Below are 72,089 nucleotides of genomic sequence, written 5' to 3'. Positions count from 1 at the left end.
GGACCTAGGGGGCATCTATTATGCCCCCTACATATCATTGCACCATGTGGCAGGCACCACATTGTGCCTGCCACATAGTGCAGTGATATATGTAACGTCTCTTTTTTACATTGCGGCAGATGATGCAGCCAACAGCACCTGCTGCAATGTAAAAGATAGGCACTGCGAACGCCGTAGTGGCGGTTGCACTTAATGCCTATCGTGGGGCAGCCACCTTGAAGGCCGGCTGTCCCATTCCCTGATTCAATGGCGGACAGAGTGAAGTCCATCTGCCATTGTAATCAGCCCCTAAGTTTGCAAACTTCTTGGTCTCTGCTTCATGCACAAACATTTTTAACATGTGCAGCCTGCTTTCGGGTCACTGGAGTTATGCAGCAATGGAGGCCAAAATTATGCTGCAGTGTTGACTAAATTATGCAACAATAGAAAGGCTGCAGCGTAATGCAGTACATTTTATGATACTTTATTATTTTGACATATTTATACATACTAACAGCCTCTGCAAAGCTTTTGCCTCATTAGTACTTGTGTAACATACAAATGCAGCTGTGGGAAAGGTGACCAGTTAACCTTTGCAAAAGGCCCTACACTTCACAGCAACATAAATCATATTTCTTTTAGTAATTTTTGATCCGTTTGAGCTACAAAATAGTTTTGGGTGAAATCGTTAGATTATGCAGCAGATTATGTATTATGTGGCAGATATGATACAGCCATAGTTAATTGGAAAACATTTTTCCACTTAACTTAATTTTGCCCCAACATTGTAGTTGATGAATTTGTAAGTTCCTCAGCAGTCCTACAACACAGGGCTACTTTTAAAGTGACCTCGGGCTTTCGCAGTGCACACATGCAAGCGCATAAAGGGCTGCTGGCCTCTAAACTGCCATGCCCTATTATATTCTAGGGACTTTAAAGGTAGTTCTAATCCCCTTGCTCTATTATGTACTTGGGCAATATAGGAGAGGTCATGCCAGTCATTGGGGTACCCTAACCCATAGTGCACCCACGTGTATTTAGGTGTTTTCCCTGTATTTTTAAGTGTCTCTTTCAGAATAGGCCCTGGCCCTGGGGCCTGTTTAGGCAGCGGCCAGGGTCAGTCAGAGTCAGGTACCACCAGTACCAGTCAGCAAAAGGTTGGGAAGTGCCCAGGGCACAGGGTGGCTTTGCAACACTAGAGAAGCACAAACTTAAAACACAACACCCTGGTTAGAGTGTTCTCATTAATAATCCGAATTGTTTTTTATCCCAATGAACCCATTTTCCAACATTAGGATAAAGAAAGACTGGGTAAAAATCATAACGTTCTAATCTATACTTTATGCAGCTCTTTGATGACGGTTAACAGCTCACTGTTCAATGTTAGAATTTTAACTTATAAACTGCAAATACCAAAAGAATCTCTGAGACAAAAGAAGTACCTCACTGACCTATTTACATGATATGCATTTTGTGATCTGCGTGGTAAACGTTCTTTGCAGCAGGCATATTACCCCACTGTGGCTACCTTAATGTGAGTCAATACTGTCACTAGACAAAACTCCGATCTCTCTCAATAAAGAATATTAATCACCAAAGTTATCTTCACATTTTTATTGTTGCCTGAAAATTGCTGGAGCAGGTACTTTTCAAACCATAATGCACTTGCAAACACGATGACCCACCCTAAATCAGCGACCTTTGTTTGCTTGGTGCATGAAGATGCAAGATTCATATACATATTTTTTTAACATTTGGTCTGATTATTATATGAATGTAAATAACAATAAAGCATGATGCAAACTGTGACTATACGCCTCCTTTTCTCAATATTTCACTTTAAAAGTATGCGATTGTATTTATTTAACGGGCGGTGATTTGTATAGGGTCACTGGAAAGTCCACAAGGTTGTCCCTGTTCCTCCCAGAATTTTAGTGTCTCCTACGCCCCTGATCAAATAAGATGTCAAGTGACATACAATAGCATAGTGTAACATAACATCGCATAGTATAATATTACACAACATGCAACAAATTTCGGTATCACTTTTGGTATTAAAATTCTACATGTTTTAGAAAATTAGAGTTTCCACCTCATGTATCGATAACAGAAGATGTATCCTCACTTGAAGGAATGATATATGTGTTTCTGTTTCGGTATGATAGTTTCCTTATACTTTTATTGGTCCTCCTTCCAATTTTTCTCCAATAACATTGACAATATTTTACTCTCGAAGAAGTGCGTTACTTTGGCTTGGACACGTTTTCCACACATTAACAGTTTGGCACCGTGCAGGCTTGATTGGTGTTAGAAACAATGATGACGTACTGTGAATAATATTGGAAATTTCATGCAATTACCGTGTCGGTGTATGCAATTACGCAATACAAATGTCGAGGATTCGACTTAAATGATAACAGAAACGCTGTTTTCCCTTTATCGTATGATAATATCACACTTTGTTATATGCACTTTAATTAAAAGTTTACAAAATGCTAAGTAATATATTGATGGAACCGTTTTTGTGTTTCCTTTTAATTTAACCTTATCGGTTCTAGTTCGCGCTATAGAAAACTCTAAAAATAAATAAATAAATAAATAATTCTTTTAACCTGACACGTTTCATAGGTTTGTTGAAATTGTTATTATTGGATGACAGGTGGCTGTAATCAATGATGTACGGTTTCTTTTTTAACAATATGAGCCAAACTAAAGCAGTGTTTAAAGGTTCATGCATCCTCTCAAAATAATCGTGCTTAATTAATAATATTATTGATCACATAATAGAAGTCAGAGATTCAATGATACAGGGATTACACGATTTCATGGGATTGCTTTACAACTTAATTATGTTTCCCAAGGAGAATATAATATAATTCAATTTATTTTACCATCGTGTTCCATCAATCATTATCTGATTAGAGAGGATGTTGGAGGGTTTCTGCAAAGGGATTTCCTATAGTTTCCGAAGCAGTAAATCATTTTATAGAACAAAGATATCAACACAACACCAAGAACATTTAAGGAGGCCGTATATCTCCGTCGTGAATTTCAGGTTCCGACTTCACTTCACTTACACATACAATCAGCATCGTTGGGATTTTGCTAAACGGACGAAAAAGGTGCTTTCTCTTTATTGTGTTTGAGAGGTGGTATTGGGCAAATCGTGCGAAAGGTCAGCACCAAAGTCCACAAACTTTTTATTACAAATGTATACCACTGAAGACTTAGGAAGAGGAGAGTAATGAGAGGGATAGGGTTGGTGCAGTGGATCAGGGTTCGGGCTTACAGATGTGCATGGGTGTATGTCAGAAGACTGAGGACAGAAAGACAAAGTCCTACAAAAATATTGTGGGCTTTTTAGCTAGAACGAAAATATTGCGAAGGTAAGTGTATCTAGTGAGGTATAGATTTTCTTTTATTAACCTCACACCCACGCAACTTGAAAACAAATGCAAAACAATGCTAACTATATTGAATCTGTTTTTTAATTACAACATAACATGTGTATTTGTAAAGCTAACGTTCATCCAGAAGGGCATCTTGGCACTGAATCACAGATGTTTATTGGGTTCTTTTAGTTCTCATTTGACATGCTCACTTCCGGCTGACCACCTAGATCTCCAGCAGGCAAACAGATCCGTCCTGGAGAAGCACTTGGTTTCTGAGTTGGGGAAGAAGGTTCTGACTTTCACGGGCTAAAATTTACCCGACACCACGTCCGGAAGCCCAATTGGCTGTAATCATTGGACCAAGTAGAGAGCCACTCTAGTTTGCCCCTGTGGTCTACTCCCCGCCTTCTCCTCCCAACCCTGTGATCAAGGGGACCCATACATTAGTTTTTTTTCCGCGGGGTCAACCTGCGTCCATCTTGAAAACATATATATCTGAGTTCAACCATTAAGTTTTAGTAAAACACGAGGTAGACATCCACTGCTTGCAAATTTCTCTTCTCTCCAGCAAAATTAAGGAAAACAACCTTTTGCTACTATTGCCCTGCGGTACCCCGATTCAGGCGAACATCCAAAAATAAGTAATTTGGGGCTTACTTCCATGCAAAACCTTACCGACCTCTCCCCAGAACTTAGGTATACTGGGACAAGCCACAAGGATGAAAATCATCGGCATCACACTGCCCGCACTTCTTAAAGAAGGCCTCTTTCGACCCTTGCACCTTGACTAGACTTGTGGGTGACAAAAAAGAGGCATTGGAGTGAGAACAAATTATTTTTCTTTTTCAGATAGGCAGGTTTTACCGTACTACACGACATATGCAAAGATACTTACAATAACTGATTTATCTGTAGCTTCAGCAATAGTTCTTCCCACAACGACACAGGCAAGCAAAAATCTCCATCCAAGATATCCAAAGTTAACCCAAACTATACTGACATCCAGGCCTGCTGACATCTCCTTCTTTTTTCGCTGAGTCCCATTAGTCAAGTGTTCCTCCAGCTCGTCAGATGTTTCTTGTTACCCAACAGCACTCATTTTATCAAACTGAAAGGAACTGCCAGGATATTAACCTTTGACCATGAGGTCAAACACAGGCTCCTACAGTGGTTGCATTAGTCCGTTAAGCCCTCAGACCCCGCTAATCATGTATTTTGGTTTCCAGTGCAGGTATAAAGTGGCAACAACTTCAGGTTATGTTTTTAAACTTCTTCACACAGTAGCACACAGTTGATTTCTGCACCAGGAGTTGTCATGAAAGCTGAGAATTTCCTTTTACTAATCTATATTAGTCACATAGTGTATAAAGTTTCAGTTATAATTGTGAGCTTTTTAAGTTTCTTACATATCAAGCACCCAATTCAAGCCGATGTGGTAATAATCACTTTTAGCCCACTTGGGAAAGATGTTTGTATGAACAATAACGCCCTTTTTGACAGCAATTTTGTCATATTGTTAGGTGGAGACATGATAAGGAACAGTACAAACCACTGGCACTACAGTGGGGTATTGCATATAGAATGCTCATCTAATTAATCAGGTAAATGGTTACCACAAAGCTCTGCTGGGTACTGCCCACATGGGCTTTATTGGAACTTTATGATTTCCTGCTTTGACAAAGGACTTTCGAAATTGCAGTAGATCTCTCATAACAAGATTGATATACCAGTCAGTACCGTCTCTATTCAAGGGTTACAACAACTAAAGTGTTTTAATCACATATCAGTTTAGTAGGTAGTAATGTACTTGATTTGAAATGATTACTCAGTTTCAATATCAGTCCTAAGGTGGCAGCTATGTAACATTGCATGAGTAGCTCCTTTTTACGCTTAGTCCTCGTTCACAGTTCACTGTTTTTCAAGGCTATGTAAACTGTGTATGGGTTGACAGAGGAATGTGTTTGATGTCAAAAACATGGGTGATCAGTTCCGTGCATACACTGCCATGCCAGCTGCTGAAGGAACATTTTGTGAGCTCATAGGACCATTGGATATATATGTATATGTCTCTCTCTCTCTCTCTCTTTTGATATAGCAGCCTGTTCTCTGGGGCCCATGATGGGCTTCATCTGGCATTTCAATTCAGTGCGCATCCATCCTGGACTTAATGTGTAACTTCATCCCCCAGAAAGCAGCAGATTCGCCAATTCGTGGCATAAAATTATAGCTTAATTTGGAGATTAAGTGGAAATATGCGCGTTAAGACTACAGTGCCCCAGGAAGAAGAGGCAAACTCGAAACGCGTTGGGACTGTGGCCATATGCTTTTAAATAACTGGAGAGAATGACTGCCTGTACCTTTAATAAAGTCTGTTTGGGGATAACAGCTCACCTGTGTTCGGTTGCAGTTCGCTAGTTGGACCCCCCCATGAGCGGTATTTGTTGGCAGCTATCCTGCCGCCGAACTTGCAAAACCCAGGAAAAGGGGGCCAATTTGTGGAGCCCAGGTGTTGGATAAAAGCAGCCTGTCCTCTGGGGCCCATGATGGGCTTTATCTTGCATTTCAATTCAGCGCGCATCCATCCTGGACTTAATGTGAAACTTCATCTCCCAGAAAGCAGCAGATTCGCCAATTCGTGGCATAAAATTATAGCTTAATTTGGAGATTAAGTGGAAATATGCGCGTTATGACTGCAGTGCCCCAGGAAGAAGAGGCAAACTCGAAAAGCGTTGGGACTGTGGCCATATGCTTTTAATAACTGGAGATAATGGCTGCCTGTACCTTTAATAAAGTCTGTTTGGGGATAACAGCTCACTTGTGTTCGGTTGCAGTTCGCTAGTTGGACCTCCCCATGAGCGGTATTTGTTGGCGGCTGTCCCGCCGCCGAACTTGCACCACCCCAGAAAGGAAAGGGAGCCACTTCGTGGATCCCATGTGTTGGATAAAGGCAGCCTGTTCTCTGGGGCCCATGATGGGCTTTATCTGGCATTTCAATTCAGCGCGTATCGATCCTGGATTTAATGTGAAACTTCTTCTCCCAGAAAGCAGCAGATTCGCCAATTCGTGGCATAAAATTATAGCTTAATTTGGAGATTAAGTGTAAATATGCGCGTTATGACTGCAGTGCCCCAGGAGGAAGAGACAAACTCGAAACGCGTTGGGACTGTGGCCATATGCTTTTAAATAACTGGAGATAATGACTGCCTGTACCTTTAATAAAGTCTGTTTGGGGATAACAGCTCTGTGTTTGGTTGCAGTTCGCTAGTTGGACCCCCCCATGAACGGTATTTGTTGGCAGCTGTCCTGCCGCCGAACTTGCAACACCCCAGAAAGGAAAGGGGGCCACTTCGTGGAGCCCAGGTGTTGGATAAAGGCAGCCTGTTCTCTGGGGCCCATGATGGGCTTTATCTTGCATTTCAATTCAGCGCGCATCCATCCTGGACTTAATGTGAAACTTCATCTCCCAGAAAGCAGCAGATTCGCCAATTCGTGGCATAAAATTATAGCTTAATTTAGAGATTAAGTGTAAATATGCGCGTTATGACTGCAGTGCCCAAGGAAGAAGAGGCAAACTCGAAACACGTTGGGACTGTGGCCATATGCTTTTAAATAACTAGAGATAATGACTGCCTGTACCTTTAATAAAGTCTGTATGGGGATAACAGCTAACCTATGTTCGGTTGCAGTTCGCTAGTTGGACCTCCCCATGAGCGGTATTTGTTGGCGGCTGTCCTGCCGCAAACTTGCACCACCCCAGAAAGGAAAGGGGGCCACTTCGTGGAGCCCAGGTGTTGGATAAAGGCAGCCTGTTTTTCTACAGAATTGGGTAGATCCGGGTTCAAACAGGTAAACTAATAAGTAGACATTGATTGTGATGGAAATTCCATGCCACCCAAAAAAAGTTTACATTTTTTTAAGTGTAGATAATTTTATCTTTCTGGTCCCGAAGAATCGCTAGTAAAATACACTGAGAGCGAGAAACATGTTGACCTGCACTTTCTCAATAAATACACTCTAACCCGAGACATTACGCTTGGGAAATGAGCCTTGTTGTTTGTTTTTACTTAGGACAGGAGACACCCAGAATAAAATTTTGTTCTCTAGGTACTCCGAATCCTATTTTAAAGCACTACCCTACATCTACACAGTTCTGGCCCCACACCCGCACTTCACCATATGGCTATTGGATAAAATATCTCTGGTAAAGTGCCCCTATTACAGGGAGCCCGTTGGGTATTGCACCGCCGACCCAATGAGGAGCAGCCCATATGATGAAGCATGACACCTGAACGGTTGTGTGAGGGCATTAATATCCAAGATATGGATTCCCAACTCTAAACCCCCTCTGGGGTGTAGTTGGCTCAGGTTTACCTGACTATCACTCCATCACTTCTTGAGGAACAGCATATGGCTGAGATACCCGCCACCCCCTCTCAACACAATCCCCAAGGATGGGAAACCGGAAACAGTTCTGAACTTTTGGAAGGCGGGAAGGGAGTTTCCCTTCCCGGCCGTATTTATTAAAATATGAAACAAAATCAAAACATTAAAATAACAGTTTCATATCATGTACAATTTCATTTCCACATTACGATGTTTTGGCTAACCTTAACATATTTCTAATACAAAGGTTCTCCTAGCCGAAACTAACATCCTACAAATACATTCTTAACTTGAAATTGTACATCCTAACGTTAAGGGCCAACGGCAAGGTCGTAACCGGTGTCAGATCCCTAAACCGAAATACCCCCCCACTTGCGAGGGGCGACCGCACAGAGGGCTGTACCTCATGTGCACATACCAATTTCCCTTGTCTTGACGGGGGCCCCAATTAACTCGACGCCATTTTAAGGTCGTCCGAGGACTCGTGTGAGGTGTCTAGAAGGTAGCGTAGACCCCCCTCCCCACCCCACACAACTTACCACATCTGCCGTCGCAGATGTCCTGGCCCCGGGAAATTCCCAGGAGGGGCACGTAGCCCCTCCTATCCAGGGAGGGGCCTTGACCGCCTTCCCTTTCCTTTCGGCGTCCCATCCTTAGAAGGGACCGCCTCCCCGTTGAGGGGCCAATGGCCACCTCCCCCCGGGCGCTCCCATCCGTAATGGGTGACGCCCCCCCATAGGGATCTCCAATTACTGCTCACCGATCATGACCTTACTGCCCGACCGAAAAATAAATACGACATTAAACTAGAAAGACTAAAACTAAACGACAACAGATGCTCAAAGTATGATTACTGAAACATCACTGATCAACACTGGTGCAAATACTTTATTCAAAAAATATACTGTAAGGAATTATCGACTTTATTGCATACTGCATCAAAACTTTAATCACAACAACCTGTAAGAAAAATTGGGTTGCCACATCAGAACTTTATTTCAAACCACTTGCTGTCTCCAGGGGCTGGTGGGTGGGTCAAAAAAGGCTCTTCGTTCCGTCTCGAGCTCACGTGCGGCGGGGAGGTGCAGCTTCAGAGCACAGGAACAAGAGGATGCTTCTCTGGCTTGTTGCTCCTTTTATCCTTCTTCGGGCGGGCGTAAACCCGCCTCCGCCCGCCTCCGGGGGCGTGGCTGGCGGCTTCAGTGTCTAGGACAACCCACTCTAGGGCGATGCCAAACGCCCTGCCCCAGTTACCTATGTTCTCATCAACCTTAAAGGCGGCCATTTTGGCGCGCCAAACACTCGGATGCAGAAGCTCTTTTTGGCCCTTTACATGTTCGATCTCGTAATGGTCGGTAAGCAAAGAAAACATGTTAACATACTTATCAGCCCAAATCTTTTCCTTAACTTCGAGTGGAACATGCTGGGCCACTTTCTCCCTTCGTGAGGGTACAGACCCCTTCCCCGCAATCGGCAGTAGCCGCTTACCTGAGCTAGGAGCTGTAATCGCTGCCGAACTCGTGCCCGCTGCGGTCTCAGCCACCGGAACCTGTGGGGGAACAGAAGATGGTGCCTTCGCAGCCTCTCTAGATTCCCGCAATTGCCTCATTACTGCCCTGGCGTCGTCCACCGTGGTGCCCTCACTATCTTTTCCCAACCACGCTGCCAGTTGTGCAGCCAACTCAGGGGGCATATCTTCCCCGTTCACGGGGGTGACTACAACGGGGATCGATTGCCCCTCCTTCGGAACAGGGATTGGCTCCTCTATCAGAGTATCAGGAACCGGGGCCTCCCCCCCAGGTGTCCCCCTCTTGGACCTCTTGCCTCTCCCGCTGGGGACTACTCCCGGCAATGCTGGTCCGACGACTCGCTTCGGGCCTCCAACCCCGTTCATTGCCGCCATCTGCTTTTTCATCTCGGCCATGTCCTTTACGAGCATGCGGAGCATCTGGTCGGTACCGACCCGCTTTCCGACCTTCTTGCCCGGCATTCTCCAACGAAGATATCTGAAAGAACAAGAACAAAATTACAACGCTCAAAAATGGCTCTTCGTTCCGTCTCGAGCTCACGTGCGGCGGGGAGGTGCAGCTTCAGAGCACAGGAACAAGAGGATGCTTCTCTGGCTTGTTGCTCCTTTTATCCTTCTTCGGGCGGGCGTAAACCCGCCTCCGCCCGCCTCCGGGGGCGTGGCTGGCGGCTTCAGTGTCTAGGACAACCCCCTCTAGGGCGGGAACAAAGCGCGCCCCGGCTACGCCGCTTCAGGCATACCAGCCGAGACTCGCCTCCCGCCCAAGATGGCTTCCCGGGGGGATCGGGGTACTCCGCCATACGTTCGGGGGGACCGAGTGGTCGCCCCTTTCCATAATCCTTCTTTTGAATCTTGACTTTGGGGCTGTTATGCTGGACCTCCCACTCTCGCGAGATAGTGAGAAGCCCCCCTTCCCTTTATTTGTATACACATGTAATCCGGAATGTCATAAATGTTGCTATAGAAAATGTCATGGGTGATGTAATCTGTGAGGTCATAAGGAGTGCATGGTGGGGTACAAGTTATAGTTAGCTCTGAATGCTATAACTGATGAATTACTGTGTTTTTTAAGTTCAAAACATTAATGTTTTCAATGACATATTCATCTAACTATAACATTACTTTAACCTGTGGGATTTCCAGTGAATACATAGGTAGATAGATAGATAGATAGATAGATAGATAGATAGATAGATAGATAGATAGATAGATAGATAGATAGATAGATAGATAGATAGATAGATAGATAGATAGATAGATAGATAGATAGATAGATAGATAGATAGATAGATAGATAGATAGATAGATAGATAGATAGATAGATAGATAGATAGATAGATAGATAGATAGATAGATAGAGAGGCACATTTATTAGAGCGTGGCATCATGCTTGCACCACACAGGGCTTTGAATCAGATTTATGAAACTGCGCAAAGCCACCTTGCGTGGCTTTGAGTGGTCTCATTAATTTTGAGTTGGGCAATGCAGTTAAAATCGCTTTGTCTCTTTACTCTGCACAAGGGGCACGTTCCATGTCGTCACAATGTGTGTTCCCATGCAATTCCCATGTTGTTGACGCAGTCCCAGGTACAAGGACTTGTAAACCTGGGAAGGCACCAAAATCTTAATGCTTCCTGAGGTGGGGCATAACTAGGAGAAATAGCTCTAGTTCTCCTCATTTTTTCCACTTTCTATATGTGCTGCATTTAGCAGCACACATAGAAAGAGGAAAACGCCTCTCAGGATTGTTTTTGTACAGGAAGGTGTACCTTCCTGCTCAAAAACAATCCTACTAACAACACAGGCATACTTGCACCATGGTGCAAGGATGCCTGTGTCGGCTTTAGGCTGCCGAAACGGCGACAGCTCAAGGCAAAGGACAGGAATGCACCCTATTAGATAAATATGGTGCATTCCTTCCCTTTCACTTGCTGCACTGCCGTATGCCAGACCCCCATAAATGAGGCCATATTGTCTAGGTACATACATGTAGAGAGAGTTATAGTAAGTCTAAACTTTCCTATCTATAATCCTCTTCAGGATATCTTGGTAGTTGATATTCGGACCGCAATATTTTGACACAATTATATTTTGCACATGTAATTCCAGTAGTATACCACATGGACACCAACAAGTGTCAGACTCTAAACATTAAATATGGGACTTGTTCAGTGCAGTGTCATAGAGGAAATGAAAGAAATATCTGTACACATTTAAAAGAGCTATCCGCACCTCAGCTTCCATAGTATTATCTTTGTTTGGGGGGGAATGTTCATTATACAGAGTTTGCCTGTACTCTTTTCTAAAGTATACAGGTGTTATCACCTTCAGGAAATTATAAATTATCATATTTGACAAGGAAGATAGACACTTCAGACACAGTGTGAACTTCGAAAAGAAATTCAGAGATCTGGTTCCTTATTGTATTGCAACATGACCTCTGTGTTAATGAGGTACAGTGACACGACTAGCTTAATATACTGCCTGAGATGCCACCATGGAAACACCTCAATTAAAGCCAATGCAACGAGACATAATGACAGTTAACAATTAGTTCATTAATAACGTAATTAATGAGGGTTGTTGAATACAACTAAAATGTATATTTTATGTCGCCAATCACCATGGCAATCTATTACTTTAGTAGAACCTGCTCTTGCCTGGTTCGAACTGTTGCAAACGTTGAGTGAGCCTTTAAGGCTGATTCTTCATAAACGAATGACCCAAACGGATGTTGAAAAACATCAGCGGTACCGCTGATGTCACTGACCCGATCAATGGAATACAGTGGCCTTTCCTTTCAGTTTACTTATTCTTAAATAAAAGGCATACATGTCCTACTGTTCATGCAACAAAGTCACTCTATGAGCACTCCATAGCTGCAGAGGCTATTGGCCTTACGAGGTTTCCATTGTTGGCCCAAAATTGGTGAAAAAAACGGCTGTCACGTAAATCAGATTCTACATAAAGTTGGACAATTTGGACAATTTTTCCCAATGTCCAGCATGGTCTTTACCACCCTTCCTCCACTAGTGTTCTTACTGTCTTCAGTCTTCAATTACACTCAATTACTCCAATTAATTTCCCTTTTTTAACTCTGTTGCAAGTCTAGAATCCTAGAACAAAATAGGTATTTCAACATGTTTGTAAGCAAGGATGTAATTTGACTGTGGAACCTTGGTAGTTTACAGGTCAAAAACCATAATTCGCAAGCTCCTAAAAAAGCCATTCGCATTAAAGAAATTCTTTAAGAGGACTAAAGCTGGTAAGGTGGCCAGAGATAAAACATCACACCTCAATGCAATAATCGAGAGCAAAAAATTAGGGGCATTTCAAGCATCCTCAACAAACACAAGAGAAAGAAAGAAATCCAAGGAGGAGTGAGGGCAAAGAAAGGATTCAAAATATCGACATCAATTAGAAATGTGACTCCTTAGCTCAAAATGTGGCACACAATGCTATCATCCAAAGATGGATGTATCGAGCTAGAGAGATAAGAAGAGAATTGATCATCGATTAACTGTGCCAGTCTCTCTGTGGGACGACCTAGTAGACAAGTCTCACACCAGATGTCAAGCATCACAGGCATCTCCCAAAAGGTGTGATACAGCTGTATATTTAGTTATAATTACACAGACAATAGCACACTCATGAAAAAGGAGAAAATAAACTGCAGATGATTTATTAATACAACTATGCTCTGGAAATCACACAAACACACCTCAGACAGACAAAATTAAAAGGATAGAACTGAGAGAAAGCAGTCAAGATTGCCTGAGCTACAGAGACAATGGGGCAGATGTATCAAGAAACCATTTTGCACTTCTCTAATAGCGATTGTTAAGGAATCGCTATTTGAGAAGTGCAAAATGGTATGTATGTAGAATTTCGCTATTTTTTAGCGATTCCTTAAAATTCCTTAATTGCGATTAGCAAATTGCTAATCGCAATTAAGGAATAATTTTCCCATTCATTTCTATGGGCCAGGAGGCCCATAGGAATGATTGTGCAGTAATTCTCAAATTGCGAATTCGCAATTTGCTAATCGCAATTTGAGAATTATTTCAAGGGTGCAGGGGTGTCTCATGGACACCCTGCTGCACCCCTGAAACTTACATGTGTGTGCATATGGCACACATACATGCCCTATGGGCATGTATGTGTGTCACATGCCACCTTCAAAATAGTCATATTTTGTTTTTTAAAAGGATTTCGTAAATTAACACGAACCTCAAATTGGTGTTAATTTGCGATTCCTTAACCCAAATTCGCAATTTAAAAAAGTTTCATACATGCCATTTAAGGAATCGCAAAATTGCGATTCCTTAAATGCATAAGCAAAATAAGGAATCGCAATTTTTTGCGATTCCTTATTTTGCTAATGTGTGATACATCCCAAAAGATGCTAAATGTCCGTTTGCGATTCCTTAAGGCCGAAATTCGCAGAATTTCGGCCTTAAGGAATCGCAAAAGGCTTGATACATCTAGGCCAGGATCCTCACAACCAAAAGAAATAAAGCAAAATACGTCTATTGAGAAGGTCTATAGAAATCGTCAGGCAAATTAGAAGAAGTGTGTTAGTCTGTTAGAAATGTGTGAAATTGGGCACTTCACGATTAAAAGGCCAATTCCAATGCGGTTAGGATGTGCCCACTCAGATTCCTTTCCGACCGAGCCATTCCGATGGGCTCGGTTGGAAAGGAATCTGACTCAGTTTTCCGGATGGCTTCTGAATGGCTCGAAGAGCTTGTCCGCAATCTGGAAACCCTTCAGTACTCCCCCGGCCGTGCGGGAGCATGATGGCAGTTTCCCACTGCCTTTCTGTGCCAGCCTTTCCAACACAGAAAGGCATTGGGAAACTGTCTTTTAGGGCCCCCGGCAGGGCCCGCATGGGTGCGAGGCTGCCGAATGGCAGCTTAGGGGCACCTATGGTGCCCCCTGTTGATCCCTACACCCAGTGGCAGGCACCTTGTGCCTGCCACGGGGTGCAGGGATGAACTGCATCACTGCACTTAACAATGCTAGCATGAGAATGCATGCTCCCATTTTTAAGTATAGGATTGCAACCGAGCAGGATTCCGTCGCTTCTTACTCTGCCCCGCCGCGCAGGGTGCAAAGCGGTGTCCCCCAAGGCTCCTCTCTCCCTCCCCTTTTATTCAACCTTTACATCTTCCCTCTTATTTTTGCACTACAGCAAATGGAGGTCACAGTCTACAGCTACGCTGATGACCTCCAACTTATTTTTAATTTCTCCTCTCCCTCCTCAGGTGTCACTGCCTTCCAGTCGGTCATGCTTTTTATCCAGGATTGGATGAATGCTAACCATCTGAAACTCAACCCGGATAAAACTGAGCTGATTTTGACCGGTGGCAGTGGCAACCCTTGGTCTTCTTCATTCTGGCCCCCCTCCCTTGGCCCACCCCCACCCTCTCTTATTCCGTTAAGACCCTTGGCATCACACTTAATCATCACTTGACTCTGCACTCCCACATTAGTTCTGTAGTTTCTTCCTGTTTCTTTACCCTTCGCATCATTAGGAATGTATCTCGGTTTTTCTCTCCCTCTGCACTTAAACTAATCGTAATGGCCATGGTCTTATCCAAAATCGACTATGGGAACATTATTTATAACGGTGCTCCCGCCTATGCACTCCAACGCCTACAGCTGGTTCAGAACCAGGCAGCCCGCCTGGTACACGGCCTTTCTAAATTTCATCACTCCTCACCCCTCCTCATTGCTCTCTATTGGCTTCCTATTAAACAACGGGCCCTTTTCAAACTTGGTTGCCTTACTTTTCAAGCCCGGACGGGCACGGCTCCTGCGTTTATTAATTCTGCCATCACCAACTACTGCCCTTCTAGAGATCTTCGCTTATCTACCAATCCTTATTAGTCATCCCTCGTTTCAAGAAATCAAGGTCGGGAGGCCAGAAATTTACGGTTCTTGCGCCCACCTTCTGGAACACACTTCCGCCCCACATCAGACTCTCTTCCTCCTACATGGAGTTCCCTAGGGTCCTCAAGACTTTCCTGTTCTAGCTGGTGTTCAGCCTATAACCCTCCCTTTTCTTCTTGCCCAGGAACCCCTCTAGCGCCATGAAACTGCATTGTGAACGTGCGCTTTACAAATTTCTAAAAATTCAAATTCAAATACTTGCAGGTATGGAACCGATGACTAGAGGTCATTCGGTTACAGTACCTGACCGATGTCAGAGGGACTCCAGTCCGTCCCACATCAGAATCTGCCCCTAATCCAAAAGAGAACAAGAGAACAACGAGGGGTGATGTGGTAAAAAACATTCAAATACACCTCTGATTTAAGAAGCATCTCACCACATTTAGATGGACCTATAGCACTACATCGAAAAGAACATTCACACTGGAACCCTCCCGAAGGTACTTAAGAACCAGACATTTCATCACAATCTCTTAGAGTCTTAAATCACACCAAGGCCAAAGAAACCTATAGTTAATCACAGAAAACACATCAGATTGAGGGAGCCTCTTGCAGCCAATAAGCATTGCTCTACATCCCTACAGTACAAAGCAACTACCTACACAATGTGGTTCAGTCCAACCATCTGCACGATACAAAATGTCGGCAGGAGCTGCACAAGAACCTGAACATCACTCAATTTCTAGTAACAGGATAGCTTGATTTGCAAGATTTTGCAAGATCAGATGCATGAAAAGCCACTAGAGGTGTGTTCGCCTCAAGTTTGAAGGGGACAAGAAAGCAGTATATGTTATTATGGCGACGTGTTGTTTTTCTGTAAGAAGGGGAGTGATGCCATCTCATGAGGAACACATCAGGACCCTCCCAAGTCCCCAGTCAGAATAATGATCACCACTTCCTACGCCAGGAACTCTGGGGAGAAGGAGTTTATTTCAGTGTATGATATGCTAGGGACAGAATGGGCTAGAGACAAGCTCTACCTGGATTTGAGGAATAAATGTAAGAGAAGACAGTAATTTAATTAAAACAAATAGTCTAGTGTACCACCTAGCCTCTGGTGCCACCTGTTTTTGCTGTTTTCTGTAAATAGCACCTTCCCAAATTGGTCTTTCGGAGGTGAGCTGTAGTTTTCAGTGTGACTTAGTTTATTGTGCGGTCCACTTTTTCAGTACTGTTTACCTTAGGTACTAGGAATGTATGACTTTGTATTAAGAACAAACTTGTCACACAACATAGATGTTTAGGAGCAGAGGTAGTGAGATCCCGCACCCATTGACTCCTGTAAATAGTGCAGCTCAGCAGCAAAAAGAGCCAATCACAGATCAAGCTTCCGAGCTTTGCTGTGTGAATCTAACACGTAAACACTCTCAGTTAAAATCATATACCAAATATGTATGTTTTACCATACAAACCCATAAAAACAGGCGCTCAGCTCTGCACTGGAACCAGAACTGTTTGTGATACAGCACGTGGGAGCATATCAGCAAGGAGGCGCTGTGAAATTATTGCCAATTTTGCGCCTGTATTCGGGCAAAAAGTGGCAAAATTTCATCACCTTATCAGCAAAGACACGCTACCGTGCCAAAATAACTGGAGAAATGTCGCTAACCGACATTAATCCAATTATCAAACTGCAGGCAAACAAGCAGAGCGATAAGAAAAGTAGCGCTAACCACAGTTATCGCTACTTTCCTTACGCCTGCTTGTAATCTGATTTAGCCATGTAATCCAATGGGAGGTGGATTACATGGCTAAGACCACCCTGCCCTATCAGCAAGATATCGCCGGTCACAGTGCGGTTTTCGCTGGATTTCCAGCAATATTCACACTGTTTCCCAGCTAACGCATCGCTTGGGAGATAAGCGTTGCTGATAGCAGGCTATCTCCGCGATAGAATCCAGCATTAGCCTGCGATAATTATCCTTGCGCTAAAAGCGCTGAGTGATAATTATCGAAGGCCCTTGCTGATATGCCCCATGGTTTGGAAAAACAGCTACAACTGCTTTTAGAATTGTTGGGGCATATTATCAAGAAACTGTGTTAAAATTATCGCCACTTTAGCGGCAGGAAACTGTCTTGATAATGTGCCCTTTTGAATATCCATAGAAGCCCATGTTCTGGTGTTAACCTGGGCTTCTATGGGAATTCATAAGGAATCATTATCAAGCCCATTATCGCCGCTTTAGAGGCAGTTTCCTGCCGCTAAAGCGGCGATAATTTGAACGCCGTTCTTGATAATATGCCCCGTTGTTCTCAATAAAACGCACATGTGCTTGCATTGCTCGATTTTGAGATTTGCATAGTTTCTTGTGTTGTCCTTTTAACTACACCACTGTAAAACGACTGAAACTGGTATTGTTCTGATCTTGGTTTGTTTTATTGGTCGCCTTACTTTGTTCACATGTGTTGAAATGATTTGCAACTCTCCACGGGCCAGATGCAGGAAGCCTTATTCCAGTCGGTAACTGCCGAAATTACTGATTTTCGGCCGTTACTGAACCGAATTAGGCTTTTCATATGTAGGTGGCTACATTTCAGATTCGGTAATTTACCGAATCGGTATTTACGAATTCGGTAAATTACCAAAACTTAAAAATACTGGATCTGTAAATTACCGAATCTGAAATGTAGGGAGCACTCAAATGAGTGTTTTTCCCATTTAAGGATTCGTTATTTACTACCAACTATAAGTTGGTGGTAAATAACAAATACCTTTGAAAATGCAAATCTGTGCATTTTCAAAGGTGCCATGTGGCAGATATTCATGCCCTTAGGGCATGTATGTGTGCCACATGTGCACCCATACACAATTTAGGGGTGCAACAGGATATCAAAGAGACACCCTGCCACCCTTCAATGTTTTCCCCTAACCGAATCTTACCAGTTCGGTAATTTTTTACGAAAAATTACCTACATCCCATTTACCTATTATTAAATACTGAATCGGTAAAATTTGGTATTTAAGAATAGGTAAATTGAGATTACCTACATCTGGCCTTAAGTATTTAATTACTTTGTAATCTCTATGTAGAAACTGTATTTACCTACTTGTTTAAATAGCATTTTATTTTTGGTATTGAAATAGCGGGGCCTTAATACCTAGTAGAATACTTTAGTTTAGTAGTTTTTGAAGCCGCTGTACCTCCATGTAAATAACAATACCTGGTTTACCATCCGTAAAATAAGGGGCTCCACAGAAGATGTAATTCTTTTGCCTAGATTTTTCGTGTGTGATTGATCAAGGTTTGCCCATTCGTTGTGGTCAGCGCCATTTCTTTGTGGGCTGCCTCAGGCTGCAGTTTTACCAAAATAATTCCCCGGCGGAGTCCAGCAGAGGGCGCTACAGACAAGAAGTGTTTGAATTTGGAGTGGAATTAAAGTGACCTCCGGCAGCAAGACTATGCTTGAATTCTTTTCGCCTATGAAAGCCAGGCACATGGGAGCAGAAGACGCTCTACAGCACACGACGGCAGCAGCAGACGAAGGAACCTTTCAGTCGAGCAATTCCTTTGCAAAGAAAGTGACTTTTACAATGAAAGGTCTCTTCCATTACCGCTAATAGGCAGGCTTTCATAATTCTCTCTATTACAGCGTTAACTCCCCCGCCTCTTTCCTTTCAGATCTTTTCGGAACATCTCATTGTCCGGCATTTGTATCCTTCACTTTAATGAGCGTTAAATAAGAATAACATAAGTATTCCAATAATTTTCACTGGACAGTTAATTAAGCAGCACTGAGTATCTGAGCAAGTCAGCTATTACCTCTTTTTACAGACAAGTGCTTCCAGAGACAGAAAGCAAAGAGGTCATATATATATTTTTAAAGTGATGCCCGGATTACTAATTTTCAAAGGTAATAAATGCCTTGGGTAATAAGGTGAGACACCGGCGCGCAAATTTACCTTACGTTTTTTTTTTCTCTTTGCGCGCCACTCTCTCGGGTTAGTTCATTCTGACTGCATAATGAAAAAGAAGTCCTTTTAACTATTATTTTTTTCAAGGAGTAGAGATAAGAGGAAAGAGCCAGGAGTCGGACAGGGTTTCACTGAAGCAAATAATCACTGTCCTTTTCTGATAACTCTGCCCCAACCCTTCATTATCCCTTCACAGTTTCTGTAGCCATTGCGTTTTTTTTAACTCCTGTCTGATGTATCCTACCGCAAACTTCAGCTACAGTGAGCGCAGGGGACCATAACACCGGCCTGGCACACTGGGGAATTTTTATTAAGTTCGGCGGTTAAAAAATGTACAAAGTTCCCTGTAATAATCCATTCATTCTGTTCTTGCCTGATTCCTAGAGTAAGCTCGCGCAATTATTCAAATCCCAGCTTTTAGCTGCGGCAGACACCGCGCCATGGGGCTGCGCCTCTGTGATCTTGCTTTGGTCTTGCATGTCAAATGGAATTAACTCCCCGAAGAAATGGATGTGAAGACATCCCAACGTGCCTAATCCGGCTGCCGCTGCCTGAAATATCCCAAACTCAGACCTGTCAGCTTTCTTCCTCCGCTTTGTTCAAGTACTCGCTTATATTTCAGTCCATCCACCTCGGACGTTTCAAGGAGGAAGCGATTTGCATTACTGTGTGTGTTTTTCCGTGGTGTTCTGACTTTTTGTTGCATTGTTGTATGCATGCTGTTTGTTTATGCTATTTCTAAGAAACCTTATCTGGCAGTTTTATTCGAGACTGCAACAAGAGCAGGAAAGATTGTATTGGCAGAGCTCTTGTGCTGTGTTTTGCAACAACCAGGTAGAGAAAAAAGCATTTGTTGCAGATGCCCAGTGCAAAAAGTCATTTTTAACTAGTTGTTGCAACAGTTTATGGTTGGAAATTATTGTACGAACTCACACCTACACCAGTGCAAAAAAGCCTAGTGTAATCCGATCCTCAGGGGCCAGGTTACAAAAATACAAGCAGGCTTATTTACAAGACATTTTTCCATGTTAAGAATGACGCAAAAGTGGCGAAAGGGGCTTGTAAGTAAACCCCCAGGGGCCTTATTTATGAAGGCCTTGCGCCACCGGTGCGTCACTTTTTCCCATTTTAAAAGTGACGCACCGGTGGCGCAAGGCCTTCATAAATAAGGCCCCAGGAGTGCAGCTGGCGTTTGTGCCCACTTTTTTTAACTCCATGGAAGCCTGACAATTACAGAAGGGAACGCAGATATTTGTTCGGGTCCTTCTTAAAAAGACACTGTGTAGGTGCAAATGTCATGCCTTTGCAATGTGAAAGTGGCATCCCCTCATCTGCAGAGGGGCCTGCCCCCATTGGAAGGAGGCAACACATTTTCCCTTGCACCATTATCAAAAGAAACAGACCAGGTGTGGCGTTAGCATTTGTGGCGCCAGGTGCGACAGTCTCTATTGTTACACCACATACACATTTTTTTTTCCTTTGGTGTTTTCTATACCAACACAGCTATGTACCTGCTTCACTTCACATATAATGAGAATTTCAATTAACCCATATATGAACATTGAAATTTCTCGAGCAGTTCACAGGTGCTACATAAGGACTCCCGTAACAGGGTGGATAAAGGTATCAAATGAATGATAATGCAGCATGGGAGGAGGCAAACACACGCGGGGAAGGGAGGGGGAGGGGGAGGGGGAGTCATTAGATAACACTTGACCAATGCCATCATTCTCTCTGCAGGGAGGCCAAGAATTGGATGAGTGTGTAGTCTGAATATATTCTGACCCAGTGACAGGCATTGTGTAAATCATGCACCACTTTCAAGCTCACCTTCAGAGCTCTCAATCATGCCCGGTCCACAACATCCATCCACAGCCTGAACGTAGACACCCGAGGTGACTCATGAACAGTGAACACCATCCAAAGCTCATGTGTGGCATTAAAAGTAAAACAGCAGAAACACATCAGGGAACAGTAAGTACTCTTGGTGGCTAGGTACCCATATACAATGCAACATGAACTAAAATGAGTGCAACGTAAACAGAGACTCCATCACTGGCTTGGATTGCATTCAGGGGTCTTGCACTCATTACAGAGAAACAGGTCACAGTTGTTCATTTATAAAGTTATGAACTACATTATTGGGCCCCGTAAAGACGTGTTTTTATGTCAGATTGTAATTACTGCTGGTGCTGGCCAACATTGCCACCTTCCCTACATGAAGCACTGTCAGGAATTTTTTTAAAAGTGAATTTTTACAAATCTATGTTACCCTATTTATCTCCCTCTGACTGTGCGTAAAGTGGGATAGAAAAGGTGGGGCTCCTCGAAAGGGACATGGCCAAAGAAGCCTAAATTACAGTAATTTCCAAAAAGCGTAATCTAATGGTGTGGATTAACACCTTTGCTGCGGCGGCTATTCCGCCGCAGCGCTAAGGGGGCGGGGGGCCGCGCGGCGCTCACAAGCTGGTGACGGAACCGCTCCCTCACCAGCCTCGGGTGAGCTGTGCTGATGACGGAGCGGTTCTGTCATGGACCCGCCCGCTCAATAGAATGCCCAGCGCAGGTGCGGAATCTGCGCTGGACAGGCGCGTCGGGTGGGCCATGACGGAACAGCTCCGTCATCAGCACAGCGCCACCGCGGCTGATGACGGAGCGGTTCCGTCATCAGCATTGAAGAGGTTAAAAGAAAAAAGCTAGAAGCTTCTTCTTTAGACAGAGTGCCACCTGATGAGTATTTCAGTGCGTCTCAATTTTCTGCAAATGCATCCAGACATCACACAGCAGCATGCATGTCTAAACGATCCAGATCTATTCCCTTTGCAAAGGCTTATTAGCAGTATCATATAAATGAGTAACACTAGTGCTAATGTTGTGAATACATAGAATTGAAATGTTTTGAATTGTGAAAATATACAATTGCATTACTAATTTGTGTGAAAGTTGTGACTGTGGAGTGAATCATTTACTCTGGCTCTTTATTTAGCTTCATTTTTCACTGCATTCTCTCAATCTGTTGCACACTTAGACCTTTTTTCTCCCCACATCTTTCTGAAATCCTCCATCTGCATATCTTACACATCACCTTTCTCACTGTCATTTCGCTTTGACATTTTATATGTACTTACTTTCATTACCTCCCCTTCACCATGCTCTCATGCACACACACAATCATTACCTCCTCGTCTGTTTTCCTTGCCACCGTAAATCACACAAGAGCTTTAGGCTCCTAAAGAAACTCCAAGTGAAAATTGTTCTTACTAGTCTCCCATTCCCCCAATATGGCCCCACCTTTATCAACCAATAGGATGAAATTAGGCACCATCCACCAAAAAGACCTGTTTTTTTGTTTCTGCACTACTCCGAGCTCAGTTTCCTGATTGTAAGGTAGGTGTGATTAAGGTCCTGCTTTAGCAGACTCTAGTATACCAGGGGTTGAGATGTGCTGAGCATGCCGGATCGACCTCTTCTTTGGTTTTGTTGAGAATCGCATTCCCCAGAATTGGCAACCCTGCTTAAGTGAACTCACATGGAGCGTGGTTACTGCCTTATTCATAAGTGGGCCACCTGCTGTGTTCAATTTGCAGCATACTCTACTGGCCTTGTCCTGCTGGGACATCACACAATCTGCTGGGAGGTGCTCCTTAAAGAAAAATGCTGCAGGTAGTGTTGGTGAGGGTCATGAGAGCAGAGAATCTGCTTCAATCATGGCCAAAGGTGAAGCTGATGAGGTAAAAGAGGGTGACATCTTTACACAAAGCAGCCCTGCCACCTTCAGTGCACCAGTATTGCTCACATCAGTAATGTCAAAATGGCACAAGACGCAGAGTCAGATGGAAACAGAACAGCAACAGCATACAGTGCCTGCCCCGAGTTGCACATTGAGTCTACCACCTTCTTCTTTCCAGAAGTCACCTGTTTCAGGGGTGCCAGCAGAGAAAAAAATCCAGGCTACTATTACATCCATGTTTAGGCAGAAAGGGCAGTACAAACACAACTCACAAACTGCACATTTGTACAATGAGACATTGGCTTGTTAGCGCTGGACCTCCTACCTATTCATTTTGTAAAAGGAGTTGTTTTACACGAATTTGGGGTAGCCATCTGCCCAAAATGAAAGGTACTCAGCTGGACCTATTTTGCCAGAGTTGCTGTTCCAGCACTGCATCATAATGTACTGGAATTGGTTGGACAAACTTTGCAGCAGAGTGCTGTTCACACGATGCACCTGACGGCAGACACATGGACCATTTGCCAAGCCACTAATTACATGTGGATCACTTAACACTGAATCTCTTTTGTAGGGGTTAGAGAAATTATATCTTCAGGTTTTGATGCTAATGAAATACTTAATGGTTTTCCATGGAGAAATCCCTTACAGCTGCAAGCATCTTGGAAGACTTTGACAGCAAGGTGTTTGAATGGATGTGACCCAGGAGGCTTAACATTGGATTTGTTTCCACGTGCAATTGCAGTAATATAGTTAAGGCCATGGCAGATGGTGGATATTTCAGGGTCCTGTGTTTGGTGCACTGTGTCAACATCATTGTTCAGGACTTCCCCCAAAAAACAGATTGACTCAGCAACTTACTGTCCACCTGTAGAAGAATCTGCACTCATTTCAGCTATTCTTTTAAATCCAGGAAGCAGTTGAGGATCATTCAGCATGATAATAGACTCCCCCTTAAAGCCCTTATACAGGAGGTGGCACCATGTTTGCTATTGCATGTTGCAATGCCTATTTGAGCAATACAGACCTATCAATGTGTATGTCATGCAAAGAGGGGATGCAACTGGGAAATGTATGATCATTGAGATGGACAAATAAGGGCCTAGTGAAATGCCTGACAGAGATTCTGCTTCCTTTTGGTGTTTTCACATGGACAGTATGATGGGCCAAACTACTGTGTTGTTGCATCTGATACAGGATCAGCTAAAAAAGGTGTCTGAAATGTACGTAAGCGTGAACAAAAATAAAGATGTACATGACCTGGTGGAGAGCTTAATCCTTCACTTGGCCGACAATACAAGACTGCAAAGAGGCATTTATAGCCATCCAAACAGTCATCTGTGCCACATTACTTGATCCACTGTACAAACAATTACTTGACACTTTCATTCCTTTTTCAGAAGGGGATGTAACACAGGACAATGTGTGGATTGCTGAGCAAACCAGAGACCTGGAAGAAGAACAACTGCAAATTATTAGAGGCCCTCTCCCAGGCAGTTGTTCTGGGCAGCAGCCTTCAACATTTGCAGGAGCCAGTGCTGTTGGCTCACAAAATCCAACACCGGCAACAATTATACTGGCAACAACCACAACCGCAGGAGCTTCAGCCATATCCTCTGCAATGGCTTGGTTTCAAGTGGGAGGTATTAAGTCCCGAGCAGAGTAGAAAGCAACAGAGGTCAAGCAAGTTGCAGCACCAAGGATCATTGAGAGGATGGTCCATGACTCTCTCTGTATGACCCAACAGAGGTCTATCTGGATCAAAATCCATTGGTTAATTGGTATGGGAAGAAGTGGCAATGGCCAGTGCTCAACAGGCAGGCAATACAGTATCTGGTTTGTCTGGTAGCCAATGTGTCTGCTGAGCATGTGTCCAGTGCAGCTGGCACAGTGGTCAGAGTGAGAAGTATCAGCCTCTCACCACAAAATGTGGGGTGATTGACCTTGATCAAAATGAACCAACACTTTATAACACTGAGTTACACCATACCTGAAATAACATAGGAGGAGGACAAGGGTGATTGGTCAGACTCAGGTAGTGTGTGAACGGACCAACTTCTGGGCAAATCATCTGAGTTTGAGGATGAGCCCTATTCCTTGACAGAGTATGCCTGGGCCACCATATAACTTTCTATCACTGGACTGCTTTGCCCAAAAACAAATGGATATAGGTAGGGGAACATTACATATTTTGTTTGTGTCTGACTGACTAGTGCAGCCCCACTGTTCTAGACACATGTATGGCTGGATTAGCGTTCGACCAGTGTGTATTGAAGAAGCCTTCCCCCATTCCTTTTAAAGACATTGGAGAGAAAATGCTTGCCTCCATCTTGTACCTATACTTTTTTCATCCCCTAGTAGGACTGCCCTGGAACATTTTGATTTACAAGACTGCCCAATGTGTGTTGCGTGCATCAAAGAGGATCGATAATTGTGTACCACATGCTTGGATTGGAACAGGTAACTATTGTACCAATGAGTTATCTATGGGTGATTGTTAGTGGTGATTCATGTGATGAAAGACAGGGAAGGAAGGTGTTCAACTATAATTTGCAAGCTTGATTGTGATGGTTTGCAATGTTTGTGGCTGTTGGGTGATCATTTTTCCTGATAGTCCTTGGCCCTTCCCCTTTGACACCAAGGTCCACACATGTACGTCCTTTTCTTTTTGAGACCTGCGCTTTGCTAATTTTAGTGACTCACAATTTGTGAGTCGCAAAAGGAAATGTACTAATGTGCCACAGATACATTTTGCGATTCCCAATGGGCTTGCAAATTACCTGCCTCATCAATATTCATGAGGCAGGTCGCAATTGCGACCCATTGGGTATGGACAATACACAGGGATGGTGGCCTGCCGGGCACAGCAGACCCCAATGTCTGTGTTTGCTTCTTAAATAAAGTAACTTTTTTTTTAAATGCAGCCCATTTTCCTTAAGGGAAAACGGGATGTGTTTCAAAAAGAAAAATGAAATGATTCAGTTTCATATTTGAAGAGTAGGCACTGCCTGCTCCTAAAATTGTTTTTCAAAGTGTCTTAGTGATTGCTGAAATTGTAGGGGATTCACCAACAATAACATATAGGACGTTCTCAAGGACCATCTTTTACACAGTCACCTCCAGAATCTACAAATAAAACTAAAAGATGGATGAGAAAAACAGGATTCTGGAAATGCACGCATGTAAAGCATTTAAAATAGGAGTAAACGCTACCTACTACATAAAAGGAAATCAAATGAAGAATCACATATGTTGATTTATCCATGCACAATGCAATACATAGGATGTACAAGTGAATTAAAAAACACATATTAGAGCATGTGTCAGCAGTAGCCAATGATTAAAGCTATTTGATTGCAAAATACGTAAAGAACGAGCACAATAGTAACTTGAATGTAATGAGATTCTATGGGGTTGGTCAAACAAATTAAAATGGGGACAATACAAAGCAAGAAGTTTAGCCAAATGGAGTCACATAATTGAATGTCCTTAAAAAGCATGGCCCCAAAATATGGAATAACTACAAAGCCCTACACGTACTTTTGAATTAAATCCTTTCTGAGAAATTGCAGACTGAGCAATAGGGATCCACAATCAAAAACATAGTTTGAACGAAATAAAAATGCATAATAGACAAGATTCATAATTTAAGCAATAGCCAGCCAAGAACTAGAGGACCTTAATATCAATGACAGCTATTTGAAGTAAAAAAAACATAGATGGCCATTGGTGGATCACAGTGCCACAACAGGCAAGTATAAATAAAAGAATTCTGCTGCCAAAATCCTTGCTATTTTTGATGTATAAGGGAATGGTCCGTCACACAAGGTGTAATAAAATAATAAATATACCTCACTGTGTTTTCCAATACACTACATTTAGATGACATTGTTTGCCTCCATCAAGGCTACTTAGGATCTTTATGCAATTTAGGAATCAAACAGATTACCAGCAGTTTTGGATGATCATCTTTCAATTTGTATTTGTCTACTTTAATAGAACCTCGGTTTTTCCAACATGATCAGGACCCTGCCATCAAAGTTAAAGTGACTTCCCATTAGTGAATCAGAACCCAAATAAAAATCATAGCAGTTTTGAATTTGGTAGTGCAAGTTATGTATGTATTTTGCAAGATATGGGTTGCTGCACTCATTTCTGCTGCAGGCAGTGTTTCTTGTAATACCAAAGAAATAAAATGGCCCACCAAACAATAAAACAGGTCCACAAACAGCCAACAGACGACCAACACACAGACCTGTCAGTGCAGACCTTTGGGCACTGCCAGATTTAACTGTAGGCCAGTCCAACCCTGCTTTCTAATCCATCAGCAAATCCCAGTATATCTTGATAAGTGAAATGTATTCACTCTTATCTATCTTCTGGGGACATTTTTATCTGCCTGTTGTCCATGGCCTCTTCAACATGCATTACTTCAGGCATTACCATAATATTACCACACTTAGCTAACAACCTAATAATCATCTTGTAAGGATTTGTAAGTAATTTCCACTAACTTCAAGTGATGTTATTATTTCTATGAAACTCTCTACATCTCATTTTTATATCAGATCTTGTACTAATGTCTTATGAAAGATATTAATTGCTTCACACAGGGATGGGGATAAAAAAAACTCAATTTGGCTTTGAAACTAACCGTGGGCGGCCAGCTACGCTCCGTCTGCGGAGTGTGCGTAGTTCCGCCTACTCCGCATTTTGCGGAGCTGGCGGAGCCAGGCGGCACTACGCACGCTCCGCAGACGGAGCGTAGCTGGCCGCCACCCGCCTCCCTCCCGCCCTCCCTAAATACTTTAAAATAAAAGAACGCAATAATTTTAAAAGCACTTACCTTGCCGCCGCTGGCCGCCGCGTTCCCCGGGGCTCGTTCTCTTCCGTCTTCCGTATTTTGCAGTAATGCGCATGCGCGGACGGCCGCGCATGCGCATTTTCACGAGAAAATGCGCATGCGCGGCCGCCCGCGCATGCGCATTACTGCAAAATACGGAAGACGGAAGAGAACGAGCCCCGGGGAACGCGGCGGCCAGCGGCGGCAAGGTAAGTGCTTTTAAAATTATTGCGTTCTTTTATTTTAAAGTATTTAGGGAGGGCGGGAGGGAGGCGGGTTGCGGGGCTGCCGGCCAGTGGTTTTGCGGAGTGGGGCTACGCGGAGTGCGGAGGTGGGCGTAGTTTCTCGCCCACTTCGCGTAGCTCCGCGAAGCCCCACTCCGCGAACTCCGCCCAGGGTTATTTGAAACCACTTTGACCTCTCTTCCAACCCTAAGGCTGAAAACAGTTATATTAATTGTTGCTCCAGATTCAACAATACCCTTTTATTTGAACAATGTAACCAATATGTCTACATGGCTTATCAAAAGGCCTCTATCAGTTCTGCTCTCACAAGTTCATTTCCCATTCTTTGAGACTTTATTTTATGGGCTTTAAATAACCTGTTCATGAGTTGATCTATATCAATGCGGGACTGTGTGCAATTAAAGTCAGAGGTAGGTCAGAAAAATAGACCAAATCTAACACTTAGCTGTTTGCCAGGGAAATGTAACATTGTTTTTCCTGCCATGTTTTTAAAAATTTATTTTCTGATCCCTTAATTCTCTTTCAACTTGGATTTTGTCTTGTTGCTCACTTCTTCCCTTTATCCTTGGTTTACTTTTTTTGCTTCCTGTGTTGATTTCTTTTCCACCTCCTCGCTTTCTTCTTCTTGGCTGTTGTTTGTTTCACCCTCTTTTCTTGAGGCAAAAGCTTTATGTTGTTCATTTTCCCTTGTATCAGTTTTGTCATAACTTTGAAACATCACTCTAATCAAATGTGTCCTATTCCACCTCAAAATCTTTTCTATTGTAATACCTGATTCCTGTTTTGTCTTTCTCGTTGTTATACACTATTTAATCTCTTGCTAAATGGTAAAATTCTACCTGACTAATAGTCAAGTAAACTTCTGATTTTTAGGTTTTTCCACCTCTTATATTATAGAAAGGTCGGTTAATAATAACCATTAATACAATATAGTTATGCAAATACACACATGAATGAATTGAAACTAATTTATGTGCCTAAAAAGATTCATTTAAACATATAAAATATTATTCAGGAATTAAATGAGACTTATCACTTCAGAATAGAACATCTATATTTTCCATAATCCAAAATGCAATATAAATTTCCAGCTGCTGGTTTTTGGACGTTTCTACTTACCGAATATATATACAACAACAGTTGAGGTCACGCCCATACAGATACATAGTTAGTAGTTTGTTTGTTCTCTTTGACCCATTGCAACTTTTTGTTGGTTCATATGTATGTTTAGGGGCAGTAGCAATGCTCGGTCGGTAAACATCCCCTAGGACCCCCCTTTCCCTCCTTTTTGTATTTATATATATATATTACCTACTGGCGGTCGCCAGTAGGTATATATAGTTAGGACCTAGTTACCATAGGAAATTCCGAACATTCTATTGGGAATAACTTTGGCGCTGATTGAGGGATCTGCCTGTAATTTTCCTTAAATTTGCCTCACTGCGCTCCGCTCCTTCCCCTGAAGTTTCGGGGGGATTCTTGAAGCGGGGGCCGAGAAAAAAGGGGGGTCCCAAAACGTGTTTTCCCTATGTTAATTTCCATAGGGACATTCTGACAAGGCTACAGCTCGAACAGCTGAACGGAATAACACCAGATTTGGCAAAATGTTAGGGACTGGTATGCAGCAGTGCCTTTTGTATGTTTGGTGTAAATCTCTCCAGTAGTTTTTGAGAAAATTGAATTTGAAATTTTTCAAATGCCATTTTCTATGGGACCTTTAGACACGGCTACAGCCCGAACGGCTTAACGGAATTACACCAAACTTGGCAAAATGGTAGGGACAGGTATGCAGTAGTGCCTTTTCTTAATTTGGTGAAAATCCCTCCAGTAGTTGTTGAGAAATTGAATTTGAGCAAATTATATATCTATATGCGCTCAACATTCTATTGGGAATAACTTTGGCGCCGATTGAGGAATCTGCGTGTAATTTTCCATAATTTTGGCCAGCTCCGCTCCGCTCCTTCCCTGAAAGTTTCGGGGGGATTCATCCAGCGGGGGCTGAAAGGGGTTTCCCAAAATGTGTTTTCCTCATGTTAATTTCCATAGGGACCTTTAGACACGGCTACAGCCCGAACGGCTGAATGGAATTACACTAAACTTGCCAAAATGGTAGGGCCTGGTATGCACATGTGCCTTTGCTATGTTTGGTGAAACTCCCTCCAGTAGTTCTTGAGAAAATTGAATTTGAAATTTTTCAAATGGCATTTTCTATAGGACCTTTAGACACGGCTACAGCCCGAACGACTGAACGGAATTACACCAAACTTGGCAAAATGGAAGGAACAGGTATGCAGTAGTGCCTTTTCTATATTTGGTGAAAATCCCTCTAGTAGTTGTTGAGAAAATGGAATTTGAGAAAATTATATATCTATATGCGCTCACCGTACGCGCACCGTACACGTACGTGTGCGTACCCTTACGTGCACGAGTGAGTTTCTGATTGGCTGGCAGTCGACTGCCAACATTTCAAACTGTCCAAACCAGGAAGTGTTGGCCACCATTTTGTTTTTCAGGAGAACTGAGGCACAAGAGAGCCCAAAACAAGATTGGAAAACATGAAAAGGGGGCAGGGTAAAGACCCCCCAACCCTCTCGCCCTATTCAGGGGGTCCCAGAAGGACCCCCAAGGGCAAACAAAAAAGAAAAAAATCAAAAAAATCGAGGAGTACACACACCGTATGTGCACGACCGTACGCGTACGGTACGTGTACCGTGCACGTACCCCGCAATTTAAAAAAATATATTTTTGTTTGCACTTGGTGGTCCGTCTGGGATCCCCTGAGAAGGGCTAGAGGGTCGGGGGGTCTCTACCCTGCCCCGTTTTCGCCTTTTCAAGTCTTGTTTTGTACTCTCTTGTGCCTCACTTCTCCTGAGAAACAAGATGGCTGCTCTGGTGGTTCCAGAAGGATAATAACATATATAAACGTTATCCGCTAATAGAATTAGCATTTACAAAACCTTTGACATTCATTGAAAAAAAATATAGGTTTTGCCCCTGATATAGTTAGGAATAAGCATTTAAAAAACCTTGCAAATTCGCTGAAAAATCCATAGGTTTCAGGCCTTATATAGTTAGGAATTAGCATTCAAAAAACCATTGAAATTGCTTCTATATCGGTAGTTGTACTAACTATATTTTGCGCACCCGCAATCCACTGCTGATGATGTCACATATTACATCATTCATGACATGGTCAGTGACATCACTGATGACATCTCATTTGACATTACTGATCACATCACTGATGATATCAATCATGTGATAATACGATGCACCTCCTCACACTCTAATATAACCTTTGATACACCCAGTGTAAAATACAGACTACCATTCTTGAAACCATTGGCACACCAATACCAGGTACTACATACGCACTCACTGATTCCTAGGTCTACACACACATTCACTCATTCACCCATAGAATCACTCATACATACAGTCACTCATCAATACAACACTATCATATGCACTCATACACCTATACAGACACTCAAACACTGCCACTCATCCATGGAGTTACTCACACACCTAGTCAGTCATGCAAATAATCAATCACACTTCCATTTCCTCAACTATACAGTTATACACATAACACCTTACTTATTCAAACATATACTAACACATACTTACTCTCTTATACAATCACTGATACAAGTACACAATGATCCATACAGCCACTCGCACATTCACTGGCTCTCATGTATAGTAATTTATATATGCCAACTCTCACATGCACTGTGTTTTACATATGTACTAAGGTGGACATGTAGCACTGAGATATCCATTCACTCACCAACACACCCATACACACAGTCAACCGCCCATATAGCTGTTTCCACATGCACTCTTGAACTCATACACCTAGTGAATCAACTGCTCACACATCTATGCACAAAGTCACACACCTCCCAGCAACCCACACACACACTCAGTCTCCCATTCAAATACTTGGGCAACCAATCAAAACCCATATAGCCACTCATATAGCTACTGATCAACATATGCAGCAGCTTACACAACAACAGACATACTGATGCACACATTCAGACAGTTTAGTCACTAACCTGTGCATTTAGTAAGACACATTTAATCACTGACTCATACAGTCAGTCACGCACCTACTAAATCCTTCATCCAGACACTTATACATCCACTCATTCTTCAATATGTAAAACATATTTAAACTTTACAGAAACACACAGTCACCGGATGATGTCATCAATGATGTCATCAGTGGTGTCAAATGAGATGTCATCATTGATGCCATCAGTGATGTCATTTGAGATGTCATCAGTGATGTCATCAGTGATGTCACTGACCATGTCATGAATGAAGTAATATGTGACACCATCAGCAGTGGATTGCGGGTGCGCGAAACATAGTTAGTACAACTAACTATATAGGAGCAATTTCAATGGTTTTTTAAATGCTAATTCCTAACTATGTAAGGCCTGAAACCTATGGTTTTTTAAGTGAATATATACTAGCACCAGCAGGCTCTGGGGGCGCCAACGCCCAATGGAGCAGATGCTAATCATTTAAAGACTCTGAAAGCTCCACACAGAGTTTACAGAAGCCTCTGAAGAAATGCTCAAGGGAGCATGAAACGCATCAGGCTTGTAAATTGCATGGACTTTGTTTTCATCCCTCCACGCTGTTTTCCTGAAAATAAAAACGAAATTACAAAACCTACCTGAATGCTGGCTCTTCTAAATGGGACAACCTTTTTGTTGGATATATATATATATATATATATATATATATATATATATATATATATATATATATATATATATATATATATATATATATATATTCACTGAAAAAAACCATAGGTTTCACACCAGTTATAGTTACCTGGAAATTTTACTGACATAAAACCATTGAAATTCCCACGTTATAGTTAGTTGGACTCACTATAACTTGCGCGTGTAATGCACTGCTGATGACATCACATATTACATCACTCATGACATGGTCAGTGACATCACTCATGACATTACTGATGACACCATCCAGTGAATGTGTGCCTTTCTGAAAAATAAACATGTTTTATATATGTATATGTAAAGGTCAATGGAAGAATAAATGTTTAAATAAGTGTCTTAATGGAGGTTTAAAAAAAAAAAAGATTGGTTAACTGGCTTATCAAGTGTATCATAGTGAATACATATATTAGCGAGTATTGTTTAAATATTTAAATGTTTGTATCAGTGTTTCACTTTGTGTATAAGTGGCTGCATGGGTTGGTGAGTAGCTACATTTGTGTGTATATGTGTTATTAGATTTTTTTTTAGTATCAGTATAAGTGTCTGTATGATTTGGTGGGGGTGTTACTTAGCACACAGATGCATCAATGACTGACTCACTGTTTGTATGTGTTTTGAAGGCAGCATATGTGCTGGACTGTATGGGTGAATGAGTGTGTATATGTATGTGTTAGTAAGTGAATGGCTGTCTTACTAGTGTCTTTATCAGTAACTACATATGTTTTAATCTAGTATTTGTGAGTATTGGTCTATATAAGTGAGTATATGTGAGAGTAAGAGATTGAAAGAGTTCTTGTTTAAATAAGTATGTGTTTCTATAAGTGATTGTTTAAGTATGTGTAAGTTTCCTTAGAAGTAAGGTGGTAGTGTGTGTATAGCTGTATATGCAAAAAAATGGATGTTCAATATTTTATTTCCATGTGTGAATATGTGTGTGAGCAACTTTTGGAAGACTGTCGGTGTGTTAACGGATGTATAGGTGTCTCACTACATATGATGAGTGAGTATATGTATGACTGACTATATAGAAATGTTGGTGAATGAGTGGATGTGCATGTAAATGGTGGAATTACTGAATTGGTTGTTGTAACTGGTATAGGTATCTCCACTTTTTTGAAAATGTTAGTTTCTATTTTTGAATATGTGTTTCAAGGGTTACTTTACAGTGAAAGGAGGTCAGTCTCTCTGTCACAAGGATGGTGTCATCAGTGATGTCATGAGTGATGTCACTGACCATGTCATGAGTGATGTAATATGTGATGTCATCAGCAGTGCATTACACGCGCAAGTTATAGTGAGTCCAACTAACTATAACGTGGGAATTTCAATGGTTTTATGTCAGTAAAATTTCCAGGTAACTATAACTGGTGTGAAACCTATGGTTTTTTCAGTGAATTCAATAGGTTTTTTAAATGCTAATTCCTAACTATAACTGGTGTGAAACCTATGGTTTTTTCAGTGAATTTCAAAGGTTTTTTTAATGCTAATTCCTAACTAAAACTCTCACTTTATAAGTAAGACTGTTTGCGCTCTAGTTGTTCTTTAGAACACTCTGGTACATACTATCATTGGGCTATAGTTGCGCTACATCTGGCTGATATTTGGGCTACATTTGTATTTTTTTGTCTCTGGTGGCCATCTTTGGGCTACATTGGGCTAAATTGGGCTACATTGGGCTACATTTGGACTACATTTGGGCTCTAACATATATATATCCCAATGTAGCCCAATATATATTTTTTAAAAGTTAATTTTCTTAAAAACAACTGGAGCATATATCTTGAGACATAGCAAACGCACATCGGGCTACCAGTTCTTACAATTTTTAAATTTTCTTTTCTTGTATTTTTTTTTTTTGCCCTGGAGCGCTCCCGGTGCGTGCCCCGGTGAGTGCCCTGGAAAGCGTAGCATTTTGAAGCGCCCCTGTGCGCGAACCGGGAAGCGTCCCGTTAGCGCCAATGTAGCGATCGAAAACAACATCGTGACGCGTCGCTTAAGCGTGACGTATCGCGTAGCTGCGCGATGTATCTTATGACGCTCTGCGTAAACGCACCCGGAAGCGCTCCGCGGCGCGGCCCGGAGCGCGTAACGTAAGTGCGCCGGAGCGCGTAACGTAAGCGCATCGGGTCATGTGACTTGAAAATAACACTTTTCATTGGTTCCTAATATTTTTTTTTCCAAATGAGGAAAGCCCCCACCTTTTTTCCTCATTCTTACTTTCTTCTTTGGGAGAGCAAGAGCTATTTCTTTGTGAGAGACCAATAATGGCTACTCTACTTGCTGCTGCTGGTGCTCCAACACCACCACCACCACCACCAAAAGGACCACCACCACCTCTGCTTTTTAGTGGTGAGCAGGACGAAGAGGAGGAAGAGGAGCAGGAGAGACAGTTCCTACCAGAGGAACCCCACCCATCTTGTGTAGAGGAGCACTACATTTGGCAATTCTTTAAGTTTCCTGCAGGACTGAAGAAAGTTAATGCCCCTAAAGTAACATGTCTAATTTGCAAGAACATCCTTTCACGTGGCAATCCTGCTAAAAAATATAGTTTTGGCAACCACACCATGATTCGCCGTATGGAGAGGTGGCACCCAAATAATTTGGCCCAAGCACAGGTGAGAGCTATGGCTGAAAACCCACAGACCCCTCAGTCTAGCACCTCAAGTGAGGAATCATCTTTTGCAGCACCTGAAGGTCAAATGATGCCCAACATCCAAAGCAAATTCTCAAACTTCAAAATAGTTTGTATTTATTGCGGGGCTACTATTACTTATGGTGAAAAAAGTATCACCTTAATTAACAGAGCAGAAGAAAACCACAAGTGCTCTCACAAACGAAAGCAATGATTCTTTATTGGTTTTTTTGCTCCTGTTGAGCCATTTTCAAATCCTTCTGTTTTTTTCGAAGTACTAAAAAAACAAAAAAATATATAAAATTGTTTTGAAAAACCAAAAAAAGTAAAAAATGTTCACAAAAAAATATATAAAACAACAAAAACAATTAAAAAAAGTTCTTTTCAGAACGACCTCCCATTTATATAAAATGACTTAATTTTTTAAACTCTGCCATTCTCTTTTCTCCCCGGTGCGCTCCCTGGTGCGCTCCCCCGTTGCGGTCCACGGTGCGCTTCCCAGCTGGACCCTTTTATAGCCCCCACATCAAACCTAGGGGGTCAGGGGGGTCTACCCTGCCCCCTTATGGTCATTTCCCCCTTTGTTTTGGCCACCTCTTGTGTCTCGATCCTAACGAGACACAAGATGGCGGCCGCTCCGGACTGTTTCGAATGTTTACATACACCCAAGAACCAATCAGCTTTCTGCGCGCCATTCGCGTGGCGCACCCGGAGCGCTCCCCGGAGCGTGTACCGGGGCGCTGACATAGATATATATATTTTTTTGAACCTAAATAACTCAAAATCCACTAAAGCACATATCTTGAGACATAGCAAAGGCACTTTGGGCTACCAGTCCCTACAATTTTACCAAGTTTGGTGGAAATCCATTCAGCCGTTCGGGCTAAAAGTGAGATTGACCGCCCTATGGAAATTACCATGGGGAAAACACGTTTTGGGACCCCCCTTTTATCACAGGCCCCGCTTGACAAATCCCCCCTAAACTTTCAGGGAAGGACAGGGGCGCCGCGAGGCCATTTTGAGGACATTTTCAGGCAGATTCGTCAACCGGCGCCAAAGTTATTCCAAATAGAATTTTGAGATTTAACATTGAAAAAAATCCTAACTATAACTACCTACTGGCGACCGCCAGTAGGTAATATATTTATATATATATATATATATATATATATATATATATATATATATATATATATATATATATATATATATATATATATATATATATATATATATATATATATATTTAAATATAATATACTAGTTGTACTCAGCCACGCATTGCTGTGGCTCAGTCTGGTTAAATGGAAGAGAATGAAAAGAGTAAGCGCATGTTTCTAAAATATTTAATTTCACAGTGCTTGTGAGTATAAAATATGTTTTTGTGACTATTGTCTGTATGCGTCCCTTGTAGTTGTTGCACAGCACGCAAATCGATAGGGTCTGTTCGACCTTTCGATGAAAAACACGACGTATTTGACACTCGCGTATTGTCTCTATGTGTCCATTCTTAATGTTGCAAAGTGAACCATCTCCTCTACCCTCCCTCCACCCACTTCCCGTACTGCCACCCTGACACCAACTATCCATCCTAAACTATGTAGACTATTGTCTCTATGCGTCCTTTCTTAATGTTGCAAAGTGAACCAACTCCTCCCCCCTCCCTCCACCCACTTTCCTGTCTGCCATCCTGACACCAGCTGTCCATCCTAATATATGTAAACTATTGTCTCTATGCGTCCCTTGAATTTGTTGCGCAGCGACCAAATAAATAGGGTTTGTTCGGCCTTTCGATTAAAAACACGGGAGCATTGGACATGCGCAGATTTGAATCCAATGTTGTGCATATATAAACACGCCCTAATGTTGCAAAGTGAACCAACTCCGCCCCCCTTCCTCCACCCACTTCCCAGTCTGCCATCCTGACACCAACTGTCCATCCTAATATATGTAGACTATTGTCTCTATGCGTCCACTGTAGTTGTTGCGCAGCAACCAAATCAATAGGGTCTGTTCAGCCTTTCGATTAAAAACACACGAGTATTAGACACGTGCGTATTTGAATCCAACGTTGTGTAGATATAAACACGCGCTTAATCGAATCCAACGTTGTGTCAAAATTTCAAAGCAATCGGTGAAGAACTTTCAGAGATTTTAGATTTCGAATAAACAAATATTGACATTTTTATGTGTGTGTCCGGGCTTTCGATTAAAAACATGTGCGTATTCGACACGCGCGTATTCGAATCCAACGTTGTGTATATAAAAACATGCACGTATTCGAATCCAACGTTGTGTCAAAATGTCAAAGCAATCGGTGAAGAACTTTCGGAGATTTCGATTTTGATCGGTGAAGAACTTTCGGAGATTTAAGATTTTGAACAAACGAACATTGACATTTTTATGTGTGTGTTCGGGCTTTCGATTAAAAACACACACATATTCGACATGCGCGTATTCAAATCCAATGTTGTGTATATAAAAACATGCGTGTATTCGAATCCAACGTTGTGTCAACATTTCAAAGCAATCAGTGAAGAACTTTCGGAGATTTACAATTTTGAACTAACGAACATTTAAATGTTTATTTATTTCAAAGCAAAAACCAGCGCATTTCCTTCGGCACTGGAATCTGACACAACAACAAAGGTATTTCCTCCAAATTACTTTATTAGCATAATATCGAGGGCTATGACGCGTTTCGTGGGATCCCCTGCCTTGATCATATATATTTCCACAAACCCTCTGAAGAAACCCTGCTTTTCCCACTCCATCACCAGGACCAAAAGAAGGAAGGCACGCAGGAATCCTTTTGACAAAGCGATTTATTCAGCTTCAAATGCTCCCATACCTTATGGGGCAAATAATCAGCAAAGTGCAAGGTGCATATTAATCCACAAAGCAGGCCTACGTGTTTCGGCAATAGCCTTCAACTGGGTCATAGAGTTTAGTGCACAGAGTGTCAATTTAAAGGGACATCAGTACCCTTTCCCTACCACCAATTGAAAAACATCCATAATGTCAAAGGGGAAACAACCATTTTTGTTCTCATCCCTATCAAGATAAGTTATATCATTGCAGCAGGTTGTTATAGGCATGAATAGAGAATCAAAATAAATCCTTGTGAAGTGCACATAATATAAGAGACACAGTTCACTGTGGTCATAAGTTTCATGTGCTTAGAACAGATAATTTTTGTGTTTGGTCTTATTAGGCAGTTGTTTTTTCGGATGGCTAAATAGTTCATAATGATTAAATCACAGGTTTTTGATTACATATTTAGACAATATATTTTTTCAAAGAGGAAAGGACCAGTGTTAGTCTCATTACACCAATTCTATTATAACTTAAACAATTTCGATAAAACCCTCATATTGATGTAGTAATATACATAAATATATTTATAAAGTGCAAAGTGCTTTTCATAACATATATTACCCCATAAAATACAAGGATAAAAGAGATTGTAAGTGCAAAGTGAAATTGACTGTCTCTGTGAAGTACCAGAGATCAGAATGCAACATACCAATGTAGGTATTACAGTACTAAATTCTAGATCATTTCAATATTAGATGTAAAGTGACAAGTGCTATATCAATCCTAATTGTAAATTGGATGGAACCAAAATTCGCTCCTCTATCATCTCCTCTAATACACCAATATCTGATTAAACATTGCTCTGATATTTACTCCACCAATGTCACATGTATAGAGATATATAAAAAGGATTAATGAAAAAATACTTTAGAATACCAACATTTGAAAAGTGCCAAGTGCTACCATTGTGGAACCTCCCATATTGCACAAATGCTCAATCAATATAGATTCTATTATTGCACAAAATTGTATAAATATAAAGTGCAACATGTTGTCTTCTGTAAAGTACAGAAGTTAGCAAATCTGCTACCACAACCATGGGAGGACACTAATATTGTGCTATTCAGGAAAAAGGGCAAACCCCCTTTAAACTGAAGCTCTTACAGACTGATATCTCTGATCAATTCAGACATGAAAATCTATGCAAATCTTAGCCACAATGTTTGAGAAGGTAGTCACTAACTTGGTCTCTCCCCGCCAACATGGCTTTATTCCGGTATGCAGAATGGTCGACCATTTGCAGAGGGTTATTACATTGTTAGACATAGCTGAGGTCACTAAATCACCTATGAGGCTGATTCTGCATGATGCACAGATACTGAGTCTCTTGGGGGTACCTTTGAGAAGAGACTTGTTCTGGGTTTTTATTAAAGACAATAGAGCTCTGTATCAAGCTACCAAGGCTAAGATGCAGATTTGGGGAAGGGAACAGTCTTGATTTATATCACTAGAGGTACTAGGCAGGGGCGTCCCAGCTCAACCCTGTTATTTGCCTTTTTATATCGACCCCTTCATTACCTGACTGGACGATAACTGCTGGATTCTGCCAGTCCCTATACGTCAAACACACTACAAGGTGTTGGCTTACGCAGACAATATAGTAGTTGTATGACCTGACCCTTGTAATGATGTGAAGGCTATTGAAAATGAGCCTGGCATGTTTGGTGCCATCGCGGGGTACCATCTCAATAGTTGTAAGATTCAGGTGATCTGTACTGAGGGCGCTGGTGCTGGGTATCTGCGCTGGATTAAAGAGGTGACTTATTTGGGAGTAAACATAACATCAAAATTAGATATAGCAGTGAAATTATATCTAGTCCCAATGTTCAGTAAGATCAAACAGGATCTATACAAGATCAATACCCTGCATTTATCATTGGTGGGAAGGTGTAATGTGTTACAAATGTGTATTCTTCCAGAAGTTTTATATCTATTCAGAGCCATCCCATTGGAGATCAACAAGAATTGGCTGGCTAAACTGGAAAGCATGTGCTTCAGTTTTTTGTTGCAAGAAACCTAGAGGGGTATCAAGGTTTATGATCCTCCCGAGAGACTGTGGGGGATAGGTAGCCCTCAACTTCGGGCTGTAATTTTGGTCTTGTATGCTTGTATGCTGCAGCACTTTAGGGTTCTGATAACTAGTTATACTAATAGTATTGACCCCGCTGAAGCACCATCCACATGTCAATTTACATTGGGCTCTTAGGCCAAGATGGGGCGTTCAAGGTCCAATGACAGATCAAAAGAAAGGTTAATATTACTAAGTTAAACCGCAATGCTCCTTTGTGGGACTCCCCAGCCTTGCCGGCTATATTTCAAGATGGAATGTGTGAGAGGTTGGAGGCCTGTGGATTCTCGAGGATAGGGCACTGTTACAATAATGACCAAATATACTTCTTTACTGAGCTGCAGGACAAGTTTGGTCAAGATGGTGTCTCGCTGGAGATATATTATGATGCTATATTGTAAATGTACTGTATGTTGTAATACTAAGGTCATTAGGCTGCTAACCATGATGTCCTTGTAAATTATGGGGTAAACTGATTTAAGTCTATGCTTTATTTGTCCTTCTCTCTTATGCATTTTCTTCTGCTGCTATAACCTTCGGCTGATTTTGATTATGTACTGTAATAAAAAAAATGTATGTGATTGGTTCAATATCTTTGTAAGCAAATTTCACATTGTAGAGCAGTGCACTAGAAGTGATAACAAAAAGCGTGTCATTTTTCATCAACATTCAGCCTGGTAGGCTCTTTACAATACATTTCTAGAATTAATGTAGCTTCTAGTTTCCTCAATTCTAATTATCTGTGTTTGCCCCTTGTATTCCTAGGTATCTGTGGTATACAAATGTATAGTAATTTCATTTAATCACCCTTGTGAACGTTTTCAAAATGCCTTGCACTGTATCTGTTGTATCATTTTTACTTATTGCCCTCACTTGAGTGAGATCCACGGGAGACCACTTAGTTAAAAGTGATGTAAAAACTCCTGGAGGTAAATATACTTGGTTGACACCCAGAAGGGTTTGCGAATAGTAGCAAGTGCCAGGTATACAGACACGGTGTAAATATGACCTCAATTGACACACTATTAAAAAGAATATTTAAATTAGAGGAGGAATAATTTGCAAGAGCAATTTTGCAACATACATGCCTACGTGCCCGTGTCTGAAAAGGTAGAAAGGCAGCACTACACTACCATTACAGAACATCATTTTACAACATCTGAGGGCAATAAGGAATAATGACACAACAAATACAGTGGTAAAGACATCAGGTTCATATTAGGTTGAATATTTATGAAGTACTGCACACTTTCTTTATGATTCATCATAAATAGCCCCATAACTCAACATTTGATGCAATAGATATTGAACCAATCACATAAATTGTGTTTGTGCTTATCTAGTATTCTCATTTATTTTAGAGACTGGCAACAGAGGATCTGATTTAAGTGATTCTTTCATGAATTGGAGTTGGCTATTCAACAGATAGCGATATTGATGCAGTAGAACAGATGGGATATAGTTGATGAATTGAACTATATATATATTTTTTATAAATATAGTGCCCCTTTTGGAAGTGAATTATAATGAAATTTTGCGCCATATTGGAGTAACTTTTGAGTACACCCTGTTTGGGTGTATTGAGTATACTGTGTTGACCATTTAATGTAGTTTGAATATTTTTGTATATATTATTGGGGTATTTTGAAAAATTATGAATGTGAAAAATATAAAGTAGTTGTTCTCATATATATTTTATTAAATTTTTTATGTTTATGAATAGCATAATTAAGTTAAAGATAAATATGGCTCATGACATTCAGGCAGAAATGCTATACGTGTTATAAGATGGCACCCCCTTGACTTAAGTTGGTCCTTTGTTAATGTTTAACTGCACTGGTGCCTGGGAGGGAAGTAGTGTGTAAAAAGCTGAGAAATCATGGTGTCTGTTTCATGAACAAGGCTGGTTAGAGCCAAAACACATTGATCGTGCCTCGAATTAGTGCCTTCGCCACAGGGCTAATTCCCCAGTGGGGCTGGGGGTAGGAAGCGCGCGCAGCCCCACGGTGCTCGTGACGAGCTCGGCTTGTCAAGCTGCACGGTGGCGCTGTGCTCATGACGATGTGAGCTTGTCATGACCATACCCGTTTCTGCGGAACACTCAGCACAGCAGGGGAATTATCCCTGCGTGTGAGTGCCGCACGGGTCATGATGAGCTCAGCTTGTCATGAGCACAGCGCCACCGTGCCTCATGAGGAGGTGCGCTCGTCATGAGCACGGTGTTAACAAAAGAAGAGCTTTTGGAGTGCTGGTTCTTTCTTATACATTGCAAAAAAGTAAAGAACATTTGTAAAACGCAGGCAGGAATATCTGAGTAATGCACCACCGAAGCTCATGAGTGTCAGGTTTGCCGGTCACGCGCTACCGGTGAACTACAAATATGGCCAAATCCTGGCTATGAGCATGCGCGGGAACCAGCCGGGAAGCACAAAAATTCACTGATACCGAGCAGAGACGCTTCGCGTTCCTGCTTCGGGAGAGAATAGTCCATTTCCGGGGCATTCACCTTCACTTCCGAGTCATCCTTCCACTCGTTGGCGTCCTTCATCGAGGTGGCAAATCCTTCGTCTGCTTTCCTGTTCCTGTCTTCATGTGTCCATTCTAGGTCCCCAGCGGGGACTGCTGTAGGTTCCTGTTTCCTGGAAGTACATTTCCAGTAGAAGAGACAAAAGTAAAAGAAAGCTGCATAAGGTCTATCACGGTAGCTTCACTTGTGCGCTGGATCCACCAAGTATTGTTTATATCTTATTATGTTCTTACCTGATTTGGGCTACGAGTTTTGTGGATATCTGATCTTTCTGAATATTCATTTAATTTCCTGTTAATTTCTGAAAGATAAGGAATAAGGTAATTTCTGACTGAAGTGAAGGTGGATAACTTTCAGTACTTTAACCCCTTCGGTGCTCATGACGGAATGGTTCCCACTTAAACACCGCCCCCAAAAAATGCCACAGTCTTTATGACCCTCACCTGGGGGGAGGATGGAGGCAGTGGCCCCTGATCTGCCCCCAGGGGGGTCAGAAAGCACACTGGCTGTCAGCAATTACGCTGGCTTTTTTATGCGTGGGGCTGCCCAGAATATGAATACCAATGCCTCCACCTCCCCAAAAATAGGCAGGGTCTTCCTGCACCCGTTGGGGGCATATTGGGGCAACCCCCATCCTGATTCGGCCCCAGGGCGGCAGAAAGCCCACTAGGCACAGACTTTTTTTTTTTGCAATGTGCCTACCTTGTGGATTTTGGACTCTAGCACAGCTGGCACATAAGGAAACCTGGCAAACCTGTAAATTTTTTTAAACCAGGATGGGGTGACTTGTGTGCCTCTCATCAGGTTCTGTTACCCAGAATTCGTTGCAAACCTCAAACGTTGTGAAAGAAAATCATATTTTCCTCATATTTCTATGATGGAAAGTTCTGGGATCTGCGTGGATCAACAAAATTCAACCCACCCCGCATTCCTGAATGTCTTCCGAGGAAAATGGTACCTCACTTGTGTAGGTAGGCCTAGTGCCCGCGACAGGAAACGGACAAAAACGCAACGTGGACACACCACATTTTCACAGTGAAAACAGACACTTTTTTTGCAAAGTGCCTAGCTGTTGATTTTGAACCCTAGCTCTGCCGGCACCTAGGGAAACCTAGAAAACCTCTACATTTTCTAAAACAAGACACCCAGGGGAATCCAGTATTGGGTTACTCGTCTGGCTCTCACAAGTTTCTGTTATCAGAATCCCTGCAAACCTCAACTTTTATTAAAAAAAAAACAAATTTTCCTCACATTTATGTGGTGGAAAGTCCTGGAATCTGTGTAGATCCACAAAATTCCATCCACCCCTACTTCCCCAAAGTCTTGCAAGAAAAATGGTACCTCACTTGTGTGGGTAGGCCTAGTGCCAGCAACAGGAAACGACCCAAAACACAACATGGACACATCACATTTTACAGTGAAACCTGGCACTATTTTGCAAAGTGCCTAGCTGTAGATTTTGAACCCTAGATCTGTTGGCACCAAGGGAAACCTAGCAAACCTATACATTTCCTTAACCAAGACAGCCAGGGTAATCCATGATGGGCTGACTTGTCTGGCTCTCACCAGGTTCTGTTATCCAGAATCCATTGCAAACCTCGAAATTAAAAAAAACAACAACATTTTCCTCACATTTCTGTGGCTCGAAGTTCTGGAATCTGTGTGGATCCACAATATTCCAGCCACCCTGCATTCCCCAAACTCTTCTGAGTGTGGGTGGGTCAAGTACCCACAACAGGCAAGGGCCAAAAACCTATTGAAGCGACATCAAAATTATCTATCACAAAACAACCTGGTTTTGCAACGGGGGATGGGTCCCATGAGTTTTTGGCCCCTGGCACATTTATGTGGTGGAAAGTCCTGGAATCTGTGTAGATCCACAAAATTCCACCCACCCCTACTTCCCCAAAGTCTTGCAAGAAAAATGGTACCTCACTTGTGTGGGTAGGCCTAGTGCCAGCAACAGGAAACGGCCCAAAACACAACATGGACACATCACATTTTACAGTGAAACCTGGCACTATTTTGTAAAGTGCCTAGCTGTAGATTTTGAACCCTAGATCTGTTGGCACCTGGGGAAACCTAGCAAACCTATACATTTCCTAAACCAAGACAGCCAGGGTAATCCATGATGGGCTGACTTGTCTGTTTCTCACCAGGTTCTGTTACCCAGAATCCCTTGCAAACCTCAAAATTTGTAAAAAAAAACACATTTTCCTCACATTTCTGTGGCTCGAAGTTCTGGAATCTGTGTGGAGCCACAATATTCCAGCCACCCTGCATTCCCCAAACTCTTCTGAGTGTGGGTGGGTCAAGTACCCACAACAGGCAAGGGCCAAAAACCTATTGAAGCGACATCAAAATTATCTATCACAAAACAACCTGGTTTTGCAATGGGGGATGGGTCCCATGAGTTTTTGGCCCCGGGCTCAGCGGCCTTCTATGGAAACCTACAAACCCCACATATTTCGGAAAACTAGACACCCGGGGGAGTCCTACAAAGTATGGCTTGCGTGGGTCCCCCAACATTTCCCTACCAAGAATCCCCTGAAAACTTCAACTTTAGCTGGAAGAATCACTTTTTTTCTCAGATTTCTGTGTGGGAAAGTTCTGGAATCTGTGTGGATCGACAAAGTTCCTTCTACCTAGCATTCCCCCAGGTCTTTCAATAAAAATGGTACCTCACTGGTGTGGGCGGGTCAAGCACCCGTGATAGGCAAGGGCCCACAACATATTAAGGAGACATCAAAATGACCTATCACAAAACAACCTTTTTTTGCAAGGGGGGTCACCTGGGTTTTTGGCCCCTGGCTCAGTGACCATCAAGGAAAACCTACCAAACCCACACATTTCTGAAAACTAAATGCTTAGTCCCCTTGTCTCCTGAGGGTCCCTGGGGGCCAAATAGCCCACCATTTATGTCCAGTAAGCGCCACAGAGTTGCGTTGCAGAGAGGTATAAAAAGGGGCGTGGCATCGAACCACCTCTCTGCAACGCAGATTTGTGGTGCTTACTGGAGGTACCTGGTGGGCTAGTTGGTCCCTGGGGACCCTCAGGATTCAATGGGAATTAATCTCTCAACTTAAAACCCACCAGGGGGGGGGCGTTTGCACAGTGATGAAGGGAGGGGGCGGGCCTGATGTAACATGTGTGTACTTATCCAATCACACCGCCAAAACCCAAGCACTTATAAATTCACCATGCACTCTCCTTGCAGCACTCTAATCATCCAGTTAATACTAGTGTACTCATGCAATGACCCAGGCATTAACTCATGGCAAATACAGAGGAGGTCATGCTAATCACAGGGGTACCCCAACGCATAGTGTTTCCGAGTGTATGTAGGTGTTTTTACTGTATTCTAAGTGTCTTTTAGCATAGCACTGACTCTAGGCCTGGTTAGTCAGTGTCAGTTACCACCAGTACCCATTAGCAAAATGTTGGGGGCACAGGAGGACTTTCTGCACCTTTGTTGGTTCTTTCTGCACATCTCTTGCGTTTTTCTGAACTTTTCTCACCTTTCTGGACTTCTGTTGCCTCTTTCTGCATTTGTCCTGCTTCTTTCTGCGCTTTTCTTCCTCTTTCTTCACATGTCCTACCTTTATAGGCATAGTTAGAAAATAGCATTTAAAAACCCTTTGAAATTCACTGAAAAAACATAGGTTTTAGGGACGTTATAGTTAGAAATTAGCATTTAAAAAACCTTTGAAATTCACTGAAAAAACCATCGGTCTCAGGGACGTTATAGTTAGAAATTAGCATTAAAAAACCTTAGGAATTCACAGAAAAAAACACAGGTTTCAGGGACGTTATAGTTAGTTGGGCATTTCACTCGTAAACAAACCGAGATATTTGTCCGTTATACTTAGTTCAGCTAACTATAACTCACTGGATATCATTGGTAAGTACTCGTACCAGGCCACGCCCACTTTGCCATGGGAGGAAAACCTCCGCTCGCTTCAATAAAGGAAAGGAGTATTGCTTTTGGGCAAGGGAAGCTGCATGTTAGCAGCCCCCATTGCCCAAAAGAAATGCCGGCTCCCGGAGGAGGCAGGGAGCTGACAGAACCGTGGGGGGTATTGGGGCTCCCCCCACTGTCCCCAACTGAGAGATCAGGCCCGGGGGATGAAGTCCCTGGGTCCAGAAGTGGCCTGGGAGGGGGCCATGCGGCCCCCTCCCCTTTTAAAAAAAATATATGTAGAAGTGGGCATGCCTCAGGGGAAGTTTGGTGTCGCTACCCTAGAGCGTACCCTAGTGTGAACACGAAGGGTGTGCAGCTCGTTTCTCGGCCCCATGGTGTGAATATGAAGGGTGTGCGGCTCTCAGCAAGGCCCCCCAGTGTGAACACACTGAGTGCGCAGGACTCAAGTACTTCTCAGGTCTATATAACAATGAGGGGCATATTCTCATGGACACATCACCGAGTTAACAGCACTTTATCACAGCGAAAATGGTGATAAATTTAATGCACCATTCACAAGTTGGTCCAAACAGCCCATATCACAAGTTTACCAGCGATAGCATCCTCAAAAAACATTGTCACAGATGACCCCGGCAAATATCGCTAATGAGATGCAGAGTAGGCGTTTCCCGTGCAAAAAACAGCGAACACAGCACTTCGCAACTTTTTCAACCACCAGCAAGAACGGCGAAGAGAGCACAAAACAGGCCATAAGGTGCGTTAGCAGCAGGAATTACACCTCCTCTGACCTGGTGTAAAGTCGGACTACAACCTGTAATATGAAAGGGAACCCAGCCCACAGCCACACCTGAACGACAACATATGACATGGAGCCAACAATCATGCTGCTCAGATACTCAACAGTGCCTCAACACCCCCCCGCCACCATCTGCCTTCCCCCCTGATCCCCCCAACAAACAAATGTGACAGCAACCTTTCAAAATCTGGAATGTAACAAATCGGCAGATGTTGCACAATTAAAAAAGATGCATGTGAGGTTGGACAAATGAGAATCGCAGTCATCTATGGATTTCCATATAAAACATTTTATTTAACAAAACAACAACAAATAAAACTAGGTACAGCCATGGCATGTCATCCCTCAACAATTTGTGAATCACAGCCTGCAAGACAAAAAGCAAAATAAGATTTTGCGTCATGCGCCCATCAAAGGAGAGAGAGAGAGAAAGAGAGAAAGAGTGAGAGAGGAAGAGAGAGAGAAAGAAAGAGTGAGAGAGAGAGGAAGACAGAGAGAAAGAGTGAGGGAGAGAGGAAGAAAGAGAGAAAGTGAGAAAGAGTGAGAGAGAGAGGAAGAGAGAGAGGAAGAGAGAAACAGTGTGAGAGAGGAAGAGAGAGAGAAAGAGTGAGAGAGAGAGGAAGCGAGAGAGAAAGAGTGTGAGAGAGAGAAAGGAAGATATGCAGAGGGAGAGTGAGTGCCGACACTGTGGACAAAACCCTCACAGCTAACCTTTCTGCCACCGGTGTGTCTCGAACCATGTGCTGGGACATACTGTAGCCCTCAACCTTACTCATCTGAAACATAGTATAGAATCAGTAATGACAGAGTACATACAACTGCACACGCCTAAATCGCTGACCCGCCGCTGTGCACCCAGGCTGCTGTAACCCATCCACTCTCACTGGCCAAAGGTGTCTGCCTGCCCCTGCGCACCCAGGCTGCTGCACCCCATCCACTCCTGCAACCCAGATGTGTCTGCCTGTCCCTGCGTACCCAGGCTGCTGCACCCCATTCGCTCATGCCGCCAAGAGGTGTCTGCCTGCTCCTACGCACCCAGGCTGCTGCACACCACCCACTCCCACGAAACAGAGGTATCTGCCCACCACTGCACAAACAAGCCTCTCTGCTCTCCTTCTGCCACCGGCGTGTGTCCAAGACGGCCCACCACATGCCGAAGCAACCATCTCAGCCATGGCATACACACGGTCAAGCCGATCTCACAATTCAAATCCAATCTTGATTGCCAGGATGGTGTATCGAGGCCAGGCATCATTGCAGGTTGCGCACCCGCTCGGCGCTGGTGACACTAACTCAGTGGAAATCAAGTCATCACCATGTGGTGGGAGGCCCATTTTGGGAAAAGTGCCTCGGCTGCCACCAACTCTGTTTACTTCAAGTCATGGCAGAGAATGGAAATGGCAAAATGGCCTCTAGCATGTGCGCCCGGCCCTTTTTATTGGCAGAGTCACATGTTCTGTGATGCCTGTGCTGCATGGGTGTGGTGTGGGTGTAAACCAGCCGTGAATGAGTGGCTGTGGCATGCTGACAATTAGACCTGTGATCAGCAGATCACTAGAGGGAAGACCTGGGACATGTAGCATTGTCATTCCTCCCTGTAAGCCTAAGCCGAGTGTGCTGGCCTAGCTTATGCCAGTTCTGCTTGAGGCTGTGAATAATGACTCCAGAGCTGTCGGCAAAGTAATGTAATGTATGTATGTATAGGCATTTATATAGCGCACTACTTACCCGGAGGGTCCCAAGGCGCTTCGACCGCTGCGAAACCCTTCCTGGCTTCCCTGAGAGATGGTCCCTTAATGGGTATCTCCAGGGTGAGACCAGGCATCCCCGGCGGTCTGGTGGGGCCGTTAGTGAAGATGAGGCAAGCTAATGCCCAGAGTTGCCGAGTGTGATCGCTGGTCAGAGTGGGCACCGAGGCGAGAGAATTATCGAGTCCGCTGACCCTGGTCCAGAAACCTGCCGCGCCGGGAATCGAACCCTGGTCCCGGGCCGTCCTCTGCTCTCGGGTCTGCCGCCTCTAACCAGTGAGCCACACTACTTCAACGTTCCGTCCTGGGCTGTATGAGAAATCAACGGATGCGGGTGTCTCTGTTGTAGTGTTGCCTCCATGCGGGCCGCAAGCGCCAATGTGTCACCCTGTGACCCAAGTCCCACAACATGGCCAAAATGGAAGGTGGGGGAATCACTTACCCTAAATTCATCCATACTTTCACACATAAAAGATCTTGGATATGACATATCTGTGTGGATATGAATGTGTATTGCACATACAGTAGAATGTTGCAGCTGTAGCAATACAGGGCCATGCAAAGCCCAAATTTCAGTTGTTGTCACATGGAGGGCAGCCAATTAAAGCCAAGCTTGTGCTCAGGGGTTAGGATCCGCCAACATATGTACTTATCCAATCACTCTGCCAATCCCCAAGCACTTATAAATTCACTATACACTCTCCTTGTAGTACTCCAAGGATCCAGTCCCTATCTATGGACTTATACAATGAGCGAGACAAAGTTACATAATCAAAGTTTTCCCCACTGCCAGAGGTAACATGGTTGCGTACACTATCCACAGCACAATGTAATGTGGTAGAGCCCAGGGGCAGCATCATGCATACATAATAAACACACAGACACAGTTAGATAGACAGTGGAACTGGGTACGGGCACGTGCGCTTGGCCCCTTTTTATTACCAGGGTCACATGTCCATTGACGTCTGTGCTGGATGCGTGTGGGGTGAGTGTAAGCCAGCCTTCAGGGAATGGTTGGTGCTGGCAACAAGTACAACTGTAACATTATCAGATCATACACAGAGATTCAATCGTAAAGGGTCCATGACTTGTGGTGCATTAAGGTAGGGGCAGCAGATCTGAAATCATACACAAAAGATTCTATCATAAAGGATCCATGAGTTGTGGTGCACTGAGGTAGGGTCCTCAGAAGCATTCAGCGTAAGTGCAGCCAGCGATGATACGTGGGCCGGGCGGGCCGCACTAGGAGCAATGTCTGCTGCCTACTGGACTGCGTCATCTGCGATCCTGGCTCGATCTGAATTGTGAGCCATGCTGTCCGCAATGTAGATCAAAGGTAGTAGTCAGCACAGACATTGAGGAATGCTTTTTGTCACTTCCTCTTGACAAAATCAGAGGACATAGAGTACAATTCTCTCCGCAATTAATAAATCAAGACTGAATTCAAATTGTGAGGTCTGCTGACCCCAGTGTAGGTGTATGGAAGAAAAGATGAAATATACATTGTCAAAATATGTAGGTTTCAGGGACGTTATAGTTAGTTGCTTACTGGACTCTAAAATTAATGAATCAAGAATGAATTTGAATTGTGAGCCCTGCTGACCACAGTGTAGACTGGAGGCAGTGGTTAGCAAAGGCCCACAGCCACGTGGCGTTGACTTGAGCTGCACAGATTGGAAGCATTTGGTCTTCTTCACCGTTTATAGTCTCTTACACGATTTGCATTGGTTCTAATCTTGAATTGTGAGCCGTGCTAACTGCAGTGTAGGCTGGAGGCAGCGATCAGGAAGGCCCCACCGCCACGTGATTCGAGCTGCACAGAGTTAGTGGCACCTGAAGCACTCAGCGTGTGCGCAGCCAGCGATGATGCGTGGTCTGGGCAGGCCACACTGGGAGCAATGTCTGTTGCCTTCTGGACTGCATCATCTGCAATCGCGACTCTATCTGAACTGTCAGCCCTGCTGACCACAGTGTAGACTGGAGGCAGTGGTCAGCAAGGGCCAAGGGTCATGTGGCGTTCTCTTGAGCTGCACAGTTAGTAGCACCTGAAGTACTCAGCGTGTGCGCGGCCGGTGATGATGCATTGCCGGGGAGGCCGCACTGGGAGCAATGTGTCTTGCCTACTGGACAGTGTCATCTGCAATCGTGAATCAATCTGAATTGTGAGCCCTGCTGGCTGCAGTGTATATCGAGGGCAGTAGTCAGCAAAGACATTGAGGAATGCTTTTGGTCTCTTGCTCTTTAAAAATCAGAGGACATAGAGTACATTTCACTCTGCAAATAACAAATCAAAACTGAATTCAAACTGTGAGTTCTTCTGTCCACAGTGTAGATTGTCATTCAGTGTTCCTTTGGACTTGCAAGATGAATTTGGTCATTGTAGAAAAGCTATAACTGATAAAAAACAAGTTCTTGAAGCGAAGATACTAAAGGGATATTATGTAGGTTTTAGGGAAGTTATACTGAGTTGCCCTCTAGACTCTGCAATTAATTAATCAAGACTCAATTTGAATTGTGAGCCCTGATGACCGCAGTGTAGGCAGGAGGCAGCGGGCAGTGGTCAGCAAGGGCCACATCCACGTGGCATTGAGTTGAGCTGCACAATTACTGGCACCTGAAGCAACCAGCGTGTGCGGAGCCTGCGATGATGAGGGGTCCAGGCGGGTCGAACTGGTAGCAATGTCTTTTGTCTAATGAATTCTGCCTTAATAGGCTATGTGGCGATGGCTTATGGTGCACTGACTTAGTGGCACCTGACGCACTGAGCGTGTGCGCACCCTGCGATGATGCGTGGTCCGGGTGGGCCGCACTGGTAGCAATGTCTTATGTCTAATGAATTCAGCCTTAATAAGGCTACGTAGCGATGACTTGTGGTGCACTGAGTTAGTCGCACCTGAAGCACTCAGCTTGCGCGCACCCTGTGATGATACGTGGTCCAGGCGAGCCTCACTGGGAGCCATGTCTGTTGCCTACTGGACTGCGTCATCTGCAATCGTGACTCGATCTGAATTGCGAGCCCTGCTGTCCGCAGTGTACATCGATGGCAGTTGTCTATACAGACATAAATCTGCGGTGCTGTGCCGCTAGGTTTGCAGGAGGCCTGTGTAAAGGAGGCCAGCGGTCACAGCAGCGGTATCGTGGCAGGGTGAGACCGCAGCTCTGGCAGACAAGTTGGCCTTCCCAGAAGTGAACCACACCCAGAGCCCTAGCTTAATTATTCACACTCCTACCCTGGAGTGGCACACATTGGACCAGCCCACTCCACTTCCGCTTACAGGGGGGGGACGACACAGCTACATGATTGAGATCTTCCCCACTGCCTGAGGGAACATGGTTGTGTCCACTGTCCACAAAACTACAAGCACACATGGAGATGTCTGTGCTCTGCATAGTGAGGTCTTTCCAGCATATCACTGCTATACATGGCATTGTGTGCATTGTTATTGATGGGGGACTTGCGTCCTGCACACAAACTTGGTTCCCACATCTCCCAACATCCATCTATTGTGCCGCTGAGGGGACATGTCGTTTGAGGAAGGTCTGCTGTCCTATTCTGCGCTGCCTCGGTGGTAGTAGGGGGGTGTGGTCTGGGGGAGGTCCTGGGGTGGTGGTAGTCATTCTATCAATCAAAACACTTATAAAGCGCACTACATACCCGTGAGGGTCTCAAGGCACTGGGAGAGGGGGTGCTGCTACTGATCGAAGAGCCAGGTTTTGAAGAGTCTTCTGAAGTCCAGTAGGTCTTGGGTCTGCCGTAGGTTGGTTGGGAGGGTGTTCCAGGTCTTGGTGGTGAAGTGGGAGAAGGACGTGTTGTGTAATTAAGACGCCCGGTGATTAGTCCGGAGGTCATGGAGGAGCACTGCTTGCCTTCAATTGGAAATCTGGTGGGAACTCGACTAAATCCGTTCCGCGGCCGCCGGCTTGTGGCGTCACACGTCCTAATTCCACAACACATCTTTTCACTCGTTTTCAAATTCAGAAACACCACACCGTGTGAAGCTGCTTCTCCACCTTGCAGCCCCTGCGTGCATTCTGCAGAAATGAATTCACCCAGTCCACGTCCTGAGGAGAACCCATAATTCATCGGTGGTTCGAAATGCGTTGACCCCCAACCTGTGACAAGGAAGAAGTGTGCAGCTAGGGAACAAATATTACCACTCTATCTCTCCCTAGTTGTCCAATCCTAAAAACACATAATCACAGGCCTATAGAGACAGGCAGGCAGTATCATTGAATCCCTGTGTCCGCCTGTCTTTTGGGTTATAACTTGAAGGACTGGTTCTTTATGTTAAATGCTTTTTATGTCTCAATTGATTTGTATATAGTGCTGTTTTTTGGTGTTCCTGAATTTTGAGTATTTATTGTGTATAGTTCCAACACTTGTATATATTGCGCACATTTTTGTCTGAATGTTTACTTGATTGTTTTGATAAATGTGCCTTTGAAACCATACTGATAAATTAACTTGAACAAAACAAAATAAAAATCTTTTCCAAACAACCCTGTGGATTACTCAGTACAGACAGGCTGGGTTCTTCCGAAATCACTAGAAAAGTAATCCTGACTGGCTATTTTTTTCTGTTTCGTAATATAGTTGAGGTCCAAGCCAGTCAGAGACAGGACCCAAACCTTTTTTGTTGCCCATACACCAGTAAAAGGCAGATGTTAAATTCTTAATGCTTACACACCTTTTCGCCTGGTTTTGGATCGCACAGCAAATTTGACTGGTCATTAAAAATATCAGTGAAGTGGTGTTTACGTGTTTGTTCGCACAGAATGCCTACTCTTCATATCATTAGCGTTAGTTGTCGCTCTCATCCGTGGCAATGTTTTTTGTAGAAGCTATTGCTGGGAAATTGCCGATATCGGCAGTTTGCACCAGGTTTTTGCATGGGAACGCCTACTCTGCGTATCAATAGCGTTAGTTGTCGCTCTCATTTGTGGAGATTTTGTTTGCGGAAGCTACTTTTGGAAAACTGGCGATATCGACAGTTTTCACCAGGTTGAGAATGGGATGATAATTTAAAATCACAGAAAAAAACATAGATTTATTAAACATTACAATTACAAATTAGCATTTAAAAAACCTTTGAAATTCACTGAAAAAATAGGTTTCAGGGACGTTATAGTTAGAAATTAGCACTTAAAAATCCTTTGAAATTCACTGAAAAAACATAGGTTTCAGGGACATTATAGTTAGATATTAGCATTTAAAAAACCTTAGAAATTCACTGAAAAAACCACGGGTTTCAGGGATGTTATAGTTAGTTGGACATTTTACTCGCACAAAACCAGAGATATAGTTAGTTGACCTAACTATAACCTGCACCCCCCCAATGCACTGCTGATTACGTCACATATTACATCATTCATAACATGGTCAGTGAAATCACTGTTTACATCTCAAATCACATCACTGATGACATCATCCAGTGACTGTGGCCCACCCGGTGGATTTACACCATATAGAAAAGGTTGCTTTCTGAACCAAGAGCTACCTTTTGCCAAATTTGATGTAATTCCGTTCAGCAGTTCGGGCTGTAGCCCTGTCTAAAGTTCCTATGGAAATGAACATGGGGGAACCTCATTTTGGAACCCCCCCTTTTTACTCAGCCCCTACTTGATGAATCACCCCGAAACTTTCAAGACAGGAGCTGACCTGAGTGAACAATTAGTTTAGAAAATGTTGCACTTTTTGAATAAAAACAAGGTCCTAACTATAACTAGCTACTGGTGACCTCCTTTTTCAATGGCTTAACACGTGAGTTCTTGCAGCTGTAGGGACTTTATCTTTTCCTGCCTGGCCCCAGTGGGATTTCATACCTAAGTGGCTGCTGGGTTGGCCTCCAACAGTAGAAGCCCACACAGGTAGGTATTTGTCACTCGATTTTAATAGACACTGCAGCAAAAACAAACACGGTGTTCATAGCTGTTCCTTACAGCTGATGCGTTTCCGGCTCCTGCCCTTCTTCCTAGGCTTGATGAAACAGAGCTGCATGGCAAAGAAAGCACCATTCTTTTAAGCTAAGTACTCGCCCCAGTGGGCGTGGCCGCCATATAGACTCCTGGTACTTGTGGTGCCTTATGTGTTTATACAGTGAGATGACATGCACTCCTCAATAAATAAATAGTGAAACCAACAGTGGATGACTGCGGCATCACGGCAATGTTCAGCTGGCACCTTATAGTCTCTATTATTGACACCTGTCCATCTCAGGCATACGCCGGTTGGCGTTGCCTTGGTCCACTTTCCGCAGCAGGGCTTCTACCATGGCTGAGACCAGAAGTTACAAATCCATCACACGAAGTGGCCTCCAACAGTAGAAGCCCACACAGGTAGGTATTTGTCACTCGACTTTAATAGAGACTTCAGCAAAAACACAGTGTTCACAGCTGTTCCTTACAGCCGACACGTTTCGGGCTCCTGCCCTTCTTCCTAGGCTTGAGGAAACAGAGCTGCATGGCAAAGAAAACACTATGACTATTGGAAACTATGACTATTCATTTCAAGAACAGGGGGTATTTGGAAAAGATTATAAAGCAGGCATGTGATAAAATCCAACTAATAGACAGGAAAGATTTGTTAGTGGATAAAGATGAGGATGCCAAATTAAATACCCCTACACGTTTTATTGCAACGTATATCAATCAGGCTTGGGCGGTAAGACGTTGTTTGAAGAAATTTTGGAATGTCCTAAGAACAGACAGTACTCTCAAAAATATGTAGGTGATAACCCTAAAATCACCTGTAGAAAATGTACCACTCTAGGAAACATGCTCTGCAGTGGCAATTTAAGGGCTGTAAGTGACAAACAAATGGTAAAAGGATTTTTTACTTGTAGGGCATGCAAGGCCTGTAAGAACAGAATAAACATGAAGCAAATTGATTTGCACATCAAAAACCTTTTGTGATAGATAAACATTTAACCTGTAAATCAGACTTTTGTCTATATGCCCTAATCTGTCCATGTCCTCTAATCTATATTGGAAGCACCATACAGCAGGTAAAAAAGCGTGTTCTCGAACATAGAAGAGCTATCGTGAATGAGGATAGGCAATATCCAATAGCGAGGCACTTCAAAGATGATCATGACAAAAATGTGAAACTGTTGAGGTATTGTGCATTGGAAAGAATTCCCAACTGGAGCGGGAGGGAATCGCTTAAAAGAATTGAGGCGCCAAGAGTCTAAAATGATTATAAAATATGAAACAAAGTATCCCCTGGGGTTGAACAAGGATGAGGAACTGTCAGTTCATATAGGATGATGTAATGCACCGTTTAAAGAAGTAGAGTAGCCTGTAAGTTGTTTGTATATATTTTAATAGATATCAGATGAATATTGATCACTTGTATGTTTTTATCATAGGTGACGGAGACACCACCATCAAATTATGGGGATACTAGTGAGAAGCCTGAGTTGTACAAGTTGTATTGTGGAAACAGCCCACATGGGCAGAATTGTGAATAGTGTAAATATTGTACCATGAAGATGAATATGGAGTACTTATTTGGAACTTTGGACATATGATTACTGTTTGCCCACTGGGGCGGAATTGTTTATTATAGTAAAAACATCAAGAATGATATTTCAACTGTAATAGGTTGAAAACAAGGAAATATACCTAATTTAGGCATATTAAGTTTGCATTCAATATGAAGTTCTAATCCATTGAATTGTAAATAGATCAATATTAACTTTACCAACACTCTAAGATGGCTGCCATTCTCACTAAGCCTTAGATGTGGTGCAGTAGTCCTATTTTGATGTTTATGTTACTGTGATGTTTTCACTTTTTTATGTGAGTACAACTAGTTTGTTGTTCACTTCAGCTGCTATCTTCAAAGTTTTGGGATGATTTGACTATGGGGGCCACGAAAAAGGAGGGTCCCGAAATGCATTTTCCCTAAGCACTTTCCCCTAGGAATTTTTAGACACAACCACAGCCCAAACCGCTGAAAGGAATTACACCAAATTTGGCAGACAGCTAGCTCTTGGACCAGAAAGAACCCCTTTTGTTATTTGGTGTAAATCCATTCAGTAGTTCTGGAAATATGATAATCCAAATTTGTTTGTCTAGAGGTGCGGTCCCTTCACGAATCTTACCGATCTCATGCAGAAATCTGATTGGGTGCCATCACTTCAACGGGGCAGGGCTGGCAGCCATCTTGGGACTCAGACTCAACCAAGTCCAAAACAAAAACATTAAAGAAAAGAGTGCAGGGTAGGAGTACCCTTACACCTAGACCTGGTGGTAGGGGTCCCCCAGGGACCCCGCCACCAGGGCCAAAAAGTATTTTTTTGCAGCACAAATTGAGACAGTTTGGCAAATTTGCATGAAAATTTAAAAAAGAGCATGCACGGTCTACTGTGCTTGTTTGTATTTCAGCTCCTAGGTGAGGCAAGTTCTGGGGGCATCGTAAATTAAATAAATTTGGGAGGGGGTGCACCCCCTCTTTAGGTTGTTTTGAACCCCAGGGACCACCACCTCCACAGGACTTTAGATAAATAATAGAGGGGGCTGTACAAACCCCTCTCATTGTACCAGTAAGAGCCCTGGGGACCACCAGCTCCCCGGGGCATTACTGGGATATTGGAAGGGGACTTGCATACCCCCCTCATGTTGCTCAGAGGAGCCATAGGGCCCACCAACTCCCCGGTGATTTAAAACTAAATTGATGGGGGTCTTCATAGCCACACTTCATCTCCTTGTAAAACCTTGTGGATCACAATCTCCCTGGGGCAACAAATATAAATAAAGGAGGAGGGGCAGCACGGCTCCCCTCCTGGTCCATATATAGCCCCAGGGACCACCCCTCCCAAGGACCAGCCACACTAACTGGTAGAATAGAAAAATGTATGTTTGCGCATTGTTCTATGTATGTTAGCATTCACAGCACCATTTTCTATGCCGGCGCAATTTTCAGTTATAATCAAAACTTATACTCCGCTATTTTCGAGAAAATGCCTCTTTTAGGTTATGTTTCTCCAAGGCTAGGTTTTGCTTCACTAATGAATGTACTGTGCTTATATGTGCATACCTTTCCCTTTAGATAGAGGCCTTCTCCCACTTGTGCAGTGACGGGCATGGGCAGAGTGACCTTGAGAAGTAGATAGTGTGTGCCCGGTCTCAGAATCGAAACTTATCCTCTGTACTTCATTGTTTAGCTGTATCTGCTTGGAAAATTAAATTGTGGGTGTCCATTCATGGGTTCTGAAATGTACATAATGAATCTTTATGCTTGCTGATGTCAGTCTCTCTGCAGCTCTCCTAGTGACTGGGCAGACTGGGCTCCACTCTGAGTGTACCTGAATACACAGATATTGGCTTGTATTCTCTACTGTATGACCGATTCTTCATTTGGTATGGAAAGCTGAGAGGTGGTTGTGAGTGACCCTAGTGATTCTAATCGTGCCACTTCCTTCAAAACTGAAAATTTACCTGGGTACTGCCACCTCCCAAGGCCAGCTCCCTATATCTCAAAGTGCCCACCCTCGGGAGAGAACAGTTTGCTTTCACTTTGCGGCTTTGCGGGAGCTTTGACAGCTTCCACCAAGCAAGAGCATACAGTAACTGCACTCACAATGGGTGGGAGCAGGAAAACTATTCCTGCCCGCTGGGAGTGGAGTTTTCATCTGTTTTCCTGCACATAAAAACATTGCTCCCACATGCAGGGAGCAGAATTTTTTGTTGCTCCCACTGTGTGGGCGCAATGCCTTCTCCCAGGTGGGGCGCAGGCAGAGACTGCAGGGGCATTGAGGCTCCCCCCATGATCCCCAACAATGCACACAGAGTGCTCTGGGTGGACTACAGGGCACCCAGGATCAAGAGGCCGGTCCCACGGGATGAGGTCTGTGGGGCCAAGTCAACCCTGGAAGGGGAGGGCTTCCTGGCACACCTCACCTTTTTTAAAGCAGAAAGGATCCTCTTGTATTCCATGCAGAATAACAATCTGAAACCCTTAATGGAGGTGAAGGAAGATGTGATCTATTGAAGCACAATCTGATCTGTAGTGACTGACAAGTGGTTTTTTTCTTGTCATCTCCTGCCTAGAGTAGAGTCAATGGTTCTCCATTTTAGTTACTCTGAGTATCCAAAGGACCCAAATCATCTGCAAGCTCTATCCATCCTTAGTAGTATGCAATGGTCTTTCTGCCTTTTCCCACATAGATGGACAGCTTACCAAAAGGCCCCCGAGTACGTTTCCCACCAATTCTGGTGATGCATTCGTGATGCAGAGAAATACGAGAACATCTCCACGAAACAAAGAAGCACTTCATATAGTTAAGAAGAAGTACCTCTGTTAGGTGGAGTCACCTCTTTGTAGTTTCGTCGTCTCCTCTTGACAGGGATTCTTGTTATCACAGATTTGTGGAATTAGATGCTACAGGAACAATCACATAGCCAGAATAAAATGCACACAAGGACACTGTAGATATTACCTCATGGTCCTTTACATAGCTGTAGTGTCAAATCTGCATTAGACACTAACCCAATGTGTTAGCACTTATTGATTAATCCACAGAAAGTACTCCAGTTGGATAGACACTTTTGGCAAAACTGTGGAACCTTCTTGGAAAAAATGAGGTTCCATTTTGACTCTGCTGCTCATTTCATAGAAATTAAACTTCAAAAGAAAGTTCTTAGTATTTGCTCCAGTTGAAGCTCCACTTCTGTAAGCCACACATGATTCTAACTTCTTGGGCTTAGCAACGGTAAAGCAAGTGTGTTTCCTCTGGTATTCCACGTTAAAAAATGATCTGAATTCCTTAATGGAGGTGAATGCATCATTGATTGACTAGATCACAATGTAATCTGCAGTCACTGTGACAAGAAGTTTCTTTCTTGTCTCAAGAACAGAGTCAATGGTTCACCTGTTTAATTACCCTGAGTATGCAAATGCCCCAAATCATCTGCAAGATCCGCCCATTTGTCTCGGCCCTATTTTCCTTAGGTCTAATTTCCTAAGTAGCAATGTTCTTGCCCCACTTTCCCACGTTGTCCGACAGCTTACCAAAAGGCCACTCAGTGCGTTTCTCATAGATGTTGGTGACACATTCTTGATGTCAAGAAATACCAGGACAATGCCACCAAACAAAGAAACACGTATTTCATATAGTTAAGAATAAGTACCATTGTTTGGTGGAAATTTACCTCATTGCATCCTTGTTGTCTTCTCTATAGGATGATTCATGTTATCACAGATTTTGGGATGAAGATGCACAAAGAACAATCACATTGCCAAAATGCTCACAAGGTCACTAGAGACATTTCCTCATGGTCCATTATGCAGCTGCTGTGTAGAATATGCACTGGATGCTTACCTTATGAGGCAGCACTTAGTAATTAACCAGCAGAAAGTACTCCAGTTGGGTAGATATTTTTGGTAAAACTGTGGACTGTTGTTAAATAAAGGGACAGCTGAGGTTCCATTTTGGTCCAGTCACAACCATTCTGCCACTGTCACATCTACTAAGAGACCTACACAGCCACTCACACACCGACATAGTAACTCACACACCCACTTACAGATCCATACAGTAACTTACACACCCACATACATACCCACAAAGCCACTCTTAGGCCTACTCAAACACATATACAGCCACTTGCACACCCACTCATGCACCTATATAGACAATCACACACCACCCACACAAAGACTCATACAACCACTCACACATTCAGTCACCCAACCATACAGCCACTCACACACCCACTCACTGACCTATAGTCACTCACACACTCACCCTCAAAGGTTGCAGTTTAAAGTTAGGATTTTTTCTTAGAAATTCACTGAGAAAACCAAAGGTTACAGGGGCATTTTAGATAGGAAATAACATTCAAAAACCTTGGAATATCACTGAAAAAACAAAGGCTACAAGGACTTTATAGTTAGGTAACAGATTTTTTTTTTAATGTAGAAATTCACTGCAAAAACCAAAGGTTAGAAGGATTTCATAGTTAGGCTCAGGTTTCAATCATACACAACCATAGAATTTCAGCAGTTATAGATACCTTGGATAAACTATAACTTATGTATGCACAATGCACTGCTTATGACCTCTCACATTACATTACTCATGACATAAGGGATGACATCACTGATGACATCTTCTACAGAAACACTCACACATCCACTCACACACCCACAACCATTCATACACCGACTCACACACCTTTACAACCAATCATATATCTACACATTTATCCATAGAGCCATTAACACACCCACTCACTCACCCATACAGCTACTCACACAGCTACTCACTTACCCATAACACCTTTGCACACAGCCACTAACCCATACAATCATGCACACATTCACTCACTCATCTATGCAGCTATTTACTTATTCACCGATATAGGCACTAAAATACTCACTCACACACCCATACTCACTCACCCATACAACCATCAACACATCTACTCACACTTCCATACAAGCACTTACATGTCTACTCACTCACCCATATACTCTCTTACACAGGCACTCAATCTCAAATTCAGCCTCTCACACTCTAACGCAATTAGCCAAACAACCACTCAGTCACCCATATAGCCACTCACCCATGCATCAACTCACAGTCACTCAGTCACCAATAAAACTCACATATCTACTCACCCACCTATAAAGGCACTCACACAATCAATCACTCACCCATATAGCCACTCATGCACCCACTCACTCACTCACCAATACAGTCACAAACTCACCCATACAGCAAATCACACACCCACATATTCACCCCTACAGCTACTCACACACTCACTTATTCACCCATACAGCCACTCATACACCTTTTCACACACCCGTACAGCCACTCATATACCCACTCATGCACGGATACACACAGTCACAGAATCACTTACAATATATACATTAGAAATAGTTTCACTCAGTAGTATATTAACTCTTATAGTACCTTAGTATTAATGTTTAACATACATAAACATTTAGAAAACACTCACACACCCCTTCACTCACCCATAAACCACTAACACAGCCACTCACTTACCAATACACCTACTCATATAGCCACTCACCCAAACAGACAGTCACACAGCTACTCATTCACTGACCCAGCTACTCACACACCCACTTATTCGCCCATACAGCCACTCGCACATCAATACTCATTCACCCATACAGCTTCTCAACAGTCACTCGCTCACCAATACAATCACTAAGCCAGCTATTCACTCACCATAAAGCCACTCAAATACTCACTCACCCTTAAATTCAGTAATACATTCTCTCAGACACAGACACACCAGTCACAGAACCGCTCACATGATATAAATTAGAAATAGTATCACTTATTGGTAGTAGACAATGTATACTTCTTGAACATACGTAGTACCTTAGTATAATTGTTTAACACTCATAACTATTTCAAAAACAATGACACACCCACTCACTCACCCATACAGCCACTCACTTACCAGGATATCTACTCATACAGCCTCTCTTCCATACAGTCACTCACAGAGCCACTCACTCACCCATTCGGCTACTCACACACCCACTTATTCACGCATACAACCAATCACACACCTACTCACACACCCATAATCACTCCCCTATACAGCCTCTCAGCAGAGTCACTTTCTGAACCATACAACCACTCACATAGCCATTCATTCACCCATACACACACACACTCTCACAAATGAATACACACAGTGACAGAACCACTCACATAATATATGTTAGAAATAGTATCACTCATTAGTAGTACACACAGTCTACTACTTTGCATGTTGTAATACCTTATTACATATATTTAACACTTATAAACATTTAGAAACCACTCACAATCACTTGATGATGTGTTTAGTTACATCACCACTGATGACACTGAGTGGTTCTATGGATTAATGAGTGATGTTTGAGCAGTTGTATAGGTCTGTGAGTGGCTATATGAACGGTTGTTTGGGTGTGTGAGCGGATATGTGAGCGGTTCTGTGGAGGATGTCATCAGTGATGTCATTTGAAATGTCGTTGGTGATGTCACTGACCATTTCATGAGTGATGTGATATGTGAGATCATAACTCATTAGCATTGCATTGTGGGGGCCTAAGTTACATTTAACTCAGGTAACCATAACCGCTGAATTTGTATAGTTTTACATGATTGAAATCTGAATATAACGTCCCTGTAACCTTTGTTTTTTCAGTGAATATATATATATATATATATATATATATATATATATATATATATATATTATTTTTTAAAAAAATTAAGTTGCGATCCTGCTGGACTCCCATAGGATAATGAGCACTAAAAAAAATTATGCAGCCATTGGCATTTTAAAATATATATTTGTTTTGGACGAAGGGCATGTGGCTCCCTTAACAAGCATGAAGTGGCCATGTGACCCCGATCTCCCAGGGCCAAAGACTTTTTTTTAGGAGAAGGCATTCTTGGCCCACCTCCCTGAGCCCAAATGGTCCCCGGTGACCCCATCACCTGTAGCAAATCAATAAATACATGGGAAATGGGCACATAACTCTCCCACCCCAAAGTCTTACAAAGCCCACAGGACCCCACTGCCTTGAACTGACACTTTATCTGTGACCCATGAAGTCCATCCCCAGCACACAGTGGTTGTCCCTACCCACAAGAGCTTGGGCAGGGAAAAAAGTCTGCTCCTGCCTGGCGGGAGCTTTAAAGATGCTCCTGCCGGGTGGGAGCACACTTCTGTTTCCCTGACCAAGTTCTTATGGGCAGGGAAACTCGGATTGTTCAGGCCCAGCTGAGGCAAGCAGAAGGATGAGTGATGCAGAGCAAGGTGGGGCACCACTTATAGATATAAGTGATAGTTTTAACTGATGAATTGCTGTGGTTTCATGAGATTAAAACATTGTGTTGTCACTGAAATATAAATATATATATATATATCCAAAACAGAACCAGCGCATCACCTTCTCGCACCAGAACACGACACAGCAGTCTAAGGTTGGCTTCTCCAAATTAGTTTATTGCAGGTTGAGGGCTATGACACGTTTCGGCAGGATCCCCTGCCTTGATCACATGCAGAGCCAAACTTCCAACATGAATATAAGTGCTTTCCAAAAGACATAAACAACACACTCCACAACATCGTTAACTTTCACTTGAGTTAATTGTTGCAATTCAATTATTTAGTTTTTCAGTTTAATTAAGTTAAAAGAAGCTGGAGTGTACTGATGCTTTTTTTGATAGTAATGCATTTCAATGTTTGTTGTTTCAATTTGACTTCTGCTCATGTATTCACTCTCCGTGCTCATTTACTTATTTTTTATATATTCAGTTCAATGAACTTTATTGTACCTAAAAGACAAGCCCTACCTGAGTGTTTAACTAACAAATATCCACATAATGCACAGAGAATGCATGATGGACCGGGTATTAGTGATTGAATAACGTTTAGGGACAGCACGCACCATGTAATCCTTCATCGGAATTCAGACCATTTGGACTTTTGCCGTTGAGCATTAAAATATAGCGCAACTCCAATTCTCTCAGCTTGACCTCCTGATTTCCTCCTCTTCTCTTTTTGGGTACTAAGTCTATCACAAAATAAGTTACATCCTCAACCCTGCCTCTGTGAACTTCATTTATCTGGCAGGCAAATGAATAGGATGGGTCCTTATTTTTAACCGCTCTCAAATGTTGAAGAATTCTTACGTGGGTCATATGGATGGTACTGCCCATGTAGACCATGGAGCACATGCATTGCAGCATGTACACCACATGCTTACTCTTGCAATTAAGAAACCTAGGAATCCTCCATGGTTTGGTCATAGGAGGCAACTGTAATTCTTTTTTGTTAACCCCAATGTTACCGGCCTTACATTTGAGTCATTTGTAAAAACCCAGATTAGCCTTGAGCCACCTTTCAGTTTCAACCAGTTCTGGACTGCTGTTTACTAACAGTTCTCACATTGATCTGGGTCTTCTGTATGAGATGAATGGTTTTCTGGGAACTGTACCTTTTAGGATGGGATCCCCGCTAACCAGGTACCAATGCCTATTCATGCAGGCTCTCACCCTGGCATGATAGGTATTGTTCCCGGTTATCATCATGATATCTAATTTTTTATCATTATTCTTTCTTCTTGTCTTCTTACTTTCCCTAAAGAGTATTTCTTGCCTCAACACACTTTCTACTGAAGCTACTGCCTGATCAAAGACAGTCTGGCTATATCCTCTTTCCTTAAATCTCATTGTCAGTTCCGTCGGAACTTGTGCCAGGGAGCTTGCTTCGCTAAAGTTTTTGGGGTGAAAACCTCTACAGTGCAACACAGAATTACCTGCAGTAGGCTTTCTAAAAGTGTGAGTGTGCAAACAGCTATTATTTATGAAAACCTCAAGGTCTTGAAAATGTGTACACTGGAGGGGCTTATGCTATCAGTGAAAATCAAATTTAGAGTGTTTACATTCAGGGAAGCAACAAACATTTTGGTATTATCTGATGACCTCTTCCATATGATGAACAGGTCATCTATAAATCTGACCCACATCTTAATGTTACTCTCTCACTCATTTCTGTATGCAGCCCTGAGTACCAACTCCTCCCACCAGACCATGTGAAGAGTTGCATAGCTGGGGGCGAAGCAGGTACCCATGTCCGTCCCACTCAGTTGTTTAAAGGTGTCACTGCCATACTGAAACAGATTATTATCCAAGCATAATTCCGTCATTCTCAACAGCATTTCAGAATGTTGATATAGTTGCAAGGGCCTGCTCCCCAAAAAGTGCCTCACCGCTCTTAGTCCAGCTTTGTGCGCAATGCTTGTATAGAGCGAGGTGACCTCAAGGGTGATTAGCAGATCCCCATATTCCCACAAAGTCTCATGTAATTTCCTCAGGAAGTCTCCTTTCTCTTCGATGTGTGATGGCAAAGCTCTGACAAAATTCTGTAAGAAATGATCTAAAAATCTTGCTGTAGTTTCAAAAAGGTTGCCGATAGTCAAAATATTTGGCCTCCCAGGAGGTGTTATCATATCTTTATGAACTTTGGTATCAGGTAGAGTGTTGGGGTCACTGGATTGTCTACTTTCAAATATTGCAGGTCTACATCAGAGATCAACTCCATACTCTCAATCTTGTCAATTCCTTATGGTACTTTGCTTATACTTCCAAGACATTGCTTTTTGGGACTTTCTGGTAGCACTCTCTATCTTTCATTTAGAATCTTGCGTCAGCATCATATTGACAAAGAGTCCATAAGACTACGTTGCACCCTTTATTTGATTGTCTTACAACTATGTATTTTCTTGATTTTATTTTTTTCATGATATACTCATAATTTGTCTCTTCCTCTTTCATGTTTTTACTTGATTATTTTGCAAACTCCTTGAGGTCCCTGACAACCTGTTCTGCTAATAAATCAATAGAATCTTTTGGCATGACGGGTGTAAAAGTTGTTTTTTTCTGGAATTCTGTGGCACTAGACCCATAGATATCAAGACCCTGTCTATTGACAATGTTAACATTAAGTGATTCCTCCTCTGAGTTGTTGGCATCCCTTTCCCACTCATCCATGTCTCTGAGAATGTTTAAGTCCTCCACCACTAGTTTGCCTTTGATCTCATGTTCTGACCTACTCTGGTCTTGTTGATTCAGTGGGGTGTGTTTGTTGAAGTATTTGCTCAATTTCAGTTTTTGTATAAACTTGAAAAAGTCAATGCGCATCTGCGCATAGTTGAAATTACTGTGACTACAAAAGGACAAGCCTAATGATAACATTTTCAATTTCGCCTCCGACAATTCAAGCTCTGAGACATTTATCATAGTGATGGACATGCAATTCATTATTTCCATTTGTTCTCCTTCTTCCTGGAGCCCAACCTTAGTTCCATGCCTTCTCCGCCTTCTTTTTCTCTTTCGTTTCTGTTGTAACCCCTGCCTCTTCCTCCTCTTGATGGCCTTTGTCTGGCAGTTATATTGCGATCCATACCTCAAAAACGCAGCTCTGGATAATGGTAGAGGGTTTGTTCTGGTTGCCTGTTGGATTTCCCACCTCTTCCTGGTCCGTGTCTGGCTCAGAGTTCCATTCTGAGCTTGTGTCTGTGTACTTTCTCTTTTCTTTATGTTTGCTAAAGGGAGCAGGGTTACCAGACAACACTTGTCTGTGTGAAGTGTCAAACCTTTTTGTGGAGGTATAGATTTGTCCCCGTTGGTAATCCAGGTAGTCTCTTTTGAACTTGGTCACTTTTCTCTCTTTAATCGTGTTTTCATACTTGCTTAGTTTATTTGCCAAGTCTTTTTCAAATTTTTCAATTGCCTCAGGAGTTGATAATGTTACAAGTTCTATTTGTAATTGTTAGAACTGGCTATTTCTGGTTGGCTAAGGCTGACGCCAAAGCCGGGCAGAAACCGCCATTCTAGTCAGGACAAGGGAGTCACACGCCAAGGTAACCCCTGCCCACCCCCTTGGTAGCTTGGCACGAGCAGACAGGCTTATACCGGAGGCAATGTGTAAAGCATTTGCGCATGCACACAACAGCAACAACATCCTAGGCACACCACAAAAGGAACTCCACACAAGATTATATAAAAATAACTTCTGTATTGCAAAACACATCAGATAGTAATCACACATATACATGGTGCCAACTGGCACGGGCAATATTCACAAGGGATTATTTACATCAGGACAGGGCCACATGGGCCACTGTCAGAATCAACACTTTTTTAGAACTAGGAATACTGTTAGAAATAGCACTTTTGAACATATAACAATCAGAAGATTCACACATGATGCATAGAACATTCAGAGGTGTAGGAAAGACACATGATGTATAAACATACATTCAGCGGTGTAAGAACAAGGCAGATGACGCATCAAAACACATTCAGAGGTACCGGAGAAACACATGATGCCTAAAACATTCAGAGGTGTAAGGGAAGGAAAACACATGATGCATAAAAACATTCAGAGGTGTAGGAAAAACACATAATGCATAAAACAAATTCAGAGGTGTCACAAGAAAACATATGATGCATAAAAACATTCAGAGGTGTAGGTAAGACACATAATGCATAAATCACATTCAGAGGGGTCACAGGCATAATGGCATAGCACATTACGCATAACTCACATTTGGGCCTAACCAGTAAAAACTACAGTAGGCAATCTCTCACTAGTCTAAACACATTAGACTCTCCCCCTAAGCATAACTCACATTTAGGGGCGAAACTCACATAGTGAAATAAACTCTCACTAACATAAACCTACACAGGTAAAATAACCTCATAATCACATTGTGCAAACATCACCTAAGGCAATTACTATCAAAAACATAGTACAACCACATTGCGCAGAAATCACATACCAGCCCCCTGGCCAACTGGCCATCCAACAAGGGGACTCAAAAAGCCCTGTGTCAAGAATGTCAGGGCGTGCTGCCAATGCAGCGCCAGTCAGGGGTGCGCCACCGGTGCGAACCTAAACGTTGCAGCTGCCCACTAATTGCTGGGCAGGTGTGAACAGTCACAAGGGCCTAAACGTTGCAGCTGGCACTAAGTGCTGCGCAGCTGTTGCAGGCCTGGCACCAGTGTGCCATCTCTGTCCCACACAGGGACTCACTCACATTCTGCCTAAACGGTGCAGCTGCCTACTAATTGCTGGGCAGCTGAGACAACATAACTGCGACAGGGGCCCTTACTGGCCCTTAGGCGCAAACTGCGCCCACTGCTGGAGCACGCAGGCTCTGGTACTCTGCGCCTGTTGGGGCCACACAGGCTCTGAAGTCAACTATGCCCCTGGGGGAGCGCACTAGCGCTCTGGAACACGAAGCATCCCCCCTCAACAACCAGGCATGGGCCTCTCCCGATTCGTAACTTTGGACTCGCCGCTGCCAATACCAAACAGTTCAGCCATCCAGGCATCCACCGGTGCTTTGTCCATGGCAATACTGAGTTTCACGCCCGGGAAAAAAAAGCTTTAGCATCCATCTCCTTCGGGGGGCGCTTTCACGTTGTGTACCATACCGTTTATTGAACAGGCAAGTCTTCATGAGGCTCTAGCTAGAGGGTGTGTCGTTAATGCTGCACTCAGCACAGCGGCTTAACATCCAAAACAGAACCAGCGCATCACCTCCTCGCACCAGAACATGACACAGCAGTCCAAGGTTGGGTTCTCCAAATTTGTTTATTGCAGATTGAGGGCTATGATATGTTTCAGCAGGATCCCCTGTCTTGATCACTTGTAGAGCCAAACTCCCAAAATGAATATAAGGGCTTTCATACCACCACATGATACAAAAGACATAGACAACACACTACACAACATCGTTAACTTTCATTTTAGAGTTCATTGTTGCAATTCAATTTTTTAGTTTTTCAGTTTAATTAAGTTAAAACAAGCTGGAGTGTTCATATGCTTTTTGTTGATAGTAATGCATTTCAATGTCTGTTGTTTCAATTTTACTTCTGCTCATGTATTCTCTCTCCGTGCTCATTTACTTATTTTTTATATATTCAATTCAATTAACTTTATTGTGCCTGAAAGACAAGCCCATCCTGAGTGTTTAACTAACAAATATCCACATAATGCACAGAGAATGCATTATGGACCGGGTATTAGTGATTGAATAATGTTTAGGGACAGCACGCGCCATGCATTTTCACTGCTAAATTCAAATTAAAACTTAGCACTACATAATGTGACTGCATGAAGGAATGGCAGCGGTTACTTTATCTGCCCACACATTTTCCACTGTGCTGAAAGAGCATAGCTCGGTTTGCAGTTGCCAATGGGGGGGGGGGGGTTTAAGGGAAAGGGTAAATTGCTATTGATTTCTATACCCATAAGTGTATATATAGTGCTTAAGTGCAATTAGCAAATCTTTTAGGACAATGCGCAGATTATGCGATGGCAGCTGTCAATGAAAATAAAGTGCAGGTGGTATGCGATGGCAGCTGTCAATGAAAATTAAAGTGCGGGTGCATGGTTGAGTTTGTATTTGTAACTGCAGTTGGAGATACAGTGCAAGTGCTTTTTCCCTCAATTTAAAATCGCCTGTGCGCAAAATCGCATTTGTTAGACTCTAGAGTCCATATCTCACTATAGTTCAAATGGCATTTTGATAACAGCTGCCAATGAAGATAAAGTGCAAGTGCACAATTGAATTACAGTACTGGCTGCAGTTTTATTTAAAGTGCAAGAGCTCTATCCCTAACTCCATACTGCCTATGTATATATATCCATATAAGTAAACCACACGAAAGATACCAAGGGTCTTTTCTGATTATGTCAGTGAATGGAACCTATGTAGTGTCCCAGACCACCTGTACCTAGAGGTTATTTAGGAGATTTTCACAGGAGAAGAGAGGAAAGTGGAGTGCAGATTTGTAAAGAAAAGAAAAGAAAAGTGTACCCATCAGCCCACTCAATAGTGGAACTTCGTCACCTGGGTGTTTTTGATAACAGCTGGTGTCCAGTGAGCTCTTCCACAGGAATGATCCTGAGGCTAGCTGAACTTGGACCCAACGGTTGAACCATCAACCGAAAAAGATGAGAGTTTGAAGGCTGAAGGGACACGTTGCAGTGCTCAAAGTGGTGGGAAATGTGGGAGAAAAGAAAAGAGGTATCTGAGTGATTAAGAATACCTGTCTTGATGTCTTTAAGAAACTTTATTAGATGTGCCCATCAAGACGGTATGATTAAAAGCAGAGTGAAAAATAGTATGGAAGGAATTACTATTCACCATGAATGATAATTGGTCAAAATGTTTCAGCCCTTAAGGGCTTTCGTCAGGACCTATGATGTACACTACTGCAACACTTACCACATGATGTGATAGATAATTTTCATAGTGTGGACATATCCGCTGTGCAGTTATATGTCTATATTTATCAAACTTCTCCCAAATTTGTAGGGAGGAACTGCCTCACCTCACCTGGCGCTCGCTCAGGAAAAAAGGAGGCCACGCGCTCTCCGTCGTTGCCTCGGTCTGGCAGCTGTGGTAAGTGTTGCAGTAGTGTACATCATAGAGTGGGCTGATGGGTACACTTTTCTTTTCTTTTCTTTACAAATCTGCACTCCACTTTCCTCTCTTCTCCTGTGAAAATCTCCTAATTACCCTGTAGGTACAGGTGGTCTGGGACACTACATAGGTTCCATTCACTGACATAATCAGTAAAGACCCTTGGTATCTTTCGTGTGGTTTACTTGTCTAGTTGGGGGACAAGATACAAGCTGGTCTATAAATATACTTTCCCCTAGGGCCCTCCCCCCCCACTTTTTGTTTTCTGTATATATCTATATATACAAACATGAATCCGGTCACAGCTGTGCTCCTGAAAAATCTGCAAGTCCCCTTAGCTTAATGCTTAAGTTACGATTTTATTTTAGAATAAGCAAAGTAGGAAAAAAAGAGTAGCCAACGCTTTCGGAGATTCACGTCTCCTTGACTCACCTCTTTGTCACAATCAGTACAATAGAAAGAGAACTATGCAATTCAACGATCATAACAGATTCATTGTAAAAGTGAGCGCCATGATTGTAGACAAAAGGATTGCAAGATGTTATAACTGGGAAACAGCCTTTACACCGCAACTGTACCAACGCATGCATTTATCCCGCATGCCGTTGCAATGCAAAAGGTATGTAGCAGTGGTTAGAAGGTGTTGGATTTAACTCCAATACCTTCCCTACTGTTGCACACACTGGAGCTGGAAGAGAAAAGTAATCTATTCCAACTTCCAGCGCTCCCTGGACAGCAAGTCGGTGTAAAGTTTGGTGGTGCAATGGCATGTGGGGTAATGGCATGCGTTGTAACGT

This window comes from Lissotriton vulgaris, chromosome 6 (genome assembly GCF_964263255.1).
Source record: "Lissotriton vulgaris chromosome 6, aLisVul1.2, whole genome shotgun sequence".
Taxonomy (NCBI): Eukaryota; Metazoa; Chordata; class Amphibia; order Caudata; family Salamandridae; genus Lissotriton; species Lissotriton vulgaris.
Note: the sequence above shows the minus strand (reverse complement) of the source record.